The sequence below is a fragment of the Salmo salar genome, chromosome 01, assembly GCF_965601325.2.
Source record: "Salmo salar chromosome 01, fSalSal1, whole genome shotgun sequence".
Lineage (NCBI taxonomy): Eukaryota > Metazoa > Chordata > Actinopteri > Salmoniformes > Salmonidae > Salmo > Salmo salar.
This window is the reverse complement of record NC_138291.1, coordinates 53,145,656-53,217,744: the sequence shown is the minus strand read 5'-3', so window position 1 is coordinate 53,217,744 and position 72,089 is coordinate 53,145,656. Positions and strand designations below refer to the sequence as shown.

At 40.0% G+C, this 72,089-nt stretch overlaps 1 protein-coding gene across 1 annotated transcript; it reads right to left on the bottom strand.

Annotated features, from left to right (window-relative positions):
• Positions 1 to 41,299: 41,299 nt before the first annotated feature.
• On the bottom strand, positions 41,300 to 58,467 carry LOC106604631 (protein FAM204A). Its single transcript, XM_014199535.3, is given in 8 exon segments — positions 41,300 to 41,688; positions 42,114 to 42,223; positions 53,186 to 53,275; positions 55,111 to 55,213; positions 57,222 to 57,264; positions 57,772 to 57,862; positions 58,081 to 58,100; positions 58,103 to 58,467. Coding segments are annotated over 8 exon segments (735 nt in total). The 5' UTR covers positions 58,329 to 58,467; the 3' UTR covers positions 41,300 to 41,636.
• Between the last annotated feature and the right edge of the window lie 13,622 nt (positions 58,468 to 72,089).

Below are 72,089 nucleotides of genomic sequence, written 5' to 3'. Positions count from 1 at the left end.
CAGACATGAATCACAGAAACAGAGTCAACGCCTGAGGAAAGAACCAAAGGGAGTGACAGATATAGGGAAGGTAATTAGGAAGGTGATGGAGTCCAGGTGAGTCTCATGAAGCGCAGGTGCACGTAATGATGGTGGCAGGTGTGCATAATAATGAACAAACTGGCACCAGAGAGGGGGAGCGGGAGTAGATGTGACATACCTCAAATTTTGAAATATAATTTTAAAAAATGGCCTGAACAACAAAGCATTGGCAGGGCAATTCAAGCAAAGCCAATATGTGGTGATAATGTATTGGGCCTATAGCTTACTGCACAAACCTCATTGCAACAGTAGTGTTTTTAATTGGTTAATGTTGCATAGGGTTTTTTAAAGTCATGTAAAAAGCGGTAGATGTCTGCTTAAATTTAGACTCAAAGTGATCTTGACTCAGAAAATGTAACCTTTATTTAACTAGGCAAGTTGCTGACCACTGTTCTCTATTTTTTCCTGTTAACACTCTTAACGTTTCTCTTTACTGTGGCAATTGTGATTGAATCAAAGCAATATTATCCACTTTCAATGCAACATACCTGTCACGGATTCCCCCGGTACTGCTGCTCATTCCGTTCACCAGCTTGAAGTCTATGTCACCAGCCTTCTAGGCTGTCACTGAAGTGAATCATTACCACCAACCCGCACTGCCTTGTCTCATTACGCACACCTGGTTCCCATTCCCCCTGATTGGTATTTGTATAAATGTGCCCTCTGTTCCCCATTGTCCTTGTTGATTATTGTTCCATGTCTGTTGGTCTTGTGAGTACCTGTGCTCTGTTGTATCGGTTTTTGTGTTACCGTGTTAGTGTGCACTTGTTATTACGGGTCTCGTCCCGTGTGTTTATTAGAGGTTTACACCTCGTGCTTTGTTTGGGTTACAGCCCTGTGTTATATTTATACGTGTTTGTTTTGGGCTTCGTCCCCATGTTCATGACTTACTCTATTCCGGGTAGAGAAATAAAAAAAACTTATTTCATATTCCTGCGCCTGTCTCCTGTCATTATACAACGTGACGATACCGAAACAAAACAAACTATGGAAGAGATTTTGTTGTAGGCAGAACGCACCGGAGTAGGATTCTTTTGCATTCCCACGCACTACTCAGCCCGTACTCTACACAGACTGGTGTGGCATAAACAATCAGAGCTGCAGTAGGCCTATATGCAAATAGATCATTGCCTTATATGGATCTGTGCCATTTACTTTGAACTGGACTGTGTTTACAGCATGAGCGGTCGTGAGTAGATGTGCTTGTTTTGAGATAAAAGCAAAAGCTGGTGTATCCACGTGTGCACATTTTGTTCATATCCTTTGCTAATTAGTAAGTTATCAGCCCAGTTATAGATCATTTGTAGTCAGCAATAGGGGAGGGATTGCTCATTCCAGATTGCTTCCTACAAGAGCACAAACGTATACATACATCTTTGAAAAGCGAGTCAGGTAACGAGCTCATTTTCACAACGTTCAAGTTTGTGCTCAGCAGACCTGAAATTTGCTCAGTGATGAGAAATTACATTGGTTATAAGACCTCGATGATTCATTTCATTTAGTTACTTCTACCACCTCAATATTGCCCATTTTAAACAGGGTTAAATAGTTCTGCTTCAGTCTACAAGGGGTCACTGTGTCAATGTCAGAAGACGTGCTTCAATCAGAAAAGCGTTCTCATCTCTTCGGTCTCAGCTAGATAGCCAGCAAGTAGCTACAGAAACACAACCCATCAAATACACTCGCTGGAAATAAACACTTTTCCTAAAATCATGGCTTATATCAACATTCTTAGCTTGCCCATTCACTAAATATACTGTTACATAACTCTGACACCCAATAGCTTAAGAATGCTAAGCGCTAATGCTAGCTTATTAGCATTAGCCAACCCTTATGTTGAGGAAGACTAGCTCGTTAGCTACCACCAACCCTGCACAAACCTGTGGCTAACTCTGCTGCTGCTGAACTTTGACTTTCTGTCTGTTCTGCCCTCCACCCCATTCACTGCTTCCTCAACCTGCTCACTTTTTTTTGTCTGTCTTTCGGAAGAAGTTCAGAATACCCATATTTTCTCTGAGCTATGCTGCAGACCAGGAGGGGTTAAGGGACGTGAGCGGTCCACTGCGTTTTGAAATCTCGACCCATAACAGCAGGCACCTCGTCCAATCAGTGTGGTATATTGTACTGTTTATTTTTGCCATAAAAATGTGTCAGTATGTGTGTGTGTATATGTGTGTGTGTGTGTGTGTGTGTGTGTGTGTGTGTGTGTGTGTGTGTGTATATATTGCATAGCGCAAGTGATGCATGGTTGTGGAAAATAAAAATACATTTGGATCATCAAAATGTTCGGGGCTGGACCAAAAACATCCGTGCCTGAAGCCACAGAAGCCCTAATGATGCTACTGTTCCGTTGCACATAAAAGCATCAGTATTTTAGCTCTGGATCAAATTCCCTCCTTTATGCCCTAATTTGGTAATGAAATTGGTGTCTATACCTATACCAAGTTGTATTGGAATTGACAAAGGTCTTAACCTAGCCTAATAGTGGCAATAGTATCAGATGCAATAGATTCCTCAAGAAGATATTGGTGTTCAAAGACAGAAATGCAGCATACTCTTTCTGACGTTTACCATAAAACATTGTGATGTTCCGTACAGTATGGTCTTGTAATGTGTCACGTCCTGATCCTAGTAAGATGTCATTTTCAATAGTAGAGTAGGTCAGGGCGTGACAGGGGGTGTTTTTGTGTTTTTCTATTTCTATGTTTAAGTTCTAGTTTTTCTATTTCTATGTTGGGATTGTTTGGGTTGAACTCTAATTGGAGGCAGCTGATCCTCGTTGCCTCTGATTAGAGATCATATTTAAGTAGGGGTTTTTCTTCATGGGTTTTGTGGGTAGTTGTTTTCTGTTTAGTGTATTTCACCTGACGGAACTGTTGTCGGTCATTTTGTTCTAGCGTCTTCATAATAAAAGTGAATATGAGCACTATACACGCTGCACCTTGGTCCCCTTTATACGACCCGCGTTACATAATGAATAAAACGATTTAACGTTATTGATAGTAAGATGTACAGCCTTGGGTGTCATCTGTTGCTATTGATTAAAATCTAAGTCTGTGAAATCTTAGAGGAAAACATCAGGATGATAGGAAAACTGTGAGGAAACCTACACCTGCACACATACATCAAGGATCTTGTACAGTAACTCCAATTCAAATGACACGTCTTCTTACAATGCCAGCTATCTGCTTTGACACAGGAGAAAAGAGGATGTGAGGAAACACAAGGTCTGTAAAGTGTCAGGAGATTAACTATGACATTTTATGGAACTTAATTTTTATACAAATTATGGCGACTACATTCAAAGGAGAAATATGTAATTTGCTGATGATGTGGGTCCACCTCAGTAATGATGTAAAATTGTAATTGAATCCAATTAATATTTGTCTGGTTTGAGTACAGCTCTATTATCAAAAGAAAAAAACATCTAGACTAATGCATAGAGTAGGGTGTCATAACTTCCTTATCCTGATGCTGACAGAGGCACAATTCTAGAACTAGCTCGAGATATATAAAAATAACTTTTCATTTATGGAGTAAGCTCATATCAACATCATTCTTCAAGTGTTCTATTACATGAAGAGATTAAAAGTCAAATTAAAATGATATTAATTTGAACTAACTGTAAATATCAGCAATAATTTATGTTTGAAGGTTTCAGTTACTGAATTTGTAATAAAAGAAAATTGTAATGAGTCCATGGAAAGTGTTTGATACAGCAGAAGCATATTTATTACATAAAAAGTATATTATTAAGTACGTATACTGTGCCATTGTAGGTATTTACAAATACTTCACAATTAAAAACATGCCAACTGGTGCTAAGTTGTTGCTTCTCCAGTGGAACCTTAACCTGCTAGTGAGAGTGAGAAAATAACCTCTTGATTAGAATACCAGACATTATCCCTTATTGCAACACATAAAACAACTTAAATGGAAGAAGCATGTGAACTCAACAGACAAGTGTGAATAACTTAACCTTAAATGTATTGAATATACTGCCCAGTATCTTCAACTACATAAAAATACATAACTTTATGATTCACCACCCTATTACCCCTGATATATTCAATTGTCATCCACATGCTTGACTCTGAAGCACACCTTGCAGTGATACAGTAAGATTGTCAATAAAGTATGTGGACGGTCCAGTAACGCAGCATCTTAAAATGGGATTCATAAATGGAAACGAGATGTCCAAAAATGAAATCCCATACATTATTGAAGGTTGATTATCATTCTTAATGTCTCAATTGAAAAATGTACCAGGACATCACTCATGGCTCTAAACAGGGCTGCATATTGTCTAAATGGTGCAAGATTCTGATGTGGTTTTGAACAGAGAGCTCCACGGAGCAGGCCATAAGCTGGGGAGACCGTTGTTCCATTCTTTCAGTAGACATTTAGGTATTTGTATGTCTCTCACGCATGCTCACTTAAGTTTCCAAACTACACCGCTGTCATGATGACATGCAGGCCATCTGAGGAAGTATTTGTTTGTGTTCGCCATTTTGCATGATGGAGCACTTTTCTTATAAACAATATATTTCAATGTTGTGCTTCTACATTTAGACTTAGAATTGGAAAGAAAGAGTATCTATTCAGGTATATTCGGAATACGTTCATCATATGAAGTCAGATGTTCCCTTTCAAAAATACGCAAACAAAATCCAATACTCTATTCAGTATTAATGTCAACAGAGATTTGTCTGATTGTAAGACCTGTCAGGGGGATATATGTGGGCAAGAAGAACACATAAAGGACATAGTTACCTTTCTTCAAAATGCTTTCACAGCTTAAACACATTTAATAAGAATCTTTTGATTGACAGGAGCGAGGACTCCCACAATGTATTTTTGCTCTCACATTCCTTCTCAGCAGCTGTGTGCTGTTTTGAATGGAGTTGAAGAGACTAAAAACCGGCACAGCTCACGTACTACCTGAACTATTAACTATGAACCATTTATTCATCTGTGACTGTGCAGTTCAGTTGACTGCACACTAGTTGTGCCTTGTATTTGTGATGCAAGTATTACTTATACTGCATCAATTGTTTTGTGGGTGTGCTATATTTTATCAAAGGGCTTTACAATTTCCTACAACAATTAAAGGAGTACAATTGAGAGGAAAATATTTACAGAATAAAAGTCCAAACAGTGGAGTGGCGCAGTGGTCTGAGGCACTGCATCACAGTGCTAGCTGTGCCACTAGAGATTCTGGGTTGGAGTCCAGGCTCTGTCGCAGCCGGCCACGACCGGGAGACCCATGGGGCGGCTCACAATTCGCCCAGCGTTGTCCGGGTTAGGGGAGAGTTTGACCGGCAGGGATGTCCTTGTCCCATCGTGCACTACGACTCCTGTGGCGGGCCGGGCGCAGTGCACGCTGACACGGTTGCCAGGTGTTTCCTCCGACACATTGGTGCGGCTGGCTTCCGGGTAAAGTGGGCATTGTGTCAAGAAGCAGTGCGCTTGGTTGGGTTGTGTTTTGGAGGACGCACAGCTCTCGACCTTCGCCTTTCCCGAGTCCGTACGGGAGTTGCAGCGATGGGACAAGACTGTAACTACCAATTGGATACCACGAAATTGGGGAGAAAATAATAATCATCCAAACAGAGATATTTGCATTTATCTTTGTGTTGATGTACATTTTTCCAGGAGTCATCTAACCATGTATTGGTGTTGTCAGACAGTCTCAGCTCTGTGCTGAACCCAGGCTGATTGAGTGTGAGTCAGAGCCACTGCAGAGGTCAGTGCAGGTGGCATCGCTGCAGAGCCCAGTGGGGCTTTCTCTGCTCCATCTCCACAGGTGCTTATTAGCACATAGGAGCTGCCATATGTTCCTAGCTGGGCCACAGCCTGAGGGAGCACAAACAGTGTTTGCCTATAATCTTCAGAACCTGATCAGGCCTTACTCCCACTAACAGGGCCACATGGTGTTGAATATATGTTAGTTCAGCAAAAATATAGCTCAAACATGATCTTTTTTTGAGTTACAGGACAACCTTCCTCCGCATCCCACCTCTATTTCCATACTCACCCGGTTCGAGTTGAAGGTCCGTTTGAAAAGAGATATGTATGTACAGAACGTGTAAGAGATATCTATTCTCAGAGACCAAGAATGATTCAGGTTCGGCACATGTCATAGTAAAATGTTCTTTTAACAGATATCAAACAGCTTTTGACTTCACCAGTGGTCGAAATGTCTCACATCTGGTCAGCATGACAGAAACCCATCATGACAGAAACCCATTGTCATCTTAACAGCCCCCGCTTTGTGAAACGTGAACGGTTCTGCTGTGAAAGTCTGCGAGGGACAGAAGAGTGGGGAGGGAGGTGTTGGGGAGGATGGGAGCTGTCCGTGTTTGAAGTGGGCATATGGTCGTCGCATTTGCATTTAATACCCTTCAGATTACTTGTTTTAACTTGTGCTAAACACCTCACTGGGTTGAGGCTAATTTGATGAGGTCATGGTGTGACCCGATGACCCCCCCCCCCCCACATGTTCTCTAAGTGAAACCAGCTGAGCCAGAGAGAGAGAGAGAGGGCCTCTGCCCTATCGACCGTGTGTGAATAGCTCGGGCTATCCCATCCCCACCCAACACTCTGGAGTTCTGTGCACTTATCTGCACAGTGGACCCCTGTGCTGTGTCCACAAAGTCTGTAGACCTAGACCCTATTCCAACCCCCTAAAAGCTAAAGAGCTTCACAATCCTCTCGGCCACCAAAACAAGTGTAGTCAAAACACATACAATTGAGTCTGGAAAGAATAACATACGCCTCAGTTTCTTATCGCACACTTTCCACTTTGAAGATGTTTGCAGGAGAGGAATTGGGAAATATACAAAATCTATGTGAGCATGACCTGCAGGACCCACATTAGGTTATTTATTTTCATTTCCAGGTATATACTTTCTTGTGTTACAAAACGTTAAATTACTGCTATGCCGTGAGATGTTCATTAAAATGGTCTTTTGACTTTACTCACAAGGAAAATAAGTCATTTTGAAATGTTTCTAATTGTCATCCTCCGCTTGTCATTGTTGTTGAAAAGGACAAACCAATGACGTGTTACCGTTTAGGAGTTGAAGGTGTTTAGGATGTCAAACTTTTGGATTGTTTTGCATTTGTATCAACAATATGATTTGGCAGAACACTTGCATTAAGTTTTGTTCTAAAATACTGATGTCCTTTCAAAATAATAAATGGACATAAAAAAAGTTTCAAAAAAGGTATAATAATACATTTGTTCTTCGCAATTCATGTTAAAGGCCCAGTGCAGTCAAAATGTTAATTTTTGTGTTTTCTATCATGTTGTACAACAGCTGATGAAATGAACACTGTACAATTTTTGGAAAATGTGATCAGTGTTATTTCCTTCTAGTTGGTGGTTGACAATACAATCCACACAGGACATTCTAATCAGCAGGTTTGCATGGGCGGGAGTTTATGACATCACCATGCGGTAAATTGGTTAATAGACCAATAACAAAGAGTGTTCCAAACCTCTCAGCCAATAACAGCTTGTTTTCAGTTCCCCCTTCCCACTCAGACCACGCCCAGGCAAGTCCTAGCAACATTTTAGCTTGAGAAATATATTTTTCCTAAAAGCTACATTTGGCCATTTTAATGGAAATCTATTACAGTAAGGCACTTAATTGTTACCCAGAAATGATTTGATATTGATAGAGAACAGCTGCATAGGGCCTTTAAAATAAACAGGAATTATGAAAAGTCACAGTAGGGTGTTTACAATTTCCATTTTACTCTACTGGAAAGGTCTGTTTGACTGATGCACTACTAGACAGATCATACAAAAGAAACATCGAATACAATTATATTTTGTTTCTGTATTTGCTTTAGCTCACATTGTCTTTCTAAAACACAAAAAACACATATACATACACACACACCACACACACACACACACACACACACACACACACACACACACACACACACACACACACACACACACACACACACACACACACACACACACACACACACACACACACACACACCACAACATGAATGTCCCCTCATACAGTATAGAAACACAAAAAAAGCCGTCTTATAGAATTTCAGTGAAGGTTGTTGAGGACACTGATACGCAGTGAGAGTGAGACCACTCTGCTGGAGAGCAGGCTCAACTGTTGTCCAGAGAGCAGTCTGAGGGGCTATGTTTTTCTAACCTCCAAGGCTACCGCTGCGAGGGCGCCTCAAGAGAGTCCCTCTCGTGTCGAAAGGGGAAGCCATTCGGCCTTAGCCTTTTGATCAGTTCACAAGTTACAGTTTTGCTCAGACCTTTTTTTCATGCAAATGGAATTCCATCCAACACAGTGCCGAAAAAAACATCTCTTTCTTCCGTGCCTTAATAGGACGTGCTCTTAACAAGGGAAATTTCACAACCAAGGACTTGCCTCAAGAGTGTACCCAGACAACTGAAAAATAGCCTCAACTTAGGCTACAGGTGTAGACGGGGTTCCTTCTAAGAACTTATTTTAGGTCCAAAGTACTTTCCAATCATTGCCTTTGTGTGCTTAGAAGACCACATTGAATCCCAATTAAAGGATTCGATATTCAGGATGGCATTTAGGACAAACTGCTTTCAAATAGTTTCCCACAGCATACAATTAGATCATCAGGTTGAATTTATATTGTGTAATAGTGTGGCTGTTTTTCTGAATATTCATTTTGTAACCAGTATTTCCTATTTTTAAAAGAAATCCAGCGTGGATCGATTTTTTGGTAGAAACACCATCCCACTGGACGATCAGTTCTGGGTTTTATTTGGTGTGTTTCATATCATGTGTGTGCATTGGCTCTCCAAAGCTTTTAATTACGTCCCTCATAAAGTTCATGGTGATAGAAATTGGGAAGGGGGTGAGTCAAAACTCTTGTCAAGGTCATGTTCCGACAGAAAGCACCAATAATGCCATGGATAATCCCTCCCCCTCCAACACGATCTGACCCGGGTCCTGCCGCTTGGAGGACTCAGAGGCTGGTGGAGCCTGGAGAACTGGAGGACAAGGACCCGGCTCACTCCTCGTCATCCTCGCATTAGGCATCCGAGAGACCCTGGATTATCTGCCAATTAGCACCAATTGTGGCGAATGGTTTTACTATAATGTTCTATATTTTTTATACTGTTTCATTTCTGCTCCTCTTCTCTTCCCCCTCTTCTCTTCAGCACAACTGAGATTGTCAACACTCTCCCTATGCTATTTCTCAATTAAAATAAAAGATTTGGGCTTTAATTAGCGTAGAATATGCCCTGCCAGCACAGCATTTGTTAGAGAGAGAGAAAGGAAGGGGGGAGAGAGAGAAGGGAGTACTGTAAATCATTTTAAGGGGGATACTGTGAAGGACTTGTTTGAACAGGCCCCAAGCCTTCCAGTGTTCCCTAATATTGGTGGAAAAGTCTGCTTTGTGTTGGAAGAACGTGTTGCCTGACTATTGTGCCCCCTATGGTGGTAGGGTTTGGTGAGTTTGGATTAGGAGACTCCATTACATTACCCTAATAACTGGATCAAACTGTCACATCCAGTGCATCAGATCCTCAAGTATTAGTGCTCATGACTCATTAAAGCGTTTCAGTGGTTGATCTGAGGACGATGGTTACAGAAATAAATGTCTGAAATCTTCTGAGTTAGCTAGTCATCCTTTGTCTCTCTCTATTAGATGTTCACATTTAATTATTTGAACCTTTATTTAACTAGGCAAGTCAGTTAAGAACAAATTCTTATTTCCAATGATGGCCTAGGAACAGCGGGTTAACTGCCTTGTTCAGAGGCAGAAGGACAGATTTTTACCTTGTCAGCTCGGGGATTCGAGCCACCAACATTTCGGTTACTGGCCCAACTCTCTAACCACTAGGCTACCTGCCGCCCCATAGAGTGGGGTCCGAAATGATTGACACCCTTGATAAAGATGAGTAATAATGACTGATGTTAAATATTTCAAATACTGAGCTATATTATATGCAGACAAACTGGGAAATTATATTATTTTATATTAATACAATTGCTCAGTGAAAGAGATTTTGTTTAACAAATAATATTGTTTTTTCTCAAAAAGGTAAGGGTTAAAATTATTGACATCCCTAAAGATTCTTATAAAATAGGAGTCAAAAGTTTAGTATTTGCACCCATATTCCTAGCACACAATGACTACATCAAGCTTGTGACTCACCTCTCACCATTACCAATAACAGGGGAGGTTAACATGTCTTTGGGGTATGATAAATGACATTCTGTAACTTTCTCACTCATCATTATTCACTATTCATTCAGGATTATCCGTAGTCATGGTAGCATCCACATTCATTTAGTAGTGTTGAGAAACATTCTATTGTCATTTACAATAAAAGTGGCAATACATTATTTACCATACATCTCTATTGGACACAAAATAATCTTAAACACAACCAAAGCGAACTGCAAATGCATCCAACAAGTTTGTAAAGTCACAAGCTTAATGTAGTCATTGCGTGCTAGGAATATGGTACCAAATGTTAAACTTTTGACTATTTTATTTATAAGAATATTTAGTCGTGTCAATAATTTTGACTCTAACGTTTTTGACAAAATCGTACTTGCTAAACAAAATCTATTTCGCTAAGCAATTGTTTTGGTGTAAAATAATATAATTTCCCAACATTTTGAGCATACAATATAAGCTCAGTATTTGAATTATTTATTTTATACAGTTATTCCTCATCTTGATCAAGGGTGTCAATAATTTCAGGCCCCACTGTATATTTGTATTTTCCATATAAAGTTATGAGTATCATATTTTGCCTTAACCTTTCATTTACAAACAATTAATGAATACCATTATCTTAAACTTTTAACTTGCACTGTATGCAAATATTGAAAACAGCTAGAAGAGCACACTTCACGAACACACATGTGCAGTTATTGTCATTTTGAAGACTACCGTAAAACTCATTAGTCGTTTTCAACATCCTAAGGTGAGATTGTGGTACAAACTGACAGTCTTTTCACATGCCTCCGTGATTACTGTGGCAAAATGACAACAATTAATCGGCTATGTCAGAATTTCCACATGGGTTACAACTCTATTGTACAGATGAATGGTTTCTAATTTGGAGGCATTTGACTAACTTTAGTGCTACCTCAGAGTATTTACAAAGGTCATCACAGTCAAGTGTCACCCTAATGCCTTGATACCCACATATTGTGACAGCAATGTGGAACAATAGAGAAAATTCCCCTTATGATTACAAGTCTTTATGGGTTTATGGGTCGTTACAGACAACAATAGTTTGTGCAGGTAGCAAATATCCTTCTGTGTGTATACCTCTTGATAATGGAAAACTGTACATTTGTACCACATCCATTGATAACAACATTAATTCATGCATGTTGCAACCTTTAAAATAAATCAGCATTTGATTTTTAAGTGTAATATATTTTTCGATTTTAGCTTTTAGTTTCTGGGATAACAAATGACTTTCTAGAACACAACACATAGGGTAGTCTATGGTACATTCACAAACATTATGCTATACACCCTTGCAGTAATTCGACATAGCCACAAATTCATATTTTCCGTGTGTGTGTGTGTGTGTGTGGGGGGGGGGGGGGGGGTCTGTACAGTAAAGGATTCTTATTAAAATGCTAAACTTAGTGCATTTACATCAAAGTGAATTAATGGAGAATGACCTTCATTATAATGTTTGAATATAAAAAAGAAAATGGTCTGTATGAGAATGCGGTAAAGGCATGAACAGATTACATATAAAGCCTATCTCCTTTGATGTTAACTGTCCAGACCAATTAGGCCTGAGGACATCAGTGATTTCTGATGGTTTCACGGTTTCAGGTTGCAGCATGAGCTTTCACTGTGCTATTCTTCACTGGAAAACCAACCCAATCTGCTGAGATTTGGCCGAAATTAAATCAAATGTCTATAAAAAAAAAAAAGATGTAGATAGTTTTTTTTAGGGAATAGGTGATTTGTAAAAGTTGTTACAGTAACTTTCTTTATAGAGTTTATGTTGCTATGTTTATGCAAAGGATCATGTCTACAATGGAATAGCTCATAAATGGTCAAATTAACCTCCACTGTAAGCAGGTGTAAAGAAATAAAAAGCTGTCAAGGAAGGGATATCACACTTTGCAAACTGTACGGTCTAAAAATAAGTATGTGCATCCACTGTACATCACTAAGTCTAGTTTTAACTTAAAACTGGTTCAGACTTTCTCTGTTGCTCTTTCCCAAAGTTATCACCAACCTGCCTCCAATATGAGAAACCAGCGTCCAGAGGTATGTGCGTTGTATGGAAGGGGTGTTTTGCTCAGGTTGGGCCAGAGGCCAGTGGTCATTAGCAATCCGGCTTCCCTTTATAGTGTTAATATGGGGTCAGGCTGTGGACTAAAAACCCTCGGCCACAGCTGGCACATACAGAAACTCCATGGCCGGTGTTTTCACTACTGGAGAGAAAACAACCCACCCGCTGTTCCCCCTGGTCTGCTGTCCGACCTTGCCCTTGGGCAACACCAACATGCCCAGCTGCTGTCGATCTGTGGCAGGGGGAAAACTGACCAGTTTGTCTCACTTGCATGGGCGTTCTCTTGTCTATGCTGTCGGCCCTTCCTTCAGGTGTGCTAGGGCCCTCTACCTCCCCTCTGTTTGATTACCTCGCAGAACCAATGCTTAGGGCTTCCCTCTAACCCAATTCTCAGACTGATTCAGGGCCTCCAAAAGCCTTTTAGATCCCTAATCCCAAACATTTAAGCCCTTCCTGATGGGTTCAACTCCAGGTCCTGCTGTTTAACCAATCCAAAGAAATTCTACCTACCTTTTAACCTTTTTGTATTATTATTTGCTGTCATAACTTAATTCTTCTGGGGAATAATCTCTAGATCTCTAGAGTTATTGTTATAGCACAAGTGTGTGTGTGTGTGTGTGTGTGTGTGTGTGTGTGTGTGTGTGTGTGTGTGTGTGTGTGTGTGTGTGTGTGTGTGTGTGTGTGTGTGTGTGTGTGAGTATACAGGTACATAATGTAAACATACTGTATAGTACATGCTCTTAGATTCCATCTAACTTACTGGGACAGCCTATGTTCGTTTATACATGCAAACATACAGTATGAATGAATACAAAACTCATATACGAACATTGGGCCACACCTTCCTGGAACTATCAGATGCCTTGGGCTTTGGCATGTATGCTTTTAGATGTATGTTTTTACTTTTCTAAACAGGCAAAGTAACAGTCACTATTTTCGTTTCTTAACATGTCTTGCATATTTTACTTGTAAGTGCTGCACTCACTCTTTCACACAAGAGGTCAGAGAAATGTCACTGTTTTTTGTGTACGCTTCTGTACAGGAGTTTGTGTACCCACCCAAACTCCCACTTTCTTATTGTGAAACACTATACAAGGGTGGTATTTCTTCAGCAGTGCTTCCACTTCCCTCATTTAGTTTGGGTAAATAGTGGTGTCCAGGCCGCCACCTGTTTCAGGCTGCTTGAGAAATTAACTTTTCCTGAAAAGTCCCCTGACCTCTGATCTCTGGGGAGCAGGAAGGGGCTGCCAGCAAACCAGTGAGCCTGTGCCATCCTGTGTGGCCAGCTGCCATTTAACCCCCTAATTGTTACAAGGCAGCTCCTGGCCCTCAAAAACCTAGTTTCCGGAAATCGCTCTTAAACAATCAAATAAACGCACATGCACGAAATTCGCTATGCCCAAGGCCTGAGAGAGAGTTTGTGTGGGCACACTCGCTGATTTTCTTAGGGGTTCGACCAGAGGAACGACGCATGACAAATTATGGGGGAATTTTCTCAAATCTAAAGGCCATTTTGGACATAGTATACAAAATATATTTTGACAGAATAGTCATTAGTAAGCTTAGTATCGCCGTTCATTTGCTAAAGAAATATACAGTTGTCGTGTTCACTAGGCATATGAAACATCAACAGTCAGGCTAAAAAAGATTAAGTATGGTTCACTAGGTGTCACCCAATGTAATGGCCTACTCAGCATTCAGTTGCCATTTCACAGAAATCCTAGAAAGGCTATGAAAACACTGTTATAGTCATAATGCTGTACACATTCAAGTTAGAAAAGGGTGCAGTAATATCAAGTTCAAAGACAGTGCAGTAAAATGATTCCTACCTTAGGAAAGTGGTCAGTAGAGTGCAGATCTCCCTTTGCTTACATAACACCAGAGAAGATGTCTAACGATGTTTCTGTGCGTTTGGTAGTATTGACTCACACCAGGCCTCAGAAAGTGTTGTCGATTTCCTCAGTACTTTTTATCATTCTATATGCTGGGGCCCATCAGGCTCTCTATGTGGTTGGCTGCACTTTGCTATTTTGTTCCATCCCCACACATTTGCTTTTTGCTTTGGCGCTCACCTCCGGAGTCAGGCTTAGAGTGTTTTCCAACAGCCTTTCTGATAGCAGTCCTCACCGTGATTGCTTCCCAGCGAACGCCAAGAGCAGGCGGCTCGGCATACCACACATGCTGCAAGATCAAAGGTCATTCTTGGAAGCCTAGGATTATGGGGGAGGTAAAATTATATTTAGTATTCCTTCTGCTTTGTTTTTGATCACCCTAACTGACCCACCTTAACCTGTAGTCCCATGCCACCTCAACCTAGAACTTAGACTCATGTAATTTCTTAAGAGGGGCTCTTGTGGGGCGTAGGGGTTGAAGTTCGGTAACGTAACGAAACAACAGACAAATGCAACGCGAACTTCAGCACCAGCAAATGAGGTTTGGAGAGAGTTCTAAAGCGACGCCAAGGTCAGTTGATGCAGGAACTGATGTCTGTCCCGAGCCTGACGGAAATAGAGACCGAATCAAAGGCAGCTCATGACTGATGTTTTCAACGGAGGTCATTTATTACTGCAGGCAGAAAGTATGACTTATACAATACAGAAGCTAGCATCCACATTGACAGATAATGTATATGATAACCTCTGCTTTATTGTGCTGTGTAAATGACTGGGTTATCAAAGTATTTACTGTGCAAGTAGCTACTGACGTTTCCACAATTGTTTCAGCAAAATATTACGGTACTGTTCAAATGTTCACCTATTTCACCATTTTGAATCTTTAAAAGTTGAGGCATTTACTATGCAATGCTTGACTACAATGCAATATCTTAAATCTGTCATCAATTCTATCCAGCCTTTAACTTTATAAGTGTTTGAAGCTTAAGAAAGACACTCTTTTTTTATATTGAAAAGCTATAAAGGTAATTTGCACACTGGTAGGAATCCCAAAAGTGCAAATTGCTAATGATTTGTTCAAGGTGATGTCAGGTTGATAAAACAATAAGACGAGACATACTTTCTCATAAGACGTTCTTATCGCTTACCTAATGTAACTCAGCTTTTACGTTTCTGCACAACGGAAATATTTCTTACAGTATTCTCACTAACAATTACGTAAGTAAGAATATACATATTCACACAAAATAAAAGATGAAAACAGAACGTCTGAAATGGTGGTGGATGAATGAAACGCCATTTTCTCAAATCCAATTGTTTTAACACCCTTACACCCATCATATTACCTGTGTTGATCAGTCATATATCTTCAATTCAAAATGTGCAGAAACTGTATTAAATGCATATGAAAATTGATTACATCGTATTACTATCGTCAGTATTCGCAATTGAAGACAATTATAAATAACGACCATGACAAGTGGTAATTATAGTCACAGTAAGCGGTTTATGCTGACATAAGCCATTTTAAAATAGTTAGCCATTAGTTTGGGTAAGATTGTCTTTGGTTCTTCTTGATTTAAAGAACCATCACCAACCAACCACAACTTCCTGTAAATCTGTATTGACTAACGTGTATTCCAAAAATATTATTAGTACTGAAAATGTACAGATGTGTATATGTATATACTCTATTTGCAAAATGTTTTGTTCAGCATGTAATATTGCTTAATTATGCCCGAGTTTATGCTTTGAACATGTTTCTCTTTAACCTTGTAATAAGTTTGAACTTTTGGGATTTATATGATTTTAATATTGGTCTTTTGAATAATGATGAGTATTGAAGGTAACTTTGATATGCAATATCTGTGTTTTTCTTATACTTTGAAACTAAAGTAATGACATTATATATAAAAAAGAAAATAGCATCAGTTTTGTGCAGGGTGTCTCTAAAAGCATATGTTACAATTACTTTAGGTTATCACATTGATTAAATTGATATAGCAAATATTCATTCTAGGGTGTTTACAAAACATTTAGCTTTGACTGTCCATAGCCTATTTATACATATGCACTGTACATATATATCTGTATTTCAAAGAAAAAATAAATACAATTACAGAGTGTAAAGACGTTGTCTCGCTATTGGCTAAATATGTACTGGAGTGTATTTCTCTAACTATGTGTGCTACAGTGCCTAATCAGAACAAAGCTATGATGAGCTGGTATGCAAAGTCATTGAAAGGTATTGTTTTAAAAAAGGGGGGGGGGGGGGGGGGGATTACTTTTGTACAGATTTCAAAGGAACAATCAATTTGAAAAGTAAAGATTGTCATGCCCATTTTAGATTTCATAAGAAGATCCTCTTCAAGATTTCAAGATAAGATAAAGAACCTTCCTGTCCTTTCTTCTGAAATTCATTGATAAACAGTCTGTATTTGAAAGGCAAATCATATTTGTTCATTATTGAAATGATATAGACTATCACGCTGGTTGTGAGTCCTCGCTGGTCACATCTGATTTCCTTCTGTCTGTTAAGGTCAACAGGAGTAATGGTATAGAGGAGGGGAGGCTCTGGAGTCAGGACCACGGTAGAAGACAGACACTGCCCCAAAGAACTGTGTTCCTCTACCTCCCTTTCCTTCTCCATCCCCAATGTGATTCAAATGCTATCTCAGCGTGCTAGAAGGGAATTGTCAGACCTGAGAGTGTCATTAAGTGGTGTGTTATTTACACATCATAGGCCAGTCTATTACATTGACATCCAGAGGGCCCTGTTCACCGCTGTTCTCAGTGGGCTAGGGCCTTGCTCTCTGTTTGCTCTCGGGCCCCGCATGCTGATTGTGTGCTTTTGTGATATGACATTACAATACTGTGGATCACATGTACATTTTCCTCTGATATAGTCTGAAAACATTTATTATTTGGGGAAAAACTTGATAAAAGGTCAAGTAAGTGATTGGGTGGGATGGGATGGGGTGTTATAGAGTGGAGGGGGGGGGCTTTACAATTGGATGGGGGATTAAGTTCTCCCTCTTATATCTCTTACTTACAATTAATCCACACGTTTCATCCAAAAGATATTGTTTAAACTGAGGAAGAGCATGAAGCAAATGTTTGACTTATGCTTGAACTCAATGAATTTGATATAACATTGCTGATCAGGGTGAGCCCTGAGACTCTAAAGGGGACCAGTACAGGGAATATCTCTGTCCCCCAAAACAGTCCTGCCATTTACCAAAGGCATAAAAATATTTGACGTATTATAATGGGATCTTTTTCCAGAGTGATGCCTGTAACTATTGTTGACAGAGGTGCCCCCCCAGGAAAATAAATCTGGTTTAGCTATTGGTATGAGTGACCCTTGACTGAACCCAAAGAAAGCACCAATGCAGATGATGACCTATACATTTCCCCACCTAAATGTGCTCTAGTACCTGGCCACAGATATATTAGTGTACCGCAAATCAGTATGAAAATAGTATAGCTATTGTCAATACATTTATACGGACATTCACTTTTATGTATGTGTTGAAAATAGCTGCAGAATTGACTTCATTTGTTTTCCTTTGACTAAAGATATGAATGTATGAAAAATGTATGTCAATTACTAGGCTGGTGTCAATGATGGTACTATATATAGGATAGAAATACAAACTTATGAATGCATGTCCAAGCACACCATATACTGTACCTATTGAAAAACACCATCTTCCTCTACGTATACGTTCTATTATTTATTAAACATTTATCATGCTATTATATAATATCCATTGTCCCTTAATCTGCATGTTATTCAAATCACTTGACAGGTCATCCCTATCAAACACAACCATAAAAGATAGCACTTTCCCAATGAACATATGCTGTAAAATAACACATGGGACAGTGACTCCCAGCACTACAAACGAGATGCACTTGGTAGTGTCTGTTTACCCCTCTTCCAAAGTACTATGCATTTTAGCTCATGTGATTTTGTATTATATTTTGCCATTTGTAACAGGTTAATAATATGAATAATATGTATATTATTATTATTATCAGTGTAACTAAAAGTTACAGGACATTAGAGGGTAATACAGCCTTCCATGTAGCTCAGTTGGTAGAGCATGGTGTTTGCAACACCAGGGTTGTGGGTTCGATTCCCACGGGGGGGGCCAGCACAGAAAAAAAATGTATGAAATGTATGAAATTGTATGAAATGTATGCATTCACTACTGTAAGTTGCTCTGGATAAGTGCATCTGCTAAATGACCAAAATGTAAGGTAAATGTAATACAGCATATGAGACAAAGTGGTCTGTATAACAATCTAGTATGGGGGAAACCAAATGTGTCTCAAGTGTGATGAAAGAGCTCAGACAAACTGCAAATACAACGATAGGCCACTCTGACAATCTAGTGTGAGGGCCAGAAATGTACACCAGCCATCATGTTGTTAAAGTAATTTACAACTGACCTTTATTGGTCTGTCCCTTAACGATTACATTTCCCACTTGTAAAGACAACCATAAAAATGATAAAAACAGTGTACTGCAATTGCAAAGTTTTCATTCGCTCAACAAAAATATTGACAAATCATGTACGGAACCTGTGAGAAGGCAGATCGGGAATCTATCCTAAAATCTGTTCTCCACTCCTGTCTCTCATCCCGTGGTCTCTCCTCTAGCGAGCAGCACCCCGCCCCACCAGAGTTGGAGTCAGCCCCAGTGGGATGAGTCTCTCTGTGGTTATCATACACCATCTAGTGGCTACAGCGGGTTAAAGGAGATGCAGCAGGCCACCTTGGCCAGCACCTCTCTGTCTTAAAGTGGCAGTGTGGAGAGGAGCTTCCATTCATGGAAAAGGAATGAACGTGGCTGTTGAGGAAGCACTGCGAAGCTCAACATTACAGCCAGTAGCGGTATTATGTTCTGTGTTCTACTTCTATGTTAGTCAAGTGACAGCTAAGAAAAATTGCAGATGATAGGGATGTGATGGTTGGAGTAGAAAACAATTGTTTGGGAAATATTTGTATGCGTTATAATAGTAGTTGTTCACAATTGGGAGAAAATAACAGTTCGTCACATAAACGATTCAAAATTGTATTTTTATTTGACAAAGTCTTACCTTTTACCTGTAAGTAAACATATGTGGTAAAATACATGTGCTATGCAAATACATGGTCTGTTTTACTGAAAGTAGTTGATCAAATGTTCACATGCCATACGGCTAATGAGATTATACTGAATTCATACAGGACTAAAATACAGACATGAAAGGCACAATTTGTTGCTATAGAGGTACATGTAGGCACTCAGTGAGCATAACTCTCCTAACCCTCAGCCTAATCACTATGATGCTAATCTCAACATGGGTTTACACAATTATAGGTCACCGTGAGTTGAAAGGAGTAAAGGTGATTGAGATAAAGTATTAGCTGAGGGGATTAATATAAGGACTCAGTATAGTATAATGGTGTACGCAGAACGTTGCCTACAGGTTGAAGGGGAACGGTATAAACATGTCAGATGAATGTTATCTTTATCGTTTTAGAGGTGTTGAGATATGAGCTTCAGCTTGTCCAGTCTAGGTTGCTTTGAAACATGATGTGTGAATTGAAGGTGATCTCTAAAAAGGATACAGAGAGCGGTATTGAGATTTGAGCAGAATGTGGTTCACGTTACAGAGATATGAAGCCATAAGAATGTGTGAAAGCAATGCCCTCGCCATCCCCTCACTTCACAAGCCGATTATCCAATTGAAAACTGATCCTTAGTTAACTCCCATTGTGTGCCTCTCTCAAAGAAGAAATGCACAAAATTGATCTCAGGTCTCAAAAGTGGAGGCTGTGGAGTTTGGGTTACAGATGGGACCATTTTATTCACCACTGGTGGCAATTTACACACTGAAAAACAGAGCTCTTGCAGAGAGAACCTGTGAGCCAGAAGTGTTCCACCTGTTTCATAACCTTGTTGAAGCTGGAGCACCATTTTGTCTGATTTCACTTCTCTGGAAGAAAATGTCTTGGTGTGACAATGTCAAACAGGGTATGTTTGACGATTCATCCCTGTACAGTAAGCATGTCATGGTAAAAGATCTCCTAATGGATTGTGACTCCTGCTGTCAACGGCTCAGCTCTGTGCTCTCTCCCTGTAACTTCCACCCATCTTCACTGTTATGGTGTACTTTCAAAAACGTGTGTACAATAATTTAAGTCAAACCAGGGAGGGGGAAAATCTATGGTGTTTCTAACAGCAACTTTATAGAGCTTATGGATGTACTTTTGTAGAACAGAAATACTTTTATAGGAGAACGGAAACCACTCTGATAACGCTACATTCCAGTTCTTACATATAACAACTACAGAGGATGCACTCTCTTCCAACAATATCATTTGAACACAAACATATTCACATTTTATGTCCACAGAAGGTGACATACTGGTCTATAGTTCAATTTTACATGATGGTTTTGCTCTACAGTTATAATCAACAGCCATGCCTGGGAATCAACCAGGACAACAAGGAGAGAGTTGAAACCCTTCTCTCAGTGTGAAATAAAAAGGTGTCACAAGACACCTCATTGTATAGCAGAGAAAAAGAGAACTCAGTACTTAAAGCCTTTCTTTCAAAGGATTTCTTTTAATCAGCCCAGAACCTCCATTCCATTTGTTCATCTGACTGGTGATGCAATCCCTACAGTCCAAAGCCCTCCATTCATTAGATTGTTTTAATATGACTGAAAGCACTTGTGCAAATAAACAGTCAGTTACAGTGGATAGAAAGGAATCCCTGCGTCCACGCATGAACCAACAGTGACTAATTCCAAGTTGTGCCTTTTATCTTTTTAATCCCACGCAATGCAGTTTGCAGGTCTTAGAAAAGACTTAGAAATTACATCTAATAGGCTTCAAATCAAGTACTAATTAAAACTGCATTAACCTTAATGAATCGGAAAAATTGAGACCCCAATTTATTGGTGTTTATACAAGAGCTGGCTTCAATAATACATGACGCAACCTGCTCTTTTGGGATGAAGTCCTCTTCCTAATGTGAACCTCCTGTGTGTGTCTCTGAATGTTTCTGTGTGTGTGTGTGCGTGTGTGTGCGCGCGTGTGTGTGTGTGTGTGTGTGTGTGTGTGTGTGTGTGTGTGTGTGTGCGTGCGTGCGTGCGTGTGTGTATATATATGGTGTGTTTGGCCCTCCTCATCATTACAAACCTTGTTAGAGGTTAACTTAGCAACATTAAGACATCTTTAGAGTCAGGAAAACAGACGGAGCAGCATTGTGCCAATCAGCATCACAGGTGTTCATAATTGTCTGACTAATTGCTTCATTACTTATTTTAAGGGCCTGAGCCCCGTTGAGCGCCGTCTGTGGTTCCATCACATCTGCATTCTGTGAAGCCCACTTCAGCTTCCACGGGAAGTCTCTCCAGAGTTTTAACATGTATCTGCTTGTTACATTGATTTCCCACGAGGACATCATTTATTTATTCGCTGATTCCAACTCAAACGCCTTTAATGGAAATTCCCACGGCGGTATATGAGCAAGGTGGTATGACAATGTGTTGTCGGCTATCTCATTAGTAACTGAGAGAAGAGAGTTGTAAAAAGACCACATAAATGATGCCATTCCAGTCATTGTTTTAGCCCTATTGTTTAGGGTGCAGTGTCCTAGCGATGCTGAAGTCTAGCATTGGCAGATGACTATGACTGCTGTGAGTTACAGCCTCAGTCTGTTGCTGAGGGGACCCAGAAGAGTTTCCACTGAGACCTGCCATCCTAATAAATCAGGGACCACAAATGAGTGGAAGACCTGGGGAAAACATTATGGTTTTCTAGCACTGAGGCATCAGCATAAACCACCAGCTAACCAGGGATCTGATTTCAACGTATGATATTATCATGGTCATGTCAAGATTTGTGTAAATGACAAAACAAAGATACTAATTTGTCCATTGCCGTCAAATGCTGCTATTTATGTATTTTAATTATTAGGAAGTATGAACAGAGCAGATGTCATCAATAGTACTGAGACGTTTAACATTCCATATACAGGAAGTACAGTGAGAAATCCCATCTCCTAGACCAATAAGAAAACTCCCCAGGCGTAGGCGTATGGATACCCATGTGAAATGACTTGAAAAAGGACCCCTCCAACCTGAGCCACCTTTGCCCACCCACATAGGCAATGAGGCAGTTATGTATCCATCCTCATGTCTTCATGTGTGCAGACCAATTATCTCCTAATCATCTATGGATGTAACATGTGACTTATGGCAGATGTATGTCAAAGCCCTTATGCATTTGTCTGTATTTCAGAGGGATTTTGAAGTGACGATGGGAATGTAAAAGCTATACTACCCTCTCTCTGTTGAGTCAGTCTTTAACCAGCATGAAATGCTTGTGGTCAAATGTTATTCATTTAAAATGTGTCTATGCTGGTTATCCCATAAACCTATACAATAATATTCACTTGAAGTTCAGTTCCATGCAATTACATACAGTAAGTCACAACTAGTGTTGGCTAACTATATATCTCGCAAATGATCAAATAATGAACTCCTGTGGATATCGTATCTCATAAAGAGTTTGCATGTCCCTGTTACATTAGTAGTACAAAAAACCTAGTAGTAGTACAAAAAACCTAGTAGTAGTACAATAAAACCTAGTAGTATTACAAAAAACCTAGTAGTAGTACAAAAAACCTAGTAGTAGTACAAAAAACCTAGTAGTAGTACAAAAAACCTAGTAGTAGTACAAAAAACCTAGTAGTAGTACAGAAAACCTAGTAGTAGTACAAAAAACCTTGTTCCTCTAAGGCCCCTTCTATGTGTAGGTTTTTATCAATAGTAATAGTCAGACAATAATAGCCTGTCACCTCTGTCACTTTTGCTCGAGAGATTCACCTGGAAGTCCCTGTCAAAAAAAGAAATAATACATTCATCAAGAACTGAAGGCTAAACTTGAACAGTTATAGGCTGCAGCGCACATATGGGCTCACAAAGTAACACAAGCACCTTCCATATTTACATCATCTTCACCATCCTCTAAAATGGTCATTTCCAGAAGAAAGAGTTAATTAAATTACAAAGCATTTAAAAGTAGAATATATATCTCTCCTCCTGGCCAGATGATGGTGGGCATGTCCAAACTTGATTCTCCCTGACAACACAGCTAATGCTTGTTATAGTCACTCAGGCATGCTAAAGCCTTTAGAGAATTCAAGAGTGTCTCATGTAATGTCAACATTCTAGCCAAAACATGCTATACATGATTTAAATCAGGGATCAGATCATTACAATTCTTGTAATGTAGGGGATAATCGTCGTAGAGTCGTAAGGAAACATCAGACAGATTAAACGGAGGTAACATGAAGTGGAGCAAGAGGTTAGAAAGACGAAAAGGAGTTGGACAAAATATATTATAGGAAATAATAATACGATCAGTAAGTCAAAGCATTGTCTATCTTGTTCCTTCAACAGTGGGTATTTCAAAAACAAGTGGCAAAATATTTCATGTTCTTTGCAGCTCATGTGCAATAGACTTGGCATCAATGTAATAGCTATGGGAAGTGATTTATTTTCTTAAAGCAATTAAATGCCTACTTGATCATTTTTCAGGGAAAACATGAGAACGTGGCAAACAAATTAAAAGACCACTCCATGTCTAAACCTATCCTAGGATTGGGTTGAAACATCGCATTTACAGTACATGGAAGCCAAACCTTTTAATCTAAATTGGGGGGGAGCAAAGAAATGCAGAAATGTGCATTCAATTTATGTATACAGACGATTATTAATTTCAATTTATGTAACCCCACTTACTCCCACAGTTTAATTAACGATGCTTGTTAACAGCTGTGTTTAAGAGGTAATGGACAATGCTGAATTTTGAGTGTTTACAGTGCTAGTGAAAAATCCTGCTTTACCCCCTTTGTAATGTATTGCCAGCGAGCATGGAGATTAACAGTCATTCTTCCTGCAGCTGTATTATAATGCAAAACAAGGAAGGGAGAGGGAAAAAAGCTACGAGCGTACAACTTTGAAATGGTGACTTGAAATAGCTACCACGGTCAGAAGAACTGGCATCCCCCTCCATCACCTAATCCACACCGTAATTCCTTATCTAATTAGAGGGAGGCTTTGCGCTAGCTAGGCTGCAGCAAAAACACGGGAGGATGGATGGATTGTGAGAGAGGAGGAGGGAAAGAATGGAAAGAGGAGATGGGGGTGGAGTTGAGGAAGACGTGGATGTGTCAAGGCCTTGCAAACCATCGCTGGGGACAAGCTCAGCGGCTGCTACGTTGACCTATCATTTTTACCATGAGCGATCATCATGATTAATCTCATCTAACTGCAACTTCCACTCAGTGGACATGAAACCTGTTTTCAATCAGCCTCTGTAGTGCCCCCATGTCGTCTCTTGATACCAAATTGCCTGTACCGTCTACTGCTATGGAGCTTATCATATACTGTACAAGTATGTTTTACAAGATTTTAGCAGACAGCACAAAAGTTATGGAAGGCGAAGGAAATAGACAACACAACAGTGCATATTCACCAAGCATTTTTATTACCCATCACTTACAGTGACGCAATAGATGCAAGATTGGAGGCCTATCAATCCAATAATTAACATGCAGTAATTAAAAGACAGTGCTGATGGAATAAAGAACATCTGACAAAACAGGATGATTGAATAATCATCAGTCTCTTCACCAGGGCATAATCATATTATGACCTACTTAGCTCTCGAGTCAAATGTTTACATCATTAACATTTTTGTATTTATTTATTTAACCTTCATTTAACTAGGCAAGTCAGTTAAGAATAAAATCTTATTTACAATGACGGTCAAGCCCGGCCAAACCCTTCCCTAACCCGGACGACGCTGGGCCAATTGTGCGCCACCCTAATGGGACTCCCGATTACGGCTGGTTGTGATACAGCCCGGGATCGAACCAGGGTCTGTGGTGACACCTCTAGCACTGCGATGCAGTGCCTTAGACCGCTGCACCACTCAGGAGCAAAGCCCATTATATCGATAACACCATATGTCTTGATCCTTTTGATTTAGATCAGTTTAAACTCATTCAATTGACTAGATTGAGAGTCTTTAGTCTATTTAAGGTTGAAAAGCATCTGAACAATGGCAAAATAGGACAAACATGCCTCCCCAATGATGCAACAACAAAACAATGGTCAATGAAACGACTGAATAAATCAATAAGCAGTGCAACGTTCTTGCATTTAGAGTTTTACATTGGATTTCTTTAGCAAAGAAAACCTTATCTAAATAATAATAATGCATATTGATTTCTAATCCCACTGTGGCTCACCTTCATAGATGTTCTTCCTTGAATGAGGTACATACAGTACATATAATAGAAGAGGTAACTGGAAGGTCTAAGAAGCTATCCATAGCTCTTTCATCCTTTCAGACCTATGTAACGCAAATACTATTAAACAGACTTTCTTGGCTTCAAAGTGCTTGTCTACTAAAAAGATCAGACGGGCACTTGCTATGTTGGAATGTCCAGAGTCGATGCAGCATAGGATGAGGTTTAGTACATTTTTATATAGAGAGGTATTTTATAGCCAAAATGTGTGGTCTAACGAAGAAAGAGTCTAGATTATAAGGTTAACAGTATATTGAGTCATTATAGCTTGGCCAACCTTATACACAATTCATCAGCGGGGTCAGAAATGATTGATAAAGATGAGCAGAAATGACTGTATAAAATAAATAATTGAAATGCTGAGCTACATTGTATGCAAAAACATTTGGGACATTATATTATGTCATACTAATACAGAGAAAAATATTTTGTTAAACAAGTAATACAAAAAAATCTCAAAACGGTAAAGGTTCAAATTATTGACAACCCTGTTTTCAATACCTTTCTGATTACCTCACCTTGTGAGGAAAACAGCTATAGTAATTAATGCAGTCTTTTGTTGATTGTAGTATTTACTGTTGTGTTTTTGTGGACTGTGGTATTCTGCAGTATTTACTGTAGTGTTATTGTAGACTGTAGTATACTGTAGTATTTACTGTAGTGTGTTTTTGCGGATATTAATGTAGTATTTACTCTATATAGTGTTTTTGTTTTATTATCTTTGACATAGAAGTTGAGGATTTCTCCTTGAGGAAACCTAATGGAGGAATACAAGAGAAAATGTTCCTTAATAACCTGTAGGTAGGCAGGACTGGGGTCTGAGCTTCTGCTCTTTTCTAGAACCTGTAGGGATACAATATATGGTCTATACCTGGCATGTAGGATTCTCACTTATGGGGGAGGGGAATGAGCAGGGTATATGCAAATGAATACTGTAGTTAAAAAAAGTGTAGTGTTTTTGCAAACTGTATTGTTTTTGCAGACATTGCTGTAGTATTTACTATAGTATTCTACAGTATACTACAACATTCTATAGTAAGGACTACACATGTTAGTGGGACACTAGAGTGTGTAGTATAGTATTCTACAGCAGGGATTCAATGTGTTCTCCAACTCATAACACATTCATTTTAGAAAAAGGGTCAGTGCCGTTATCCTCACAAGGTGAGGTATTGAAAGATATTGAAAACAGGGGTGTCTTCACTGCCTTTCATGTACAGTGCATTCAGAAATTATTCAGACCCCTTGACTTTTTCCAAACTCTAAAATTGAAATAATTTTTCCCCCTCATCAATCTACACACAATATCCCATAACGACGAAGCGAAAACAGGTTCTTAGAAATTTTGCAAATGTATAAAAAAATAAACTGAAATATTCAGACCTTTTGCTATGAGACATGAAATTGAGCTCAGGTGCATCCTGTTTCCATTGATCATCCTTGAGATGTTTCCACCTGTGGTAAATACAATTGATTGGACATGATTTGGAAAGGCACACAGCTGTCTGTAGCGCTCCAAGACAGGGTTGTGTCGAGGCACAGATCTGGGAAAGGGTAAGAACACAGTGGCCTCCATCATTCTTAAATGGAAGAAGTTTGGAACCACCGAGACTATTCCTAGAGCTGGCCGCGCGGTCAAACTAAGCAATCGGGGGAGAAGGGCCTTGGTCAGGGAGGTGACCACAAACCCGATGGTAAATCTGACAGAGCTCCAGAGCTCTTCTGTGCACATGGGAGAACCTTCCAGAAGGACAACCAATCTCTGCTGCACTCAACCATTCAGGCATATATGGTAGAGTGGCCAAACGGAAGCCACCCCTCAGTAAAAGTTACATGACAGTCCGCTTGGAGTTTCCAAAAGGCACCTAAAGACTCTCAGACCATGAGAAACAAGATTATCTGGTCTGATGAAACCAAGATTGAACTCTTTGACCTGAATGCCAAGCGTCGCATCTGGAGGAAACCTGGCACCATCCCTACGATGAAGCATGTTGGTGGCAGCACCATGTGGGGATGTTTTTCAGCGGCAGGGACTGGGAGACTAGTCAGGATCAAGGGAAAGATGAATGGAGCAAAGTACAGCGAGATCCTTGATGAAAACCTGCTCCAGAGAGCTCAGGACCTCAGACTGGGGCGAAGGTTCACCTCCCAATAGGACAACAACAACGCAGGAGTGGCTTCGGGACAAGTCTCTGAATATCATTGAGTGGCCCAGCTAGAGCCCAGACTTGAAAAAGGTGCTTCAACAAAGTACTGAGTAAAGGGTCTGAATACTTATTGTAACATCATATTTTTATTTTTTATTTTAATAAATTCGCAAATATTTGTTAAAACCTGTTTTTAGGTTTAATCAATTTTAGAATAAGGCTGTAACGTAACAAAATGTGGAAAAAGTGAAGGGGTCTGAATACTTTCCGAATTCACTGTATTTCAAACGTGAGCTTGTCCGAGGTGTCGGACTCAACAACAGTTGCTATCCATTGGAGCGCTGCGATTGGTGCCCAAAATTCTCTTTCTCTGAGCAATTGGCCCTTCGCAATGCACCTCCCCCAAATTTTGGGAAACCAATCGCAGTGCTCCAATGGATAGCAACTGTCGTCAAGTCCGACACAGCACTATCCCTTTAATATAAACTAGAAATAATAGAGGTCCAAGAAGCAATCCCTGTGGAACGCCACATTTGATCTCAAGAGCGGTGGAAGTTTACTCCTTTGAAAGTGACAGATTGCATTCTTCCTTTTAAATTGCTGGAGAACCATAGCAAGGACTAATCACTCACACTTACAGTTCTAAGCTTTTGCAATAGAATATTATAACCAATGGTATCAAATGCTTTGGCAATACTTTGTTACCAATGGCATTGTTAGTTATGCTGCCACTTACAGGAATTACATTGGACTTCCTCACTGGTTAGATCCAGTAAACTCCCTGGTGATAACTCCTTGCATTAACAATATAATACAGTACATTGAACCAGGAATATGATACTGTAGACAGTGCTTACCAAGGTCAAGGAAGCTCCCAAGCGTAATTACTAATACCCCAAACACAAAGGCATTGTTATTGGACAAGTATAATGCCAGATATTACCAGAGCAACACTGCAGTCTATCAGGGAACAGCCTAGGAAGACATAGGGTGGCCATCAATTTAGCCTACTTATCTAAAGTCTCTAATTACTTGGTTTATTTGATAAACAGAACAAGAAGAATCCTTAAATGATTCTGCAAGATCCAAAGGGGATTAATTTCTCACTCCTTGAAAAAAACACATCTCGGGTAGAATCCCTTATTTCACTCTTTAATCACGCATTAATTAGGAGCAATAGGGGCACCAGTTACACTTGGCATTTTGGAAGATTGGGGGAGAAAGAAACCTCCATTAGCCTCTCCAGAGGAAGAGGCAAACACATCAGGCTAAAACAAAGGCTCCGCAATCATACAGAACAGCAGGAAGTGAGGGTTGGGGAAAAGAGGATCTGGGCTCATGAAAGTCCCACACAATGCTGATATTTCCTTAATGCAGAGCCACACTGGAAACCCACACTGGCACAGCCTAGAACACTGTTCTATTAAAAAATAATGAGCCCAGACTCCAGTGGATTATGCGCTGTCTAGACGTTATTAAAATGGAAAAGGTACGGCATGGCTAAGAATTTTTTTACATGCCAATTTTCAACCGTCCACTAGGGGCAATGCAAGTGCCTGTTACCATTCAGGGTGTTGGGGATGCGGTTGAGGATGGGCATAAACTGTGAACTACAGCTCTGAGCGTCGCAGGTTCAATCCTTTGAGAAATCAATGAGAGAAGTGAAAAATTCTTAGTTGTACATTTTCTCGATTTCTAAAGGCACAACCTAGATTCGAGCCAATGTCTTAATTTAAAGGGATAGTTCAACCAAATTACTAAATGACATTGGTTTCCTTACCCTGTAAGCATTCTATGGTCTATGGACATGCCTTGGTTTAGTTTCTCTGACACTGTATCCATGACTTGAATGGGATTTGTGCCACAGGCTAAAATGTTAGCATGTGGAAACAGTGCCAGGGAAACTAAACCAAAGCATGGATTGCTATCATGTCTTGTCCACAGACTGCTTACAGGGAAAGGAAACCAATATGTCATTTTCTAATTTGGGTGAGCTATCCCTTTAAGTAGCTGAACATGCTATTGCTCCAACCTCGTAAAAAAATGACTTTATATCTAAGGAGTGCCCATGATTTGATGACATGCACATGCGTAGTTCGGTGTGACACGACCGTTAGACCCGATGACATGTTTCTGTGCATGACCTTAGCTAGCTAACATCGTCATGACATCGCCTACAAGCGTGATCAGGGATTTCTATTGGAGAAGCAGTTTGAAGATATCTTCCTACTAAACCATCTTTGGGGATGCTTTCTCCCAGCACCTGGACAAGCGTTAAACTCTAGATGGCTTAGTGATGTCTGTTGATGAATCTTTTAGTTCTTTTTCAAAATGAAAAATTGTAAGGAACAAAGCTAAAAACAAAGACTATTTAGTTTGTTTTGAAATCATTACGTTCTCGCTCTGCTGAATTTTTTTCTACCAGCTTAAATAAAGAGGTAGCTTTTCAAGCAATCTTGGCCTTGTTTGTTTAAGGTAATTACTACTTGTCCTCCCATCCTGCCAGCCCAGATGATGCATGAAAATTACCGTTCCCCTACTTCAATCAACGCGGAGAAAAGAAAAACAGAGAAAGGGGAACAGAAGAAAGCAGATGGGAGTGGGGTGTTGCTGAGAGAGGGAAACTCTGTGAGACACACACAGCTCCCTCCCTGCATGACAAGAAAGGGCACTGTCTCTGATTAATTAGCTGGAGTTGGTAATCAGTTTAATAAGTCTGAAGTTGATGGTGAGAGGTCCCCTTTGGCGGGGCCTGGCTAAGCTTAGCGCTGCGTTCGAGACCCGCTCTTTCTTCCACAGAGTAAACACACAGTCTCTATTTACATAAACAGTTGTTTCTTTTTTGTCGGGGCCTATTTTGCCAAAACTGCCTGAAAGCCTCACACCACTGCTTAAGTCACTTCCAAACAAGGAAAGGGGGGAGTCTGGGACAAATTCATGAATTTTTCAACATATGAGAACTAATTAAATTGCAGCCTTTTGAAATAGGTATAGGGTGAAGACACCTCTGGTCACTGGTCCTACAAAGGAGGTATAAGGCCTTTAAAGCTAATGTCAGCTTCTTAGTATTCAGTTCAGTCCTCTAACAATCCAAACACTAGAAAGGATCAGTCTTTTTCACTCATTCTGAATGGCAAATCTTATTAGAAGAGTTTTGCCAGCTGAACATTGTGGACAACATGACTTCAATGATCTGCCACAAAGCCTTACACTGCCGTAGGCATTGCATTACACTTGATAGGACATACTAGGACGGCTCATTACACTAACATCATGCTTTCCATAAGTAAAACAAAACAGTGTATCTCAGCTGTCAGTCAGTGTCAATCCATGCAACAACAAAAAACAACATTTCCCATTTTCATAGAGGCGCTCGCTTGTACCCTTACCAATAAGTTCGCTGGAATTCTTGCTATTTTCAAAAATACTTCCTTTAGCTAATGCATGTGTTAGTATCTGCACTCACCATCATAGATGGGTGTGATGTGGGCATCAAACATGTTCAGAAACTCTAAGACAACCCAGGACAGCATTATCTCATCCTTTTGAAGACGATTCATCTTCTCTCTCTCTCTCTTTGTTTCTGCACTACATCTTCAAGCAGCGAACCCGGAAATTTCACAAAAGCAAGAGAGATGGGATGCAGGTCTCTACACCATTTAAGGAACAAAAGAAAACATTTCTATGAATATGATTAAAATGGCTTTAACACAACTTTTTCAAAATGAATGCTTTTTAGATCAATCTTGTTCATGAAGGACATACCAGGCACCATAAATATATCTACTCAACATAACTTGATTTATGTTTATGTCAAGTGCCATTGGCATAGTCAACTTGGTAGGGTTAATGTACAGTCCTGAGAAGTTATAAATGAAGACAATAACCCACATTAGATAATAAAAGATTTCATGTTACATCCCACGTGGTCTTTTTTTTTTCTTCCAATGAATGTTTTGCATAAAAACATCCAAGAAAATCTAACAAAAAGTTAAAAGATATTACTTGTAGTACTGTGTTCTTTTGAAAAAAATTGCATTCTGTCATGGTACAGCAGTTGTTTCCAAACCAAACTCACAGGACTCAGCCTCTGATAAGGGACGGCCACATAACCCATGCAGTTAATGATAGTCCGTTGTTACAACACAAAGCCAGTCAAGTAGCTGATAGTGCACCGAAATTATTTAAGCGGTGTTAAGTGGCCTATTGTCATTCAAATGATAAATTATGCTTGGCAGAGGTTTTAGAATGGATTTTACAAAGCTTTGCTATTGTTTGTGTCGACACAAGGTTTTAGGAAGTCAGAATTTAGGGAATACTTTGGAGCGTTTCGAGAAGTCACTTGGGGTTTGAAGATAAATGTGTCCCATGCTCATCGGGCCTTCCCTAACAGTCAGAAGAGCCTTAAACCACAACCTTCTGCCTCGGCTATAACAGCAAGGAGAGGACTGTCACAAAGCTGCAGACGAGACTGATAAATGGTTCAAAGAAGCACTACATTTTACCGAAATGAATTTTCTCCAATCAGTTCAAGACTACCATAATATAAAATGTACTTGTGTGTACATTACATCAACCAACAGGACACCCCCCCAAGCCATAAGACTGCTACAGCTAATCAAATGGCTAACCGGACTACCTGCATTGACCATTTTTTTCACTGAGACTGTATGCACCCCCCCCCTCACACACACTCACCACATACACTGCTGCTACTGTCTATTATCTATCCTGTTGCCCAGTCACTTTACCCCCTACCTACAATGAGCTCCAAAAGCAAATGTTTTGTTTAGGCTCTGTACTCCAGCACTTTGTATTTGAAATTATACATTGACTATGAGGATAAATGAAGACGGTCAGCTTTCATTTGAGGGTATTTTCATCCATATCGGGTGAACTGTTTAGAAATTATAGCACTTTGTACATAGTCCCCCCATTTTAGGGGATCAAAAGTATTGGGACAAATTCACTTATATATGTGTATTAAAGTAGAAAAACGTGAAGTATTTGGTCCCATATTCATAGCATGCAGTGAATACATGAAGCTTGTGACTCTACACATTTGTTAGATGCATTTTGTTGATTGTTTTGGTTCTGTTTCAGAAAAACAAATCCCAATAGAAATGAATGGTAAATAATGTAATGTGTCATTTTGGAGTCACTTTTATTTTAAATAGCAATAGAATGTTTCTAAACACTTCTACATGAATGTGGATGCTACCATGATTACGAATAATCATGAATGAATCATGAATAATGATGAGTGAGAAAGTTACAGACACACAAATATCATAACCCCCAAGACATGTTAACCTTTAACCATTACAATAACAGGGGAGGTTAGCATTTTTTTTTGGGGGGGGGGGGGGGGTATGATATTTGTGCGTCTGTAACTTTCTCACTCATCATTATTCACAATTCATTTTTTATCTTTAACTCTGCATTGTTAGAAAGGGACCCGTAAGTAAGCACTTCACTATTAGTCTACACCCTTTGTTTACAAAGCATGTGGCAATTTTTTATTTTTTTTGATCAACTTTCAGGTGGGAATTTTTTTACCCCTTATTGGCGACAATGGGCTTCATCCAATGTTAGATTTTTTTATGAAACAGTGAAAGGCAATACATACATAACGTTCATTCAGCAATGATTGAACAGCTCTGTTGTTTTCGATCAAGCAAAGTTCTATAATAACCAACTTATTGTAGGTGGTTCTTTCTTTAAATGAAAAGTTCATCTTCATTTAGTCTTCTTTAAGTTATGTAAAATTATAATACATTATTTCAAATGATTTTGCAATTTGCAGCTCATATAATGTAATATAAGTAATCCACATACAATCCAACAATAATAAAACAGTGTATTTAAACAATCCTTTATCAGATTTTATAAATGTTATGTCTACTTGACCTCACTCCCATAGCTTCAAACAAGAAAAATTAGGAGAGCATTAATCGAAGTATGATACAGTGGGAATATTTCTTGCTTGGTACTTGGCAGCTTGGGTCTTGGAATTTATCATGAGTTCCAAACTTCAATTAGTGAAAGAAATTTGAAATAATATACAATCATAATTTGATGTGAAGCTTTGTGGTCACCCAAGAGGTCCTCTGTTCTTGTTCTGGATTTTATATTAAAACAGTCACATGAATCTCAGGTCCTCATTAACTACTTCATTTTCCTTCCACATCCCTATTATATAGACCAGTGGTGTCAAACTCATTTTTTCCCAGGGGGACACATTTTTTTTAATCAAACCACCCGAGTCCCGGCCCGTGGGCCATATGTTTGACAACCCTGATATAGACAATAGACACAGTAAGTGATAATATGGTCTATATAAACACTTTATAGACCATTTTTACACTTACTAAGTCCATTGTCTTTCACTCTCTCTGATTCTTTGAAAGTAAGCTATTGATTGCTGCACATTGACGTTCAATACAGTTCTGAGATTACTATTCCCGTGCAGTGAAAGCGACATATAATAAGTCTTATTATAACATAGTAAAAAGGCTCATACATGCTTATAATATAACACATTATAAAGGTTTATACCTACAGTCTTTAAGAAAGACCACTCTGTGGACTGAAAAAGTAGGAACACCCAAACACTGTCAAACAAATCTTTTCAAAGGACATGGGGTTAATTTGGCTCGGAGATTCATCTATTTTGCTGTGATTCATTGTGACAGAACCATAATCATTTAATGATTGTTGCATTAGAATAAATGGCATGTATTTAGTGTTATAACTCTGCACATCTTGACAAACAAGACCCATTAAATAACCCTGTGGCCTTTTTCAAGAGTGATGATTACGCTAATTAAAACCGCATAACATCTGTGAGGTGCCGTGGACGTGCCAGAATTAAACAGGTCATTAAATCAGCCGAGGAAAAATGTCAACATCCACACCGCCTGTCGCTCTGAGGATAGTTTACATTCATCAGGAGGATGAATATGAAACACAACTGAACTCCTTCAATAAGGAAGCATCAGCAGTGACACAAAATGCAACATTTTTTTTTTTTTGACTACAATTTGAAATAATACAATTCTATAACAAATGCTCTGTATATCCAGCTATCCGTGGATGCACGTGAGCCTATGAGAGATCCCTCTTCTAAGAGACCAGTCTATTGTGTGTCAGCTATTTTGAATATTTCCCTTATCTGTGGCATCTCAGTTGAGACATTGAGATATTTCCCTGGGGTCAAATCCTGGAGCTTCTGGAGTTATGTCTGTTTTTATATTTGTTTGTTTTTAATCTAGTGATCCTATTGATATGTTATTACAAGGTACATGGGTCCCTTTTCACGGTAGAACCGACACAACAATGCGCAACAACTTTTTGTTCAACCATTTAATAGGATTGCTGTTGTTTTCATCCCACTGCTGAGAACAACCACTTTTCCCCCATAAAGTGTTTCAACATGTGCCCAAGGAGTTTGTCTATGGATTTCACAACAAATCAACGTAGGTCAGGGGCCAAGCCTGGCTTGCAGTAAAAACCCATTGGAAATGGCTCCTTAACATGGAGAGAAGGAAACAGGATTTTACTGCTGCTTAAAAAGCAGCTCCTCTTTGCTCAAGGCATTATGCAGTGTTCAAAGAGATTAATAAACTGAGATGCTATTGATACGGTGGCTGCACCGCTCTTGGCTGTATGCTGGTCATGTTCAATGAAAACCCTCGTCTTGCTAACATTTAAATGGCTCTATGGCTTCTTCTTTTTTTCCCTTACATATATCAAAAGCATATTCACAGATGCGTATTGCTTCTGGCCATTGTTCTGAGTCAATTGGTGCAACAGAATTATGCCAAGGACACAGAATGAGATGACATACATATAAAAAAGCCTTTCCAAGAGAAGGTAAACATAATCTGAGAACAAGTCAAATGGAATATCACCCCTGTGTAAAGCAGTTACTTTCTCCGAGAGTTGGGGGTCATGCAATGTTTATGAAATGAACTGCAATAACCACACAGTGCCAGCAGTGCAGTACCAAGTCGATGTGCGTGGGTACAAAGTAAACAGGTACAGTTGAAGTCGGAAGTTTACGTACACTTAGGTTGGAGTCATTAAAACTCGCTTTTCAACCACTCCACAAATGTAATGTTAACAAACTATAGTTTTGGCAAGTGGGTTAGGACATGACACAAGTAATTTTTCCAACAATTGTTTACAGACAGATTATTTCACTTATAATTCACTGTATCACAATTCCAGTGGGTCAGAGGTTTACATACACTAAATTGACTGTGCCTTTAAACAGCTTGGAAAATTCCAGAAAATTATGTCATGGCTTTAGAAGCTTCTGATAAGCTAATTGGCATAATTTGAGTCAATTGGAGGTGTACCTGTGGATGTATTTCAAGGCCTACCTTCAAACTCAGTGCCTCTTTGCTTGACATCATGGGAAAATCAAAAGAAATCAGCAAAGACCTCAGAAAAAAATGTAGACCTCCACAAGTCTGGTTCATCCTTGGGAGAAATTTCCAAACACCTGAAGGTACCACGTTCATCTGTACAAACAATAGTACGCAAGTATAAACACCATGGGACCATGCAGCCGCCATACTGCTCAAGAAGGAGACACGTTCTGTCTCCTAGAGATGAACGTACTTTGGTGCGAAAAGTGCAAATCAATACCAGAACAGCAAAGGACCTTGTGAAGATGCTGGAGGAGACAGGTACAAACTTATCTATATCCACAGTAAAACGAGTCCTATATCAACATAACCTGAAAGGCCACTCAGCAAGGAAGAAGGCACTGCTCCAAAACTGCCATAAAAAAGCCAGACTACGGTTTGCAACTGCACATGGGGACAAAGATCGTACTTTTTGGAGAAATGTCTGATGAAACAAAAATAGAACCGTTTGGCCATGACCATTGCCATGTTTGGAGGAAAAAGGGGGATGCTTGCAACCCGAAGAACACCATCCCAACCGTGAAGCACGGGGGTGGCAGCATCATGTTGTGGGGGTGCTTTGCTGCAGGAGGGACTGGTGCACTTCACAAAATGGATGGCACCATGAGGAAGGAAGATGATGTGGATATATTGAAGCAACATCTCAAGACATCAGTCATCAGTCAGGAAGTTAAAGCTTGGTTGAAAATGGGTCTTCTAAATGAACAATCACTCCAAGCATTCTTCCAAAGTTGTGGCAAAATGGCTTAAGGACAACAAAGTCAAGGTATTGGAGTGGCCATCACGAAGCCCTGACCTCAATCCTATAGAAAATGTGTGGGCAGAACTGAAAAAGCGTGTGCGAGCAAGGAGGCCTACAAACCGCCAGCTCCCGTTCTCCCTCTCTGGCGTTTTAGGGCACCAGGCTGCCCTTTATTACGCACCATCATTAAGCGCATCTGCGCTCATTGAACTCACCTGGACTCCTTCACATTGTTGATTGCCCTCTCTATATGTCTGTTCCTCAGTTTTGTTTCCCAGCATTATTGTTTGTCAGCATTATTGTCGTCATGTCGTTTTGGTCCCCCGTCCAGATGCTGTTTTTGTTTTGTTTGATGTCCGTTTTCCATTAAATGTTCACTACCTGTACTTGCTTCTCGTCTCCAGCGTCGGTCCTTACACATGTAGGGATAAAGTGACTAGGCAACAGTATAGAAAATAAACAGTAGCAGAAGTGTATGTGATGAGTGAAAAAAGTTTGTGAAAAAAGGGTCAATGCAAATATATTGCTCAAAAAAATAAAGGGAACACTTAAACAACACATCCTAGATCTGAATGAAAGAAATAATCTTATTAAATACTTTTATCTTTACATAGTTGAATGTGCTGACAACAAAATCACACAAAAATAATCAATGGAAATCCAATTTATCAACCCATGGAGGTCTGGATTTGGAGTCACACTCCAAATTAAAGTGGAAAACCACACTACAGGCTGATCCAACTTTGATGTAATGTCCTTAAAACAAGTCAAAATGAGGTTCAGTAGTGTGTGTGGCCTCCACGTGCCTGTATGACCTCCCTACAACGCCTGGACATGCTCCTGATGAGGTGGCGGATGGTCTCCTGAGGGATCTCCTCCCAGACCTGGACTAAAGCATCCGCCAACTCCTGGACAGTCTGTGGTGCAACGTGGCGTTGGTGGATGGAGCGAGACATGATGTCCCAGATGTGCTCAATTGGATTCAGGTCTGGGGAACGGGCGGGCCAGTCCATAGCATCAATGCCTTCCTCTTGCAGGAACTGCTGACACACTCCAGGCACATGAGGTCTAGCATTGTCTTGCATTAGGAGGAACCCAGGGCCAACCGCACCAGCATATGGTCTCACAAGGGGTCTGAGGAGCTCATCTCGGTACCTAATGGCAGTCAGGCTACCTCTGGCGAGCACATGGAGGGCTGTGCGGCCCCCCAAAGAAATGCCACCCCACACCATGACTGACCCACCACCAAACCGGTCATGCTGGAGGATGTTGCAGACAGCAGAACGTTCTCCATGGCGTCTCCAGACTCTGTCACGTGCTCAGTGTGAACCTGCTTTCATCTGTGATGAGCACAGGGCGCCAGTGGCGAATTTGCCAATCTTGGTGTTCTCTGGCAAATGCCAAACATCCTGCACGGTGTTGGACTGTAAGCACAACCCCCATCTGTGGACGTTGGACCCTCATACCACCCTCATGTAGTCTGTTTCTGACCGTTTGAGCAGACACATGCACATTTGTGACCTGCTAGAGATCATTTTGCAGGGCTCTGGCAGTGCTTCTCCTGCTCCTCCTTGCACAAAGGCGGAGGTAGCGGTCCTGCTGCTGGGTTGTTGCCCTCCTACGGCCTCCTCCACATCTCCTGATGTACTGGCCTGTTTCCTGGTAGCGCCTCCATGCTCTGGACACTACGCTGACAGACACAGCAAACCTTCTTGCCACAGCTTGCATTGATGTGCCATCATGGATGAGCTGCACTACCTGAGCCACTTGTGTGGGTTGTAGACTCCGTCTCATGCTACCACTAGAGTGAAAGCCCCGCCAGCATTCAGAAGTGACCAAAACATCAACCAGGAAGCATAGGAACTGAGAAGTGGTCTGTGGTCCCCACCTGCAGAACCACTCCTTTATTGCGGGTGTCTTGCTAATTGCCTATAATTTCCACCTGTTGTCTATTCCATTTGCACAACAGCATGTGACATTTATTGTCAATCAGTGTTGCTTCCTAAGTGGACAGTTTGATTTCACAGAAGCGTGATTGACTTGGAATTACATTGTGTTGTTTAAGTGTTCCCTTTATTTATTTGAGCAGTGTATTCCAGGTAGCTATTGGTTAACTATTTATCTAATTATTTAGCAGTCTTATGAATTGGGGGTAAAAGCTGTTCAGGATCCCGTTGGTTCCAGACTTAGTGCATCAGTACCACTTGCCGTGCGCTAGAAGAGAGAACAGTCTGACTAGGGTGGCTTTAGACTGATAATTTTTAGGGCCTTCCTCAAACACCGCCTGGTATCGAGGTCCTGAATGACAGGGAGCTCAGCCCCAGTAATGTACTGGGCCGTACACATTACCTTCTGTTACACTTTGCAGTCGGATGCCAAGTAGTTGCCATACCAAGTGATGATGCAGTCAGTCAAGATGATCTCAATGGTGCAGCTGTAGAACATTTAGAGGATCTGAGGGCCCATGCCGAATCTTTTCAGCCTCCTGACAGGGAAGAGGCTTGTCGTGCGTTCTTCATGACTGTGTTGGTGGACCATGCTAATTCCTTAGTGATGTGGACACCAAGGAACTTCAAGCTCTCGACCCACTCCACAACAGCCCCGTCAATGTGGATGGGGGTATGCTCGTCTCTCCGTTCCCTAAGGGCCGCGATCAGCTCCTTTTTCTTGCTGACGTTGAGGGAGACCACATTGCCAGGTCACTGACATCTACCCTATAGGCTGTCTCATCATCATCGGTGATCAGGCCAACCACTGTCGTGTCATCAGCAAACTTAATGATGTTGGAGTTGTGGGTGAGCAGGGAGTACAGGAGGGGACTAAGAATGGACCCAAGGGGCCCCTCTGCTGAGGGTCAGCATGGCGGATATGTTGTTGCCTACACTCACCACCTGGGGGCGGCTCGTCACGAATTCCATGACCCAGACGCAACGGAAGAGTTGAGTCCCAGGGTCCAGAGTTTAGTGATGAGCTTGGAGGGCACTACTACCAAATGAGCTACATGGGACACCATTTTTCAACAATAGATTTTGTTGATGGTGATTGAAAATGCTGTCTCAGGCACCACTCCAGAATCTCCCATAAGTGTTCAATTGGTTTAAGATCTGGTGACTGAGATGGCCATGGTTAACATCGTTTTCATGCTCATCAAAACATTGTGACCACTCGTGCCCTGTGGATGGGGGCATTGCCATCTTATGGGGTATAGCCATGGTAGCCAAATTAATGGCAAAATAATGGCTTGCCCAGCATTTTTTATACATGACCCTAAGCATGATGGGATGTTATTTGCTTAATTAACTCAGGAACCACACCTGTGAGGAAGCACCGGCTTTCAATATACTCTGTATCTTTCATGTACTCAAGTGTTTCCATTATTTTGGCAGTTTTGTCTAACAAAATGTGCACCCACAAATAAAAAAAAATTGCATCAAGTAAAATTATGAAAACTATTGTCAGTGACAGTAAGTTAAACCCTTAACCTGGTTCTGCTTGTCAGTGTTACCTTTTTCTGTGGAATTCATTGTAGTTCTCAGCCCTTTTCAGATGTTCACAGTTTTAAGCCGCTTCGGTCAAGTAAACTTTTTATGCTGATGTTCTGTCTATTTTTCTTGCAGTGCTAGACTGATTCAGCATACACAGCAAGACTATGAGAATAGGATACAGCATTTGGGAGTGGGTGCAAAAATGTGTGAAGAGCAAACAACTGAGGTGGATTAATCCAGATTGCCTTGGAGCAAAGCAATCATTTTGCATTGTTAACAAAATAATATAGGTTTACGAATAATGGCAATTACCAGTCGTGCACTTTTTCCGCATGCAATTTCAAATTACAATAAATAATCACAATCTGCATTGGGGGAAGCATTTGGGACGGACCAGTTGGAGAGCAGGTCGTTGCAGAGCAAAAGAAGATCACAGTGCAAAGAAACTGTAAAGAGGAGCATCAAATCTTCTGAATGCACAACAATTTAATCATCGCTCATACTCTTACAGCTATAGAGTAGGCTCCTTAGAAATATCCTGCGCTTCTTGTTTAAGCGGAGGAACAATGACATCTCTCTCAGCATGGGTGAAGGCCAACAGCAAAGCCTCTGTTTCATGTCTCTCTGTTCACACAATTTACAGTTTACGACTGCTCACAACAGTTTACAGCAGCCAAATTTCATTTTGCACAGGCAAATCCTATCGCACATTATCCCGTACATTGCATTAGGAACCTAATCTTTTCTTTCTCTACCTCCTCAGAAGAAAGGAGCACCTTCATGATTAACCCACTTTACAGCAATGAATAAACGTATCATCCAGTAATGTACACCAGATTTAATTTGAATGAAAAAAATCCACGAAATGCTAAAAATCACAGAAATGTAATGGAAAATAGCACATAAAGCAGCCACCATGGAGTGCTCAGAGAATTAATTTGAACATTCCATAAATTCAATTTTTTCTTTACAGATTAGATGTTTTTTATTGTTAGTTGTGTACAGTATCTTGACAATTTCTCACAAATATGATGGTACAAACGTGAAGAAAAAATTATATGCATAAACAAAAATGTTATCTAACACAAACGTCATTAAATTAACTGAGAAATTACACAAATCTTCATTTTCTTTCTCTTCAGTGAAGACGTAAAGTCACATATAGCCCATGTTGCTTTTGGTTTCCCATCTTTGCTTGGCTTCAAACCTGAATCAATGTTAAAATACTGATTTAGCAAAACTTCTTTGCAAAATGTATTACTTATTACAGAAATTATAATGACAAAAATGAATCTGTATGAAATATACATATTTCCATGTTCTTGAGAGCTTGAAATAACAGTTAGTTGTGTGTTGTTCTTAGACATTAGCATAACACATTTTACACATATTCTTACCATGACATCCACTGTGACAGTTCAAAAAGTGCCTGTCTAATGTTAAACGACGGCTACAGTACACACTTTCTCTGTATAGTCAAACCCTAGCATGTATTTATACCTGTGCATGAAATAAGTAAGAAAGAAGCTGGCAAGCTAGCAAAATATGCATAACAAATGTATGTCACTAACAAACTGCAATTGAATGTAAATTAGGGAGATAATTGTGGGGAGGAGAGTAAAAAAGACAAACCCCCAAGCGATTTGTTCCTTCCTTTTCTGGGCTGCCCGCGAAGCCTCCACTTCCTGTTTGCTTTGCACAAAGTCACGGCAATCGGTGGCTTGCGCGATTTTCACGGCCAACTATTGAAAGAGAGACAAGGCCCCTTAGATGATGTAAATCAGTCTCTCTGGCAAGCAGAGCTCTTCCAACTGATATGTCAGGGTGTCTTCTCATGAGTGCCTCCGGTTCCCGTTTTGTCTCACCCTGACCACGATGCAATGACGGCACCTAGATTGTGGGTTGGTGAAGAAAAAAACATAGTAAATACACATTCAACTGCTTAACAGTAATCGAAAATAAGACAGTCAACCATTTACCATGACTGTCATAATATTTACTTCATCGTTTGGATGTACAGTAAAGGAAAACATTTGATTTGAAACGTGCAGATCTTTAAATCAGAAGTTAAAAGGAATGACCGTGATTGCAAGTGGCAAACACGTTTTGTTCAAATATCAGTGAGGAAGTGCATGTATTGTTGAGCAGAAGAATCCCAATAACCCCAGTCACACAGAAGCACAGGAAACAGAAGGCAACATCCAGTCACTCCACACTTGGAACAAATCTCCAAACCTTTAGAAATAATTATCTAACACTCATAGAGTACAATCAGGGGAAAGAAAAAAAGAAGTAAAAAAAAAAAAAAGGTAGTGAAGAAATGTGCCACCATTTCTCAACAACACAAAAAAACATGCTAGTCAATTTAAAAAATATATATAATTAAGTGGGATAAACTTTATTAGAAAGACAAAATGTTGGGATTAAGCAGGACAGTGCAAGCAGCCAGGAAACATTTAACTCTAAAGGCTTTTTATCACCATATTTCAGGAACCAAGGGTGAAAAAATGTTCTAATTTGGGATACATTAAAAGCCATAAAGGTCTTTCAAAAAGATTAATGGTACTTTGCTTGGATTTGAGATAAGGGCTTCAGCTGGCTGCAAGTACTGGGCTCCGGCTGGGCCCTCGAGGCATTCATCTATACAGTCACTTGGAAGATTTGTAAAAGCGTCTGCATAACCTGAAGCTAACATACTATGACAGTTTTCTAATTCCTTGCAATTTTTTTATAGGTTTAAAGGCCCATAAATCATGTTTTCTAGGCAGAACTCTGGAGAAAGGGAAAGTTACAATGGGTGATCATTCTCATGTTGGGAGTAGATTTGCCAGCAGATAACACTAGGGCATTTTGAGCACCATGTTTAAGTGGTGTAGGTGCTAAATGCTTTTGCTTGGATGTGGCGCAGGCTGGGATCATACATCTGAAGGTTTATTCAATTGTTGACAATTCTCCTGCGTTCACACATTTGCCAAAAAATAAAGTCATTGGGTAAAAGAGGCATCGTTTTGAGAGAAAATCAAATGAAATTGGAAGATGCTAAATGGCTCCATGAGCTTTACAACCAGAGATGTATCTTTTTTTGAACACAAGGATTACCCACATTAACCTGCTCTCCTGTGGGGAGCATTTGAAATTCAAAATGTCTAGAAACCACGCCTTCCTAAACCCCCCGCCAACAAAAAAAAGACACCGACACATTGACACTTTGACATAATTAAAACCCTCTCACATACCCCCCTCTTCCCTTTTGAATGCAGCCACTGAGCGGTTAAAGCGGTAAAGGTCTTTACATTTTTTCTTTTTTTATCAATGCAGTCTACATCCCTGATTGTCTTTACTGGGGCTCAACATTAATGTCAACCAAGTTACCTAGGCGACAGAACAGATCAAAGAGACAAAAAAAAGCCCTCAAATGTCTGATTAATCAAGCCTGCAAACAGCTTATTTCTTTTAGCCTGCATGCAAGTATGAAAATGAGATTCCGAGAGCAGTACATTGTGCAGATTTGTTCATTCTTATCTGAACAAAGCCAGCGGCAGCTTATTTCATGGATCACTGGCACTGTCAGCGCTGTGGCGCCGAGCAGGTGACGGCTCCTCTTTCTGTGGCGAGAACAAAATTAGCAAAAAGTCGGCACAAATTAGCCTCTCATATTTTCTGTAATATGACATTATTTTTCATTTACTTTTTGATCCACTTTTCAGGATTTTTTCCTCCCCCTCCCCTTGTGTGTGTCTTAGTGCCAAATCCTTTCAAATCACAAGCCAGCAAAAATGAAAACATTTGCTGCCAGAATAAAAATACAAAGCTAGAAAAGAAAAATGGGCCTACTCGACGCAAAAACCTCATGTGTTCTTTGTTTAAAGTAGTCATACAAGCATATTCCATGTCTCCGTAAGACCAATGTTAAAATGAAGATTTAGTGTCCGATAGCTTCAATTTTCTTCTCCCCAAAACCCTTTTCTTTTCTTTCAATTCTGTCCTGAGCACAGCCTCCATTTAACACAAGGTTTATTCAAAGGATTAATACTGTGACCTTTGGAAGGTTTGCAGGCAGCGGATTTTTGCTGCATTATACTGCCGCTGCTGCAGTAGCTTACAACCACTAGGAAAGTTAAATCAATAGTACCACTTTGTTGTCACTCATGGTTGGGTTGTCATAGAGATTCAAGTGGACTCCCAAATATGTGGCCTCGCTATATATATATATATATTATATCTCACTTCAGCACAGGCCATGTTAAAGATAAGGCCGTGATAAGGCATGTCCATTGTATTGACACAATATAGTATTGAGATAATGCAAGTTATCGATCATAGTCCCCTTTGAGCTGACTTCTATGCTGTGGCACAGCCTACTGCATAGACAGCATGGATGTGGCTTCTGTCAGTGACACAAATGGAATCCCTTCCAAAGTATGCAAGACATTGGGGATCATGCAGGTATTTCAACCAGTTTACCAACATGAGTTCATAGTCATCACAATGATTTACTGATAACTCTGTGCATTTCTCAGAATCCTTGGATATTCCAAGATACACATTACAAACAACAGCAGCAGCTTCAAAAGATAATGGTAGGGAGAGAAGATTCAACTTAACGCAAATGCTTCTCTATATTAATAAAGTGTTCAGGCTGGTATTAACAATATGAAATAAATGATGGCTTTAAGGAAGAAATGGCCTTAAACCCATTCATAAAATGTCCTATCCAGGGAAGCCTCTTCCAATTAAAACATGTGAGAGGTGGATTAACAGGGGCTATGTGGCTTTGCCTCGCTAAATCACCACCCCGAGCTGCTCCGCTGCATTTGACGTGTAAACGATTAATGACCAGCCTAATTCCCTTATCACACTACCTTAATGCCTAAATAATGTGGCCTTAGTCAACTTTGGAAAGCAGGGCTATATAAGAATGGAATAAATATCAGATTAGGCAGCTCATATGTAATTTCAGTCTAATTTCGAAGAATCGAGGTAGGGAGGAAAAAAGGAAAAATGGGTTTCTAGTCTGAAAAGTCAGATTGCTATACTTCAACTTGACCTTGTTTATGCCATGTAAAAGCATTACTGCGACAATGAAGCATAAGGCAGTCTGTCCACTAAATTGCTTTGATGCCATTCAATCTATTTCCAATTATTGGTTGTCCTATCGGTGCAAGTTAAACAAAGAAATTATTATGTTGATAAGAACAAGTCTTGACAATGATTTGAGTGAAGCCCAGCAAACTGGGGACGTCCTGAAGACATGCGGCGACGTTCCCATTAGGTCCCTCAAGGGTTACGAAGCGATTATTATCCCACTGGACTTTCTAAAAACATTCTAAGAACATTGCGTGACAGTCCCAAAGGAACGTTCTCTGGGGGGACCTTTGTCTAGTTCCCTGTAAGTTCCCAGGACGTCACTGAGGACCATGTCAGGACATTCTCAGGACTTTAATTTTACTACTCCTTAGGATGTTGCATGATGGTCCCAAGGGAACGTTCTCTTTGGGACGTTTTTATAGTTCCCGGTTTGTCCAATGGTCCCCTGAACGTTCTTGGGACATTGTGTCATGGTCCCCTGGAGGTTTTATCTAGTTCCCGATTTGTCCCAGGGATGGTTTTTAGGAGGTTCTTTGGATGTTGTGTCATGGTCCCCTGGCCGTTGTCTAGTTCCCGGTTTGTCCCAGGGACGTTTTTAACACGTAGCAGGAAGACTGGAATGCTGTGAACCAAGAGGTTGTGAGTTTAAATCTCAGGTGAGAACATGTTAAATAATAATTACTGTATGAATCAACATACACAATGTAATCAAGTATGTCAAAGTGTTCAATATGTAAGTTGAAAACACTGTATGCAATATATTGTAGTGTGTAGCTACCTCATCAAGAGGTCCTGAGTTGATCTTGTCATAAAGGCTATGAGGAGTTGGGTTGACAATCCAATGACCCAAGTTTGAGTCCTGGTCAGGGCTACCACCGAATTTGCGAATTGGTGTCAGAAGTGTAATGGCGCTACCATGAGGCCATCGAAGGTGTGCCCAGGCATTAGGAACTTGAGATGGGGACGAAGAGGGGTAGTGACGCGACTTTAATCCAACACCTAGCAAACTCGTCAAGAGGTTTTAGATCTCTTGGTGTAACAGCTAAGGAGTTGTGTTGGCAGTCGCTGGAACCGGTTTTGAGTCCTGGGAAGTGGGCGAAACTTGGTCAATATGGAATTTCAGTCCATTTTTTTGTGATGACGAATAGTCCTTATTCTGTAGGTGTTAAAAAACATCTAAGTACATCAAAGCATTACTGGCATTGGTTGTCTGGTGAGACCATTTGACTGCTTATCTAATCAAAGCCATGAGCTGTATATCCTTGCCATATCATTTTTTAATTCAGGATGCATTGCCATATTCTCTCAATAAAGATGAGCATTATTGTCATTCAGGGGGCAGTCGTGTAAGAGGTTTATGTAATCTTGCTGCCAATTTGACAAACAGCATTACATGACATGCAAAAAGAGAGCCACTCCTGGGAAGATATTGCCGAACTGCCAGTGGTATAATGCATGTCTCTATTTTTCTGCTCCCTAATAATCTGATGCTAGATACTGTCATCTTTAGGGACTGAAAGAGAGTCGGAAAGTTTGCCCGCTTTGTGCATATTCCATTATCTTGCCTCTTCTGAGTAGGGAAGGCTTATTAGCAAGCTTTGAACTCATACTTACAATAATGTGCCATCAACAGTTTTATAAGCTAATTAGAAAAACAGTTTAATTAATGACTGACTGGCAATAAAATGGCAATCATGAAAAAAGAAACTAAGGGTGCTAAGCTTCCACTACCACCAATTAAGGCCTAATTACAAACAAATTATATATGTGTTTTGCTGTGGGCTTTAATAAAAAAAAATGGCTTTAATTAAAAGAGAAAACATGCTAATTAATTAAACAGCACAAAAAAAAAAAAATCTACATTGAAAAGTATGCTTTGCCTATCAAGTAATTAATGAAATACAATAATCTAAATGAGATTCCCAAGCAAATGATAAAAGCTTAGTAACCATTTCACAAAATCCATTTCAAAATGAATGGGCAGAAACTGCATGTGAGTCATCCAGAGACGCATACAATAAGAGTTCATTCTGTGATGAATTGCTTATGCTGAAGGAAAAAGGAACGAAGAAGAGACTTTCCTTAACTGTTTCTCAGTTGCCCGGGGGCCTTGCAGGAGAGAGGAAGAGAGCCTCATTTTCTGATGTGGGGCGGGCACAGCTTAAATCTGATAACGAGTGTTTTCCACAAAAGCAATGCTCATTAAAAAATGTGGCATCACAGGGAAAGGTACTGAAAAGAGAAAATACCAAAATAACATGAAACAGTCTTAGTTCAGCTCCTCTTCTCACCTAAATAGCCATGTTGTGCCACCTTTGCTTTACAGTACGTAAACAGTGGTTTCCAAAGCGATGCATGCTATGGTGGTATGGGTTTCTTTCCTAATATACAGTACCAGTCAAAAGTTCAGACACACCTACTCATTCCAGGGTTTTTCTTTATTTTTACTATTTTCTGCATTGTAGAAGTGTATATTTGAGATTCTTCAAAGTAACCTTGATGACAGCTTGGCACACTCTTGGCATTCTCTCAACCAGCTTCATGAGGTAGTCACCTGGAATGCACTTCAATTAACATGAGTGCCTTATTAAAAGTTAATTTGTGGAATGTATTTCCTTCTTAATGCGTTTGAGCCAATCAGTTGTGTTGCAACAAGGTAGGGGTGGTAAACAGAAGACAGCCTATTTGGTAAAACACCAAGTCCATATTATGGCAAGAAGAGCTCAAATAAGCAATGAGAAATGACAGTCCATCATTACCTTAAGACATGAAGGTCAGTCAATATCAAACATTTCAAGAAATTTTAAGAAACAAGAAGTTTCTTCGAGTGCAGTCGCAAAAACCATCAAGCGCTATGATGAAACTGGCTCTCATGAAGTCCGCCACAGGAGAGGAAGGCCTAGAGTTACCTCTGCTGCAGAGTATAAGTTCATTAGAGTCAACTGCACCTCAGATTGCAGCCCAAATAAATGCTTCACAGAGTTCAAGTAACAGACACATCTCAACAGCAACTGTTCAGAGGAGACTGCGTGAATCAGGCATTCATGGTGGAATTGCTGCAAAGAAAGCACTACTAAAGGACACCAATAATAAGAAGAGACTTGCTTTGGCCAAGAAACACAAACAATGGACATTAGACCAGTGGAAATCAGTCCTTTGGTCTGATGATTCCAAATTAGACTTTTGGTTTCAACTATTGTGTCTTTGTGAGTCGCAGAGTAGGTGAACAGATGATTTCCGCATGTGTGGTTCCCACCGTGAAACATGGAGGAGATGGTGTGATGGTGCTTTGATGGTGAAACTGTCTGTGATTTATTTAGAATTCAAGGCACACTTAACCAGCATGGCTACCACAGCATTCTGCAGCGATAAGCCATTCCATCTGGTTTGCACTTAGTGGGACTATCATTTGTTTTTCAACAGGACAATGACCCAACACACCTCCAGGCTGTGTAAGAGCTATTTGACCAAGGAGAATGATGGAGTCCTGCATCAGATGACCTGGCCTCCAATTGAGATGGTTTGGGATGAGTTTGACCGCAGAGTGAAAGAAAAGCAGCCAACAAGTGCTCAGCATATGTGGGAACTCTTTCAAGACAGCTGGAAAAACAATCCTCATGAAGCTGCTTGAGAGAATGCCAAGAGTGTGCCAAGCTGTCATCAAGGCAAAGGGTGGCTACTTTGAAGAATCTAAAATCTATTTTGATTCGTTTAACACTATTTTGGTTACTACATGATTCCATGTGTTATTTCATAGTTTTGATGTCTTCACTATTATTCTACAATATAGGAAATAGTAAACATAAAGAAAGACCCTGGAATGAGTAGGTGCGTCCAAACTTTTGACTGGTACTGTATCTCTTGCTTCATTGAAATGGTAGAAGAAATTAGGGTCATAATAATATCATACCATTTTGAGTGGTATGAGAAGTAAAAATGCAAGTTAGCCTGTGGACACAGCATATCTGGCCTTCAAGCAACCACCATTTACATGACTCTAGGCCTATAGCTCAGTCATACAATGATCTAACGTCAGGTGACTGTTAATTTGCTACTTATTGCCACGAGCAGCACCTGTGGATAATTTGGCGTGTCTTTCTGTGTTCAGAAATGTCACTCCTAACCACCTATCTATGGTGTGTTGAAGAGTGAAATTTCTCTGGGTTCTGTACTTTAGACTACCAGTGGTTAGCCAAGTGTTTATGATGAACCATGCAGGTGTTTCTTTCTTTCCATTATTTCCATACTCTTTAGCTTCTGGAACTCATGAAAAGGATACGACACCCCCTATTGTGTCAGAATACATCGTTTCTGTTTTGAAGTGGTAATGTACGCTAATAGCTGTGATCACTGCTAAGGGGAAACTGGAAGCACTAACACGGTGTGACAGTCTTTTGTCTTGTATTATTCTCACTTATTATATAAAAAGTGCTGCCTCAGAGTAAAAAAACGAAATATTAAAAAAGGGAGCTTATTGCTTGGTTTATTGCTCGGTTTGTAGAGGAGAGGGATGTAATCAATTGTTGCAGGATGGAAGTCCGCTGAAGAGACAGTGAATTACAAATCACCATTGGATTAAGTTGTGCTTAGCTATTTTACTTAGGGCTAGCTGTTAAACTCATTCATAATGTATTATGAATGAATGAATAATAGGCATTTATGCACTTGTGTAGGCAGTTATAAGAAGCTATGCGCTGTTATGAATGCTTATAACAGTTGCTGTATTATTGGATATACGTTTTAACTGAATACAGCCTTCTTTGTTGCATTTTTCAGGAATGCTTTCTGGAATCCATCTTTTAAATATGAGCTGCCGGATCCTATCAACTCTCCTGACAGAGGGTGAGCGAGTTATATATAGCGCTTAATATTATGCTAATTAAGGAAATTAATTACTCCATATGCAACGTACAGCTGTGTAAAATAATGTTCAGTAATCAAAGGATGGTGTCGCAAGTGCCCTAACTGGAAGACTTGCACCACTTAATCTACTGAACTAATATTAAGAAGTACTTTAGGGGCCAGAAGCTATTCCGAGTATTTTGGGACTTCTAAGCCGGCCTTTGAGAAACAACAAGAAAAGTACGGCTCTGCAAAAGATCAACAAACCAAACTGCACGTGAGAAAAGAAGAAACATTGCCAACCCTATCTGCAAACAATGGTTTTCTAAAATGTAAAGGTATTAGCGATGAAAACGAAAGAGCTTCCTTTGAAACAACACTGCCTCAGTAAGGTACCAGTTAATAATATGAACAGATACCTAAGAAGAAATGTGATTGCTTTGTGTCACATTTTGGTGGACTTAATACTTAACTTGAACTTTTAAGAAGAACCGAGCTTTAAAAAGTATTTGAAACAAAGAATTTCAGACTTTGGAGAATATTTAAATATATACTTTAATGAGGAGACAATCTCAAAGCAACCTGTAATATTCTGGCAGTGTATTTTAGAACTCGAACAGATGAAAGCACATGTATCAGAGAATTTATAAGAAGCCTTAAAAAAAAGGGTTTTACCAAATTGTTTTAATATTCAGATTCAAAGTCAACAACAAAATAATGAATTGATTGTCGCGAGCTCAAAACACAGCAGAAAGAAACAATTCCTTTATTGGAGGAACATCTTCAGACATTTCACTTTGGTTCGAAAAGCAATGCTGGCAGATTGAGAATTGAAATACTGTGACAACCTGGTACACTGTGAACTGTGTTTCTTTACAAACAATGCCTTGGGGGACAGACACAGCTTTCTTCAGTACTTCACAGCTGTCTAAATCCTTTTCCGTTCTTTCCACTACGAAAACCTGGTACGATTCCTCCACTAAAAAGCCTGCCATAATAATGTCTCTCAAGTGTTATGACAGTAAACAAATAAGCCATTACATACAGTATCAAATGAGACGCTTCAATAATAACCTTGAAATGTATTCTGACCACAGTTGGGAATATTGATCCACTAAATGTTTGTCACCATAGGACTGTCCAGAGTCAACACTAGTGTCTCAATCATCATTTGCAAAGTGCAATGAGGTTGAACTCAGGAAGAATTAGACGTGGGTATAAAACGCTCCACTTCTACGCACATTTCCCCAGAGCATGTTTAATACACCACATGCTATTATTTAACTAGGAAATGAAGCCGCAACCTTGACGCTGCCAGCAGCCACCACTTGAGCCATCTGTAGCAAACTACACTTCTCTCAAGTTTATCCTCTACCATAGATACTGTATATTTGGTCCAACATCCACTAAAGAGACGGAGAAAAACATATTTGAAAAGGGATATTGCAGCAGTAACACATCAGTATCCCCTTCTGTGCAACATGGTCAACATACTACAGTAGAATAAATGGTGAAATGTCTATGTCCTACTCATTCATGGTACTGTATGCGCTGTATTTTCCTATCTATTTACAAGAAGTCGGTGGAATTTGTAGGTCACTTGTCATTAGCTCTCATTGTCATTTAGACAATTTTACAGACAGGCTGATATTGGGCTAAATGTTACCAGGCATTACAGAACAATGAATGCAGTTTCTTACTCACCAGTTTTGTTGTATGTGAGAATGTCTTGAAAACTTCAGTCAATTCACTGTTCTGAGCATGAGGTAAACACAGATACAGAGTGAGCTATGGCTGCCAGACTGCTGTCAAGCCCATCCTTCATGTTCCTGGCAAGCTACAAGGGAGGTGACAGAGAGGCAAAGAACCTCAGCTAAGTCTGCCCAAATCCACTAGTGCTCTAAGAGGCTTTCTGGAACTACAGGTGCCACTTTGTCAGCCACAAAGCAAGTTTATTTGAATTTCTCTAACCTTTTCTTTGGCCATTTGCATTATTGTGTTTTATCGTCTGTTTTATTTTATGCTGGGTACAAGAACCAGTCTTCAACATCAGTCTGCTGGCACGTAAAATCAAATCACTTACCGTGCGTGTCCCTCATCAACATTTTTAATAGAGAACTAGGTTTTAATGTTTGATAGAGTACGACGATTTTGCGTGCATTGCCTAACCTTTGTTGAAGTTCAAGTGTTTATCTGAATTAAGGTTTAGGTACATGGCTGACAGACTTAATAGCGCGTATGCTGTACTGATGCACGAATATCACTGCTTCTATAAGAGCATCACATCTCTCACCTCTAGTTGTGACAATTGAACATACTGTAATCCCCAACTATGAAAAGTAGTAGCTGTGTCTTTTTAACTGCAATTATGGGTGCGTGGGCTACATTTTCTACTAAATTAGCTTCAAACCGCTTGATCCATGATGCCTGCCGAGACGAGTGGTTTCAAAACTGCAGGCATAGCATTTAGGGACGTGTGCACTTCAAAGGTATGAAACTTGCACCTTGAGAATGTTTTAAAAGTTGGCTTGAAGGCAATGTACCCCTTCATTAAAAAGCAGAGCCAAAAGTCCTTTAGACACTGCCACACTTCAAAACTAAGGGGGAGGGATTTCCATTAACTCAATGGAAAAGGGCTGCAGGACTTCTCAATCAAGTGTGCCTGTGTGTGTTTTTGTTCCCCTATGTCTTTGCAGGAAGAAATGGCCGCGGATCCATTAGTTTGATTTGTCACAGCGGGAGCGCCCCAAAGATCTCTTATCAGTGCAACGTACCTCTCGAGTGGCGAGTCTGTCGCTCATCTCCTCCGCCTTCCCAAAGTCCCCTTCAGCGATGGCGCTCTCTATGCTCTTTTCTAGGCTGGACTGGAGAGAAGGGGAACATTTTGTGATTTTAGAAATAGAAAGGGGGGAAAATCTAAGTAACTTCCCCTGGGCCTTATTTTTTATAGGATTGCTATTAATACAAATATGTAGAAAACCTTTTTGATTGGATATTAGAAGGGAAATCTTTTTTTTGGGGGGGGGGGGGGGGGGGTTACCAAACATAAATGTGACTCTTTAATTACACATTTCCATTACAGACTGGAGCAGGGGAGGGGGCAAAGATGCCCCTGGTTACTGATTGCAGGGTGGTTCCCTAAAAAAGGAGACTATCCGAAGTAGTACAGTAAAGAGCATTTCTCCAAAAATCTTTTACAGGGCACATGACGGGCAAGATATTATACTTCTATATTAGGGGAGCCCTCTCTGAAGCATCTTCATAAAAATGATTCAAGGACTCATGGCCCTGTGTGGTTCAGTTGGTAGAGCATGGCGTTTGCAACGCCAGGATTGTGGGTTTGATTCCCGGGCCCACCTATATATATATATAAAATGTTTGCACGCATGACTGTAAATTGCTTTGGATTAAAGCGTCTGCTAAATGGCATATATAAACATATAAATAAAGACACACTCACCCCCAAATGAATTTGGAAAAAGACAGCAAGTGGAGCCTAATAATGAAATGAAAGATGGTAGTAATAACTACATATATACAAACTTCTACCACCACAACTTTACAGTAGCCTTTTTTTCTGGCAATGTGGACTGAATTATAGACTGAATGTGCATGTCCCAAAGAAAATATTTTGTGCCTAGTGTGTAATTGACTTAACATTTGTTAATGTAATATGAATGTCTAAATGACATTGATCACTAATGAGAATGTTTGAACATGGAGGAGCAAGACCTTCTCGTTATGTTGACTTGACAAGTTCTGTTTAATTCAGCTTCTTGTTAATTATATCTTATCCATTCAAAGTAGGCCTCCTCTTTTGAAAATGAGTAAAAAAACTCAGCAAAAATTCAATTTTATGGTACTTTGAGATAAAGTGAATTCAAATAACACTCCAAATAAGCATTACTAGAACTTCCAATTGAATTAGGACAAATTCCACAACTTATACAAAATTATTATATTTGCAACCACTTTGCTTACATGACAATTTACATATAAAAATATGAATGTCTCTTTCTTCAGACTTATCAAGTACACAACTTAATTTCTTACTTGAATCCATTTAGAAATAAACACATTTTCCCAAGAGTTGCTTATCTTATGACACACACACACTACAGCTATTCGCCAACACTTTCCTGCACACAGACGCAGGGCTGAGACACACAAAAACAAAAGCAGGTGACTGTGATTCCATTTTCCATACATGAGTTTCCAAAAATATAGCCTAAGCTAGTGCTATGCAGGCTAGATCCATGCCCCTGTAGGCTAGATTCATGGGTCTGACAATTAGGCTACTCAAAGTGTGAGAGGCTATGTTATTGTTGTATACGGAGCTTTCCACAAACAGTAACAAGGTGTGCAGGAGCTGTCAGGTCTTTGTACAGACATGCAGTACATACACTTCTCTCTAGAGCAAATCTACATCTTACATTAATCTCAACCAAAAAGGACAGTGGAGAATCATCCCAAATGCCAAGATTAAGGTAATCTCATCATTACATTTAACACTATCTTTTATATTTTACTCAACGTCAGATTTGAGTCTAAAAACCTCTTAATCCACCTGTCATATTTGATAAAACAATGAGAAGTTACATAGGCATGGAAAGACAGAACACGTTCAATGCTTTTACCATAACTTGATGGCATTAAACACAGACAGGCAGGCGAGTAATGTGGCAGACATCTTTGTTACCTTGGGAGCAGGCTTGCTACAGGCAGGAGGTTGAAATCTATCATTGATGCCAAAGTACTGCGTAAGCCCATCCCAATGCCTTTCATGCTCCGCTTGAGGTTCTCTGCTGAGAAAAAAAAAAAATGGTGTTCATGTTCATTATCGGTTCAGTACAAGACTACAGCATATGTTTAGAATATACATGGGTGATAAGTACCCATCCAATTTTTTGAAATCCCTAGTAGAATAGACTATTAGGTAGGCCTACACCAACAAGGCTATGTCCCGATTCACCACCCTTTTTCAGAAGTCTGCACTTGAACACCTACCGTCATGGATTAAAAAGCATAGGATTGGTGTAGCCTAAGCATTGGCTAGAGCGAGTTTCCACAATTCTAAAATCCATGCAAGAAAGTGTGCAAGCTGTAGTGGGTGAAGTACCGGGACTCAGCCTTGAAGACTTTATTGTAGAGCTACAGTTGAAGTCAGAAATTTACAAACACATTTAAACTCAGTTTCACAATTCCTGACATTTAATCCTAGTAAGAATTCCCTGTTTTAGGTCAGTTTGGATCACAATCTAATTTATGAATGAAAAATGTCAGAATAATAGTAGAGAGAATGATTTATTTCAGCTTTTATTTATTTCATCACATACCCAGTGGGTCAGAAGTTCACATACACTCAATTAGTATTTGGTAGCATTGCCATTAAATTGTATAACTTGGGTCAAACATTTCGGGTAGCCTTTCACAAGCTTCCCACAATATGTTGGGTGAATTTTGGCCAACTCCTCCTGACAGAGCTGGTGTAACTGAGTCAGGTTTGTAGGCCTCCTGGCTCGCACATGCTTTTTCAGTTCTGCCCACAAATTTTTTATAGGATTGAGGTCAGGGCTTTGTGTTGCCCACTCCAATACCTTGACTTTGTTGTCCTTAAGCCATGCAAAATGCCACAACTTTGCAAGAATGCTTTGGGTCATTGTCCATTTGGAAGACCCATTTGCGACCAAGCTTTAACTTCCTGACTGATGTCTTGAGATGTTGCTTCAATATATCCACAATTTTCCGTCCTCATGATGCCATCTATTTTGTGAAGTGCACCAGTCCCTCCTGCAGCAAAGCACCCCCACAACATGATGCTGCCACCCCCTTGCTTCACGGTCGGGATGGTGTTCTTCGACTTGCAAGCCTCCCCCTTTTTCCTCCAAACATAACGATGGTCATCATGGCCAAACAGTTCTATTTTTGTTTCATCAGACTAGAGGACATTTCTCCAAAAAGTACAATCTTTGTCCCCATGTGCAGTTGCAAACCGTAGTGGCATTTTTTATGACAGTTTTGGAGCAGTCTCCTTGTTGAGTGGCCTTTCAGGTTATGATGATATAGGACTCGTTTTACTGTGGATATAGATACTTTTGTACCCATTTCCTCCAGCATCTTCACAAGGTCTTTTGCTGTTGTTCTGGGATTGATTCGCACTTTTCGCATCAAAATACATTCATCTCTAGGAGAGAGAACGCGTCTCCTTCCTGAGCGGTATGAAGGCTGGTGGTCCCATGGTGTTTATACCTGCATACTATTGTTTGTACAGATGAACATGGTACCTTCCGGCATTTGGAAATTGCTCCCAAGGATGAACCAGACTTGTGGAGGTCTACAATTTTTTTTACTTAGGTCTTGGCTGATTTCTTTTGATTTTCCCATGATGTCAAGCAAAGAGGCACAGCGTTTGAAGGTAGGCCTTGAAATACATCCACAGGTACACCTCCAATTGACTCAAATTATGTCAATTAGCCTATCAGAAGCTTCTAAAGCCATGACATTATTTTCTGGAATTTTCAAAGCTGTTTAAAAGGCACAGTCAACTTAGTGTATGTAAACTTCTGGAATTGTGACACAGTGAATTGAGTGAAATAATATGTCTGTAAACAATTGTTGGAAAAATGACTTGTGTCATGCACAAAGTAGATGTCCTAACCGACTTGCCAAAACCATATAGTTTGTTAACATGAAATTTGTGGAGTGGTTGAAAAACAAGTTTTAATGACTCCAACCTAAGTGTATGTAAACTTCCCACTTCAACTGTATGTAATACAATTACATTTTCAAAAATAGATAGGCCTACATTACCTTTCAGTGTTTGATTCCATGTTCTTAGTTGCTGATGTATCATCTGTTTAGTGACGTGAAACAAAGACATTAATCGTGGTTACCTGTGAACTGCCAAGTAAACTCCAAAAATCACCCTTTGTTGTATTGTGTCATGACTCATGACCTCAGAAATATAGACTACACTGTGGTAATATCCCTTCAAAACAATGAAAAGGGGTAGACTGGTTGACTATTTTTTTCAGTGACTTTTGATGGAACTGTATATAATTGAATTATGTTTGCCTTGGATCCATTCCAGTTCAACTTCTATAGCTAGAAGACTATTACCTCAATTATAATACCATTCAGAATTGAACAAGGACAAATGAAAGTTAGTGAATAGTCACTTAAAAAAACAAAAAAACAAGGGTCATGACACTTGGACACAGGATGACTCCTCTGCTCTGGTTTTCCCTTTTCCATTATTTCTGTGATAGATAGGTCAAGTAGGTTAGGCTTACATCTGACCAGAGCAAAGATGTCCTTGATCTTTATCTTCAGTGGCTATGTGTTAAAAAGTGCAATTCACCTTTCTTATATCGTCCTTTTCTCTGCTGTCTTTTTTGGGGGAGTTTCATTGTGTTGATCTCATCTTTTTTCTTCTGTTGCTCTTTAAATTTCTAAAGAACATGAAGCGCAACCATTCACATTTAGCATTAACAAAATCATTAACCCATTAATGAAAACCTCCTTTTCAACACTTAATAAATTATGTTTGTGTGATGTGTATATCACGTTGGTGTCTTTAGTCACATTAAAACATACAATGTAGCTTTTCAAATGAGTAGCATATCCACATTTTACTTGCTTTTGAAAGGTGGTGCAACACTTCACATACTTGCCAAATCTCCTCGGAATCCCGGGTAAGGAGTCCAAACACGGGTCATTTTCTATGAAGGGCTGGATAGAAGAAAAACTTGTGTCTCCGAGTGTAACACAATTTTGCTTAAGACCAGGCGAAAGTCCAACTGCAGGACGTTGAACGTTAGTTGCGGCTATTTCTTGATTTGCAACACCTTGGTCGTCTTCATCGTCTGAACTCATTTCTGCATCGGTCAGACCTTTCGGTAAAAGTCCGCTGTACATGTTGAGAAGGGCAAATCAACAACGATGTATGCTCGGGTTATGACGTGTTAGTCATAATCCAAAACAAACTGGTATACCTCTTTTTTTTTTTACAAAATCAAAGACTGTAAACATTTTCTCTTCCTGGTGGACACTATGACTCTGGCAAAACAACCGCTCTGATTGGGTAAAACAATATCACTTCTACCAATGAGAACCGTTCTTCTATCGATGCGCCAAACCCCATGGTTGCGTTCCAGGTCGTCTTTCTTAGGCTACAATTGCAATGCGCATCTCAGATTATTACTGAGATGTTGAACACTTGTCCATGATAGATTTAACAGAATTGTAAAGCAATAATTTGCCAAAAAAGGGGAGAATTGTCACACCCCAAAAAATGCTTTGGGGAGGGTTGTGTTTTTTTATTAGGCAAGGAGGGGGGGGGGGGGGGGGGGGGGGTAGTGCGTCTTCTCTCTGGTTTACCTTTGCCCTTATGCAGGTGTTCACTATAATTTCTTCCATTCTAGCCAAATTTCCTCATCTGCTTGCATGCCCCTTCCCTACAGTGCATTCGGAAAGTATTCAGACCCATTAACTTTTCCTAATTTTATTATGTTACAACCTTATTCTAAAATTGATTAAATAGCTTTTTGAATGCCAAGAGTTTGCAAATATGTTTCAAGGAAAACGGTGGCTACTTCGAAGAATCTCAAATATAAAATATATGTTAACACTTTTTTGGTTACTGCATGATTTCATATGTGCTATTTCATAGTTTTGATGTCTTTACTATTATTCTACAATGTGGAAAATAGTAAACATAAAGAAAAACCCTTGAATGAGTAGGTGTGTCCAAACTTTTGACTGGTACTCTATATATACACACATCTGCCAACCTTTCTAGAAACCTGTTTTCGCTTTGTCGTTATGGGATATTGTGTGTAGATTGATGAGGACATGTTTTTATTTAATCTATTTTAGAATAAGGCTGTAACGTAGCAAAATGTAGAAGAAGTCAAGGGGTCTGAATACTTTCCGAATGCACTTTAAATCAAGCTGTTTTGGTGCTTTCCTTATGTACTACGTTTTCCCGAGCGCTAACTATACCACAAGTCAATACAGTCTGCCAGTTTAACTGTCCACGGGCGTAGCCGTATTTATCCTGCATTATTTATCTCAATACCAAATTCTCTTGGTAACAATTAAGTACCTTACTGTAATTGTTTTCCACTAAAATGGTCAAAAATAGCTTTTTAACAAAAATACATTTTTCAAACAAGGTTTAAAATCACATATTTAGAAGATAAAGTAGGCGGGTGTTATGACTTTGTGGCTGTGGTAACCAGGCACAACTCTGATATAAAGTTTTTTTCTCAAAGTTGCCGGTATGTCACGTGTCCTACTTATATCAGTACACTCGTAACAACCTAATCATTACGAAACTTCTATTCGATCAAATCAGCCATATGTAGCAAATAAGCCATTACATTTTTTTGTTTACCAAATTCGACACTCTCAATGACCTTCTAACAAAAATTCCTCGCTTGGTGAACAAAAAAACTCAAAATCGCCACCTGCTGAAGACAGATTTTGGGCCCAGTTATCCCTCTCGCTTCGCCGGTTCCTTTCTGGTGTGTATCAATCCACTCGAGCGGAGGGGCCTAATAGGAGCAATATGTAGCCTGAAAACTAGCTGTTATTGTCAGAGAGGTGGAACTCTATTTGTTATTGGTCTATTAACTTATATCACCTGGTGATGTCACCAAGCAAGCCAAAACTCCACTCATGCAAAACCTGCTGATTAGAAGTTCCTGTGTAGACAGTGGCATGTATTCATGGGTGCCAAGAGAAGCCAGTCTTCCCCCCAAAAAATTAAGTAAAAACTAAAAGTAAAAAATAATTAAGAAATATTGATATTTTACCTTTACATTTTACATTTTAGTCATTTAGCAGACGCTCTTATCCAGAGCGACTTACAGTAGTGAATGCATACATTTCATACATTTTTTTGCTGGCCCCCCGTGGGAATTTTGTCTCTCTGTTTTTCATAATTTTCCTTAAATTTGGAAGAGGCTGAATGTATCTCACAGGAGAAAGCATCCGAGCGAGCGAAACAGCGCCCCTCTGTCTCTCTACGTGTAGGCCATCTGTCTGATGCTGTCTGGTCCAAACGAGTATGACATTGTTGCCGTCCGTAGCATTGAAGGCAAGGGAAGCCAGTGAGCATCTAGCCTCCCTTGACAAACAAAGTTTACAAAATTAGCCAATCAGCTTTGAACTAAACTGAGCGAGCTCAACTGTGAATGTTCCTGGCGCACCAAAAAAAGTATCAAGGGAAGCCAGCTTGGATTTGGTGTCACTCCTATCCAATCCAAATGAAAGCATTATGTAATTGACAGAAAAACTTCAATTGTTGCATCTTGTTGTGTTGTTGTCCTCCGGTGGCTAGCTGGCCAGCTAGCTAAAATTGTCCCTTTCCTAAATTAGCCATGGATGGAGATAGGGATTTGGACTTGTGGTTTTACTTAATTCTCCGTACTGGCCAATGATTATAACAGCGATTCTGATCCAACCATTAATTTATACATTGTTGTGCCCCTGGCCTAAGAGGATGGAAGTTCAATATGTAGCTAGATGTATAATGCTAATGTTAACTAGCTAATGTTGCCTATGAATGGAAGTTAGGCTACTGATCAAGCATTTTAGCCAGGTAGCGTAGGCCAACAAAAAATAAAAGTGTGTACTGTATGACAGAGTCATAGACCGTTTCGTCAACATGAAAGAGAGGAGGATGGCATTGGCATTCCTCTACAAGTAGGGTGAGTTAACATGTTTTTCTACTTGCACGAACACGCACGCATACCCACAGAAATCAGAACCATGGACAGCCACATCATTCCCCAGTGATTTTACCCACATACCACTACTGTGTGTAGATTGTATTTTCAACCAGAAATGATCAGGAAATAACAATGATCACATTTTTTTCACACTTTTACAGTGTTAATTTCATCAGCTGTTGCAAAATATGATACAAAACACAGGAAACAGAATTTGGCACTTGGCCTTCAACAAGGTTTAACATTAATCATGGCTTCTGGAAGGTTTGTAGAAAACGTAGTAAGAGAGGAAAGATATATTTGAGTGGTGTTTTAAGGGCAATATAGTAAATACAATGTTTACCTATTAAATTTCAGACTCAGAGCCATAAACGCTAACCAATACACTTTTGGTTCAAAATTAAATAATACATTTTTATTGAGTTGCCGCCCACAGATTTAGAAAATGTGGCAGGTGGTTGATCTCCCGTGAGACAATCCGATCATTGGCCTCTTTCATCCTCCTCACTCTGCTCTGACTCTCTTATTGCCTGTCATAGCAGACACAGATATGAGATGTACCGTAGTGGGCCAGTGGCAGAACAGTAGTCATTGATGCAGGCTTTTAGGTGGGGTAGTGTACAGTATATCTTTCGTGCCAGTTCCAGAGCCATGCTGCTATCATCAAGTGTACCTTTGCTTTATGAAGCTGCACTTTACATGTCCTGAGACAGCAGCCTGTTTCAAACTCACCTGTACACCTTCCTGTCTGAATCTGAATCTACACTGTATCTCCTCCTGCTGCTTTGTGCTCTGTCTCTCCTCCTCTCTCACCCTCTTGCACAGGTATGACTGAGGAAGCCAGTGACAGATTACATTTAGGAAGAAGTGTAGTTTACCAAGGATACAGTAATATAGTGATATGACATCTCCAATACTTTGTCACAGATTGTGTATTGACGAATACTATGTTGACCAGAGTTATTATTTATAGTCAGGTAGAAGGTCTTAATGTGTCCCACAGATAAAGGCTGCAATGAGTTCATCATGCAGACATTGTCGCAATGGTATGTTTGTGAACATGACAGGTAATTAGAGAATTCACAATATATGTGAAATGCTTTATTCACATCTAATACCTATAGAGCAATCAACCACCCAAGCCACAGCCTGTTCACCCCGCTATCATCCAGAAGGCGAGGTCAGTACATGTGTATCAAAGCTGGGACCGAGAAACTGAAAAACAGCTTCTATCTCAAGGCCATCAGACTGTTAAATAGCCATCACTAGCCGGCTTCCAGCCGGTTACATAACCCTGCACCTTAGAGGTTGCTGACCCATATACATAGACATGGAATCACTGACCACTTTAATAATGTTTAAAATAATGTTTACATACTGCTTTAACTCATCTCATATGTGTATATACTCCGACATTGCTCAATCTAATATTTGTATATTTCTTAATTCCATTCTTTTACTTTTAGACTGGTGTGTATTGTTGTGAACTGTTAGATACAAATGTGCTGTTGGAAATAGGAACACAAGCATTTCGCTACACCCGCAATAACATCTGCTAAATATGTGTATGTGACCAATATGATTTGATTCTGATTTGATACATGTGTGCACCAAAGTTGAGTCTGAGTTTAATTAAGCTGCACTCTGTACACTCCTGACATTAGGGAGTATCACACTCACCTCACCAACTTCCCTACCTGCTCTTTCGTCCTCCTCACTCTGCTCTGACTCTCTTGTTGCCTAACATCGTAGACACAGACATGAGATGTACCGTAGTGGGCCAGTGACAGAACCGTAACCATTGAATTTGGAATAAACAAAATCGCGGAGCTCCTGTGAAAATATTGGGGGGGTACAAAATAGCCATCTGGAATATACATTTAAAGTTTGATTTTATTCAATTATATTCGTCAACTTAGATGTTTGGTTGAGATGGAAACGTGAATCCAACATATCAATTATTAATTTGTAGACAAACTGGATATTGAATTGTGTTTGATTGTCAACACAACCAAATGTCAACATTTGAAGGAGATGTATCTTCGGCTTGGATAGTTCCATCTGTGCCACTGACTTAATCGTCTTTAATTCCAGTTTGTCTACAAATTAATCATTGATATGTTGGATTCACGTCTCCATCTCATCCACAAATCTAAGTGAAATAATAGGACTAAATCAACACAAATTTTATTTAAAGTGCATTTAATGTTTGATTTGATTTAGTCCTATTCTGTAACTTAGATGTTTGGTTCAGATGGAGATGTGAATCCAACATATTCATTATTAATTTTTAGGCAAATTGGAATTAAAGACAGACTAATTAAGTGACACAAAAGATACATCACCTTCAAATGTTGGTATTTAGTTGAGTCGATAATAAAACTTTTGCACTACAGTAAATAGCCTTACAAAATCTTATCAATATCTTACAAACTAATATACTGTATTTATTCAAACTTAAAATGAGTAACACATTCATGGCCACATTTTGAGGTTACTGTAACTACAGTTGAAGTCAGAAGTTTACATACACTTAGGTTGGAGTCATTAAAACTCATTTTTAAACCACTCCACAAAATTCTTGTTAACAAACTATAGTTTTGGCAAGTCGGTTAGGACATCTACTTTGTGCATGACACAAGTAACAGTTCTTTACAGACAGATTATTTCACTTAATTCACTGTATCACAATTCCAGTGGGTCAGAAGTTTACATACACTAAGTTGACTGTACATTTAAACAGCTTGGAAAATTCCAGAAAATGATGTCATGGCTTTAGAAGCATTTGAGTCAATTGGAGATGTACCTGTGGATGTATTTCAAGGCCTACCTTCAAACTCAGTGTCTCTTTGCTTGACATCATGGGAAAATCAAAACAAATCAGTCAAGACCTAAGAAAAAAAATGGTATAACTCCACAAGTCTGGTTCATCCTTGGGAGCAATTTCCAAATACCTGAAGGTACCACGTTCATCTGTACAAACAATAGTACGCAAGTATAAACACCATGGGACCACACAGCCGTCATAGCGCTCAGGAAGGAGATGCGTTCTGTCTCCTAGAGATGAACGTACTTTGGTGCGAAAGGTGCAAATCAATCCCAGAACAAAAGCAAAGGACCTTGTGAAGATGCTGGAGGAAACAGGCACAAACGTATCTATATCCACAGTAAAACGAGTCCTATATCGACATAACCTGAAAGGCCTCTCAGCAAGGAAGAAGCCACTGCTCCAAAACCATCATAAAAAAGCCAGACTATGGTTTGCAACTGCACATGGGGACAAAGATTGTACTTTTTGGAGAAATGTCCTCTGGTCTGATGAAACAGAAATAGAACAGTTTGGCCATAATGACCATCGTTATGTTTGGAGGAAAAAGGGGGACGCTTGCAAGCCGAAGAACACCATCCCAACCGTGAAGCACGGGGGTGGCAGCATCATGTTGTGGGGTGCTTTGCTGCAGGAGGGACTGGTGCGCTTCACAAAATAGATGGCATCATGAGGTAGGAAAATTATGTGGATATATTGAAGCAACATCTCAAGACATCAGTCAGGAAGTTAAAGCTTGGTCGCAAATGGGTCTTCCAAATGGACAATGACCCCAAGCATACTTCCAAAGTTGTGGCAAAATGGCTTAAGGACAACAACGTCAAGGTATTGGGGTGGCCATCACAAAGCCCTGACCTCAATCTTATAAAACATTTGTGGGCAGAACTGAAAAAGCGTGTGCGAGCAAGGAGGCCTACAAACCTGACTCAGTTACACCAGCTCTGTCAGGAGGAATGGGCCAAAATTCACCCAACTTATTGTGGGAAGCTTGTGGAAGGCTACCCGACACATTTGACCCAAGTTAAACAATTTAAAGGCAATGCTACCAAGTACTAATTGAGTGTATGTAAACTTCTGACCCACTGGGAATGTGATGAAAGAAATAAAAGCTGAAATAAATCATTCTCTCTACTATTATTCTGACATTTCACATTCTTAAAATAAAGTGGTGATCCTAACTGACCTAAGACAGGGAATCTTTCTAGGATTAAATGTCAGGAATTGTAAAATTGAGTTTAAATGTATTTGGCTGAGGTGTATGTAAACTTCAGACTTCAACTGTATAAATATCTTCTTGTCTTTACATTTGAGCCAAATCAAATCAAATTTCAAATCATGTCAAATTTTATTGGTCACATACACATGGTTAGCAGATGTTAATGCGAGTGTAGTGAAATGCTTGTGCTTCTAGTTCCGACCGTGCAGTAATATCTAACAAGTAATCTAACAATTTCACAACAACTACCTTATACACACAAGTGTAAAGGAATGAAGTGTAGAGGAATGAATAAGAATATGTACATATAAATATATGGATGAGCGATGGCCGAACAGCATAGGCAAGATGCAAACATTATATAAAGTGGCATTGTTTAAAGTGACTAGTGATACATTTATTACATCCAATTTTGAATTATTAATGTGGCTAGAGATTTGAGTCAGTATGTTGGCAGCAGCCACCCAATGTTAGTGATGGCTGTTTAACAGTCTGATGGCCTTGAGATAGAAGCTGTTTTTCAGTCTCTTGGTCCCAGCTTTGATGCACCTGTACTGACCTCGCCTTCTGGATGATAACGGGGTGAACAGGCAGTGGCTCGGCTGGTTGTTGTCCTTGATGATCTTTTTGGCCTTCCTGTGACATTGGGTGTTGTAGGTGTCCTGGAGGGCGGGTAGTTTGCCCCCGGTGATGCGTTGTGCAGGCCTCACTACCCTCTGGAGAGCCCTGCGGTTGTGGGCGGTGCAGATGCCGTACCAGGCGATGATATATGCATCTGTAAAAATTTGTTTTTGGTGACAAGCCAAATTTCTTCAGCCTCCTGAGGTTGAAGAGGCGCTGTTGCGCCTTCTTCACCACGCTGTCTGTGTGGGTGGACCATTTCAGTTTGTCCGTGATGTGTACGCCGAGGAACTTAAAACTTTCCACCTTCTCCACTACTGTCCCGCCGATGTGGATAAGGGGGTGCTCCCTCTGCTGTTTCCTGAAGTCCACGATCATCTCCTTTGTTTTGTTGAAGTTGAGTGTGAGGTTATTTTCCTGACACCACACTTCGAGGGCCCTCACCTCCTCCCTGTAGGCCGTCTCGTCTTTCTTGGTAATCAAGCCTACCACTGTAGTGTCGTCTGCAAACTTGATGATTGAGTTGGAGGCGTGCATGGCCATGCAGTCATGGGTGAACAGGGAGTACAGGAGAGGGCTGAGAACGCACCCTTGTGGGGCCCCAGTGTTGAGGATCAGCGGGGTGGAGATGTTGTTTCCTACCCTCACCACCTGGGGGCAGCCCGTCAGAAAGTCCAGGACCCAGTTGCCCAGGGTAGGGTTGAGACGAAGGGTCTCGAGCTTAATGATGAATTTGGAGGGTACTATGGTGTTAAATGCTGAGCTGTAATCGATGAACAGCATTCTTACATAGGTATTCCTCTTGTCCAGTTGGGTTAGGGCAGTGTGCAGTGTGATTGCGTCGTCTGTGGACCTATTGAGGCGGTAAGCAAATTGGAGTGGGTCTAGGGTGGAGGTGATATGATCCTTGACAAGTCTCTCAAAGCACTTCATGATGACGGAAGTGAGAAAGTTGTTTAGTTTGTCTGGGAGCAAGACATCGGTGTCCGTGGCGGGACTGGTTTTCTTTTTGTAATCCGTGATTGTCTGTAGACCCTGCCACATACGTCTCATGTCTGAGCCGTTGAATTGCGACTCCATTTTGTCTCTATACTGACGCTTAGTTTGTTTGATTGCCTTGCGGATGGAATAACTACACTGTTTGTATTCAGTCATGTTTCCGGTCGCCTTGCCATGATTAAAAGCAATGGTTCGCGCTTTCAGTTTTGCGTGAATGCTGCCATCAATTCACGGTTTCTGGTTGGGGAAGGTTTTAATTGTCACCGTGGGGACAACATCACCGATGCGCTTGCTAATAAACTCGCTCACTGAATCAGTGTATACATCAATGTTGTTGTCCGATGCTATCTGGAAAGTATCCCAGTCCACGTGATCGAAGCAATCTTGAAGCGTGGAATCAGATTGGTCGCACCAGCGTTGAACAGACTTGAGCACGGGCGTTTCATGTTTTAGTTTCTTTCTATAGGCTGGGAGCAACAAAATGGAGTCGTGGTCAGATTTGCTGAAAGGAGGGAGAGGGAGGGCTTTGTATGCGTCGCAGAAGTTCGAGTAGCAATGATCCCGAATTTTGCCAGCCCGGGTCGCGCATTCGATATGCTGATAAAATTTAGGGAGCCTTGTTTTCAGATTAGCCTTGTTACAATCCCCAGCTACAATAAAGGCAGCCTCAGGATATGTGGTTTCCAGTTTACATAGAGTCCAATGAAGTTCTTTCAGGGCCGTCGAGGTGTCTGCTTTGGGGGGGATATACACGGCTGTGCATACATTTTCATACTGGTCCCCCGTGGGAAACAGACTCATAACCCTAGCATTGGAAGCACCATGCTCTACCAACTGAGCCACATAGGACCATTGTTACGTAAGCATAGAAAGTGTGCATGTTCAAGGCAGCATGCAGGTCGCAGGTCTGTGCTGCCCTACCAAGCAAAAGAGCAGTAACTGCGCATATGGTCAAAAATGTGTTATTCACATTTTTTATACATTAAATACATGCTTTATTATGTGGACACATCCTGCCTCAATTGTGTTATATTATGGAGAAAATTTGGGATCATATTTGCAGTAACTGAAAAAAGTTAAAGTGAATGCAAGGAAAAAGGCAGTAATTGCCATCACTTATGTCAGTTACTGCCTTTTACCTTGGTTTCGCTGAGCTTTGGGCTGCAGTGTCTACGGTAAACCTTGGTATTATTTATTGTTCTTTGCTGATACAAGTATCAAACTATATGACACTGACAGCCACATACCAATACATATACTAACACAAGATTGTATTAAAATAAAATCATCATGGAAACATATTCCAGTGGGTGTACCAAGCAAGAAGGCAGTAACTGCCGTCTAGGGTCAAAGGTCAGAGGTCAGGGTCAATATGAATAAAAAAATAACCTCATAGTAATACAACAGATAACCACATTTTCAATGATCTGTCTACAATTCATTTGACTGGACAATAAAAAAAACTTTTTTCAGTTTCACTCTATGAGCAGTTACTGCTCTTTTGCTTGGTAGGGCAGTGTGGAGATCTTCACAATTGCTATTATAATCTGCACAGAATCTCAAACAGCATTGATCACTTGCACTATGTACTTTCAATGTAATCACAACTTCAATCCAGGTCTTTTGGTTGTGCTATTATACTGAACAAAAATATAAACGCAACATGCAACAATTTCAAAGATTTTGCTGAGTTAGATTTCATATAAGGAAATCAGTCATTTGAAATAAATTCATTAGGCTGTAATCTATGGGCGCAGCCATGGGTGGGCCGGGGATGGCATAGGTCCACCCACTGGGGAGCCAGGCCCAGCCAATCAGAATGAGTTGTTCCCCACAAAGGGGCTTTATTACAGACAGAAATGCTCACTAACAGGGATGTTAACAAATTTGTACATAACATTTGAGAGAAATAAGCTGTTTGTGCATATAGAAAATGCCTGCGATCTTTTATTTCAGCTTATGAAACTTTACATGTTGCTTTTACATTTTAGTTCAGTGTAGATGAAGCACCATGATAACACATTAAGTTGTTGTATAAATACTAAATATCCGACATTGCATTCCCATTTGAACTTTGTTGTGCTTTTAAATGATTGAAAGCGCAGTGTTAACACATTTAGATGACAACTAAACCAATAATCAGACATTGTTTTTCCATTGTAATTTGGTTGTGCTTTTAGATGGTTGAATGCATAGTGATAACACATTAGGAATTCAACAAACTTCTGGCTGTCTGTTTGAGTAGGTGAATAAAGGTTGAAATGTCATTGATCATCGTCTCAACCAAATATTACCCAAATTTCCATGTAGAAATTACGTGGTGTGCCTTCTCTTCCGATCCGAGCGGCTATTCCTCATGCAAAACTATTCCTCGTGACTGGTTGTGTTAATGTGTGGCATAAACACAATCGGTCACAATGTTTTAGTAGATTTTGTTGCTTCAAAAGTCACATGTAGGCTACCTGAGCACGTTTGTCCAAAATATAATTCCAGCATCCAAACTGTGCAAAAGCCATTTAATGAATGGAAAAAGACATCTATTACAAAAACAAAAAAGTGTAATGATATTTGGAGATTGCCAAGCCTTCGATACTGAGTAGGCCTACAAGGTAGGGAGGGATGTCCCACTGGGCAAAATCTGGTTGAATCAATGTTGTTTCATTGTCATTTCAACCCAAGAAATATGTTATGATGTGGAATCAACGTGGGAAACTGATTGAATTTGCAAAAAGTCATCAACATAAGGGCATTTTGTATTTTTTTTTTCACCCAACTTTTAGCCTAAATCCAATAACATGGTGAATTATTTTGTTGATTTCACATTAGCTGACAACTCCTCCGAATGTAAATTCAAACCAGACATTGAACTGACATCTGTGCTCAGTGGGGTAGGCCTATTTTCTGTTTGTTGAGATTGACATAGTCTATTTGATTGAGGTGTATCAAACGCAAACCATGATGTTGAAGCACCCGAAGTCTGTATGCTTTGCTTATTGATTGTGTGTTATATTGTCACAGAAACCTGTTGATCAAAAATGCATTGCATATATTTTATAAATTAATAAATATAAATATGAAAATCAGATTTCTACCTAGCTGATCATTATCTGCAGCCGTAGTGTAATGAAACAGGCAGAGAGAGTTAGCTCGTCAATGGTGGTCAGCGAACCCTCAACCTTCTGGCCCGTAGCCCTGTGTGGAATCGACTGTGCCACAAAATCACGCTGAAGTGACAAAGTCAATATCCACGTTTATAAACACAGGGTCACTACAGTTATTGTTATATGTGGTCGTAAATATTATTTTGAGTTGATTGAGTAGTACATTTCAAACTATCCCTAATAACTATTTGGCTTACCCGATCTAGAAATTCAGGCAAAACTAATTTAGATTCAGTCAAAAGTAAAGCCAAGTAAGTTTTCCCAGTGTTAGTAATTGTAGAGAAGTGGTTTGTTACAACTGGCAAGTCAATGATGAAAAATATCTGTCAATGCTATTTATGCCATGTTCTCAGGAAGATAAGCATTCTATTTTGTGACCAATGGTTCACCATTTATTCAAACAGCTAAGGGCATTACATTATCATTAGAATGATTAGCATGCAAATCTTGTATAGCCCTTGGCATTGGCAAAGGAACCTCTCCCCTCAAATTGCTCATTCAGTAAATCAGTCTTTTTTAGTTGCATTTGATTGCCAAACCAATCATCTACATGAATTATATCTATACGGGTATATACTGCCTATATTCCTATTTATTTCTGTATGGCAGGATGTGACCGACAACAGTAAATGTGTGCGTGTTCTCTCTGGACTATACTGATTGGAAGACGGCAAACATTATTATTTACCGATGTCCAAAATATGCACAGGGTGAAAGTCACAACTAATGACCCAGATCTTCCTTAAAGGTGACCCTCAATCAAAACAAAGGTGGAATGACCCAGTACTCTTCTTGACCTCCCTGCGCCCTTTGTGGGAAATGTTCCCTAGTTTAATGAGAAATGTAATATGCATATTAAACCTGGGTGACAGGGGCTTATGCTAGACTTGTATATTAATATGTCATTCCCCAAACTGTGAAATCTCTATCTTATCCCCTGAAATATGCTACCATTAGCTGCTATCACTCAGAATTATTCCCTTTTAATTACTTATGTGACAACTTGATGGGGGAAAAACCAGGGTGAACTTTGAAGGTAAATGACTGACCCACAATGTCAGGGTGAATACATATTTAACAATATGGTGGCATTAGAAGCTTGCATATTTTTTTATTGATTACCAGACTTTGTGTTCTATTTCACAGTTGAATTATTGTCTCTCTGAGCTCTTTCTCTCATTGGCATGTGCTCCAGCCCATTATTTCTGTAATTTCTTGGTAATTTGGAGTTGGCTGTTTAAAACTTGGAGCCTCTTATTAAGTTTTGGCCATGGTGGATAAGAGGCAGCAGTACTGTAAGTGCAGAGAGATAAACTAATCATCTTAAACCCCTAATTATTAGTATCTTAGTGTGACAGACTGTTTTTGCGAGCTCGCCAAATTGAGCCTCAAATGAGGAAAGGCATATCTGTGGAAGTGGTAATAATTTTAAGTCATCTCGATCTGGCTTGGGGTGGCAGAATTCATTAGTGCAGATTAGCACTGTGTGTACAAAGTAAATTAGATATCTAATAGCAAACGTGGAGGTCCAGGGATTCTTAATTTCCTGCCGAAGATGAGGGATGACGTTAACAGGCGATTATATATATTTTAACTATATGGATGTGTGTGCTGTTAGCCAGTCAGTTATACTTTATCACTGAACCATTGACCCTCCATCCATAGCAGTCAGCCACTTTAGGTTGTATCTAAAAAGGCTGCAAGGAAGGGGAAAATATGAAGTCCAAATCAGATGATGCAGTGTTACCCGACAGGGTAGCAAGAAGATTTGTTTTCCGCAAGGATACAGAGGAAGCTAATTATATGTGTAAGGAGAAGGTTGGGGGAAAATAATATGATTACAAAGAATAATTTGCTGATATAATTACACCAAAATTGGGTACACACAATCGTCAAATACATGTATTGCTTGACCTGGGTTAGCCAGTGAAATAAATCCTCCTTCTATAGCCGTTGTTAATTTGTTTTTATCATCTCCAAGTGGTGTTTGTGCAGGCAGTTCAATTTGCATGTGTAATTCCACTGTGCAAATTGACAACAAGTAGATAATTCTAGGAAATAGGCTGGTTGCAGGCCCTAGCTATCTTCCCAAGCCTATTCATTTTGAGGAACCGCTGA